The 61,264-nt window shown below is 39.1% G+C and overlaps 3 protein-coding genes across 3 annotated transcripts; 1 reads left to right on the top strand and 2 right to left on the bottom strand.

The window, feature by feature from the left end:
* Positions 1-2,468: 2,468 nt before the first annotated feature.
* LOC109761342 (GDSL esterase/lipase At4g28780) lies at positions 2,469-4,551 on the top strand. Its single transcript, XM_020320156.4, has 4 exons — positions 2,469-2,808; positions 3,250-3,380; positions 3,488-3,953; positions 4,061-4,551. Exons 1-4 carry the CDS (start codon positions 2,544-2,546, stop codon positions 4,333-4,335), a joined length of 1,137 nt encoding a protein of 378 aa, XP_020175745.1. The 5' UTR covers positions 2,469-2,543; the 3' UTR covers positions 4,336-4,551.
* A 15,021-nt stretch (positions 4,552-19,572) lies between these two features.
* LOC109761341 (desmethyl-deoxy-podophyllotoxin synthase) lies at positions 19,573-21,838 on the bottom strand. Its single transcript, XM_020320155.4, has 2 exons — positions 20,529-21,838; positions 19,573-20,410 (listed from the first exon to the last, which is right to left on the bottom strand). The coding sequence occupies exons 1-2, from the start codon at positions 21,417-21,419 to the stop codon at positions 19,790-19,792; spliced, it is 1,512 nt and encodes a 503-aa protein (XP_020175744.1). The 5' UTR covers positions 21,420-21,838; the 3' UTR covers positions 19,573-19,789.
* A 4,663-nt stretch (positions 21,839-26,501) lies between these two features.
* On the bottom strand, positions 26,502-28,324 carry LOC109761335 (F-box protein At5g07610-like). Its single transcript, XM_020320147.2, has 2 exons — positions 27,703-28,324; positions 26,502-27,624 (listed from the first exon to the last, which is right to left on the bottom strand). Exons 1-2 carry the CDS (start codon positions 27,762-27,764, stop codon positions 26,502-26,504), a joined length of 1,185 nt encoding a protein of 394 aa, XP_020175736.1. The 5' UTR covers positions 27,765-28,324.
* Positions 28,325-61,264: the final 32,940 nt, after the last annotated feature.

Here is a 61,264-nt window from a genome sequence, read left to right as displayed (position 1 = left end):
CATGTGTTGCGCTTCCTACAGAATAATTAATTAATCTTCACATATTAAATATACCCATACTAATTAGAGACTCGCTAAAAGAAATCGTGTTAATCAAATTTTACAAGGTGTGTATCTGGTCAGATCAAATTGTTACAGTATAGATCTTCCCATATTTTCCCTGAACTATCAGAAAAAATATAAAAAAATATGAGCCGTCCATTTATAGGCCAAGAGTTATAACGGAGGTTAACTCAGATGGAAAACGGGAGAAGTCCCTTCGCTCAAGCCCGTTGGAGAAGTAAGTCGTATGTCTACCAGCCACTTTATTCTTGATCGCTATTATCTTCCGTTGCTCCTCTTCATGAATCATTATTCGTGTGCCCTTAGTTTGCCCTAATCTCTATGGTTCCATGCCATGATCTCTCTCATCTCTCCCATCACAGATTTTATGCACGCCCCTCTCTCAATCTTTTGATGTGTCACACCCATTTGAAGGCGAGGGTCATAAGGGTACATTAACATAAGCTGCATCAAATTTACTTTCCAACCCCCAAAACAGTGCATCATTTGGAGTTTTTAGTCAAAAGTTCTAATTACTTTTGTGGAAGGTGTCCAGGCTGTCAAGGCTTTGCTAATTTCCGAGGAGCTCTTCTATAACTCCACAAGTTGACTGCTTATTCCCCCAAGGAAGCCATGCAAAGCCGGTTACTTTTGAAACCTTTTCACACCTAGCTAAAGGGAGTTGTCCCCCTATAAAACTCCATCTCCCCCATCCTTTTAGAAATCTCTTATCAAACCATCCAGCTACAACATTATGCCGCAAGACTGCTAGAGATTCGAGAGATCCTTACTATCTTTGCTCTTGTGAGTTTATCCGTATTCACGAGAAGGAGCATCTGGTTCCCCTAATTCGTGCTCTATAGTTCCGGCCGTTTTGTGTGGGTTAGTCCCAGTTTTTAGTTCTATGATTGTCCGGACAGCGGGTTGGAGTTCTTGCAGCTCCGGTCTGCCATCCCGAACGTACAGGGTGCATCCAATCTTGACAGGTATTAAGCTAGTTATCCCAGCTGCTTGCAGCTAGTTACCCTCCCCGATTCTATCCTATAATGTGATGATCGGGCCACCCTCAGGCGTGAACTCGCTCAAAAGGTTTGCACCTATCAGAAAAGGTGGTTCTGTATGCATGGATACCGATAGAGACACCGTGCTTTCGGTGTTCAATCTACGGAATGATTCGAGGGACAAAATTCTCACGGCTGGGAGGTATAACCTAGTTGCAGGAATCTGCATCAACTAACTTCACCAACTCTCCTCTCCGTTGCGTTATGTTGGTAAGCAATCCAATCTTACCTTATTCTTCATAGTGATCCTGGGATGATTCGTAGGTGTGGATTTTTATTTTCTACTACGTTTTCCAATGGATGAACCATTTGAAATAATGTGTAATGCTAGCAATTATGTAGTGGGGGCCGTTCTAGTACAATAAGATGATAAGAATTTTTGCCTGTTATGCTAGCAAAAGCCTCGATGAAACCCAGAGACATTATGCCACCACTAAGAAGGAATTACTTGCTATTGTTTTTGCTTGTAATAAATTTAGGTCTTATATCATTCACTCCAAAGTGATAGTTCATATGGATCATCAAGCTTTATGGTATCTTCTCACCAAGAAGGACGGTATGCCTCGATTAATCCATTGGATATTACTAATTCAACCATTTGATTTGCAAATCGTCGATGGGAAATCTGAAGACAATCCTGTGGCCGATCATTTCTCAAGAATGGAGAGAAGACCATATGAACTTAGTTTGTGAACCTTTTGATGTATGGGGGCTGGATTATCCATTTGCCACTTCAGATGTTGGGTGTGTACGGTGCAACGGTGCCCGGTGGTTTCTCAAGGCAGCGGGGTTCCGTTCTTCCTTGATAGTCTCAGTTGCTTCTGTTTAAGTGGGGTGACTTGTGTAATCTTGTTTGACTTCGAGTTGGTGGCGTTTTAGCTACTATTTTGACCATCCTTTCTTTTAACCTGATCATACGAGGATTCCGTCATCACTTTATATATTTTTGAATGCTTGACCTTTTTTAATAAAGCTGGGCGAAAACCTGTTTCGAGGAAATAATGCGTCCAATACATACACACACTAGGGCCAGATGTGCAGGCCGCGGTCCACCGACGATCGTACGTACTGCGTGCCCATACGCATGCATAGCGACCGATCACTTTCTCCCGCATGCATCACGCTCTCCAGCTAGTTTGTATGTATGTCACATGGATGGATCACGGATGAGCATCACCAGCCCGCGCGAGGACAACGTAGGTCGCTGTCCTCTCTCGCATCGCATCGCACCGCATGTGTTCCTCGCATCGCCTGGACGCATGCACCGACGGTGGAGTGAACGTCCGTCCGTCTCCCGGTCAGACTCGGACGATCGGTCGATCCGGCCCTTTAAATACCGGCCCATCGGACACCAGCATCCTCACACCAAAACCTAGCTGCCTTTGCCTATTGCTAGCACAGCACGCACGAGCTAGAGTGAGAGCCATAGCAGTTTCGGCCATGGCGAGGAGCATTGCTCTGGTCTGCTTCCTCGTCGTCGGTCTCTGCCTCGTCGGCGCCGTGTGCGCCTCGGCGGCGGCGGTCGGCGGTAACGGGGGGCGGCTGGTGAACGCGGTGTACGTGTTCGGCGACTCGCTGGTGGACGTGGGCAACAACGACTACCTGCCGGCGCCGGCGCCCAGAGCGAACCGGCCCTACGGCATGGACCTCCCCGGCAGGCCCACCGGCCGCTTCACCAACGGCTACAACCTCGCCGACGTCATCTGTAAGTGTTTGCAGCGATCCATGCACCACTACGTGCATGTACATTTTGCTATTAATCGGTCGGCAAGAAGCAAGCTTAATGTTACAGTGCACCATACGTGCGTCATCTTGACGTTGAACGGGATGGAAAGGCATGAGTGTTAACCACTAAATTAATTAATTTGTGACTGAAAAGTCGTGGATATATAATAAAAGCAAGAGCTTAATTTGAAGATCAAACTCAAATCATAGTATGTCAACATCGAGATATGAACGACAGGTATATATAATAACTAATTAATGATGAAGTGGACGGACGAACGAGTACGGCATGACGAGATTAACAATGCAAACCCCCACAGCTTGGATTATGCAGCGCATGCACAATAACAAACGAATTAAGTAAGTAGATAGGTAACCAAGTTTCTCATCCATGTGTTTCATATATATGTTGTACGTGCAGCACAACGTATGGGGTTTGAGATGAGCCCCAAGCCCTACCTCTCCATGCTGCCGCACGACAAGATTCTGCTGGGCCTCTGCAAGATCGGCGCCAACTACGCCTCCGGTGGATCCGGCATCCTCGACACTACGGTATATTAACCAACTTCAAGCTTTTAATTACTACTATTCCACTCAAGAGCATAATGTACATATATTTGTTGGTTAATATATGCATGACACATGGATCTTTTTTGTAGGGAAAAGGGACGCTCACGATGCGGACACAAGTAGAGTACTTCAAGAAGGCGGCGGACAACATGATTTGTTACCCAAGCAAGGAGGAGCACCTGGCACGGTCCCTCTTCCTCCTCAGCGGCGGCGGCAACGACTTCTCGGCCTTCGACCCCTCCACCGCCAGCCCCCAGGCCTACGTCGTCAAGATGGTCACCACCTACATCGAGCACATCCAGGCGCTCTACGACATGGGAGCACGGATGGTGGGGATCCTCGACGTGCCGCCAATCGGGTGCACCCCGGGGCAGAGAGTGGGCATGCCCAACGGCGAGTGCAACGAGCAGGCCAACTCCCTGGCGCAAGCGTTCAACGGCCTCCTTAGGGCCAAGCTCGCGGAGGCCGCTGAGGCGACTATGAAGGAGCTCAAGTACTCCATCGCCGCCAACTACAACATCCTCAACAACATGATGGACAACTCGCTCGTAGCCGGTACGTACGCAGATAAGCTAACCAGTTTATATGCTTATTCGCTAGCTATGGTTCTTGTACGTACGTGCATGTACTAATTCATGTGGACTGTATGCATGCACGGCCAGGGCTGAGGCACGTGAAGACGGCGTGCTGCGGGTCCGGGAAGCTCAACGCGGAGGTGATGTGCAGCCACCCGGGCACGACGGCGTGCCCCGCCGCCGAGCACGACGACTACATGTTCTGGGACATGCTCCACCCCACGCACGCCACCATCGAGCGCGGCGTCGTCGCTCTCTTCTACGGCAACGGCCCCAAGTACGGCGAGCCCGTCAACTTCGGCACGCTCGTCGCGGGCAAGAACGTATCTCCTGCGATCAAGATGGTCGTCGACGAGCAGTAGAGGGCGACGTTCGTGGGCATGCTTGCCTAATTCGAAATAATGATGATTTAAAATTTGCAGCAGCTGCTAGCTAGCTAGGAGCTAGCTGCTAGCACTTGATAAGAGGATGATTTTCCCGTTAATTATTCCATGCGTGCTGCTAGCTCCATCTTGTGTTGTGTTCTCTGTCCCTCGATTATTCGTATGTGGAACTAATAAAGTGGTTAAGTAACTAAATCTTGTCCTATGTGCTATGCAATGCATCCTATATCTGACACGATCTATGAAACTTGCATACATGCTCAATTATCAGCTGCATAAACATCGATCAATCGATCTTGATAATATTTAAAAAAAGAAAAAGAAACTGTACATGGATGTAAGTCGTCCTTGCGGTCATCAGTCATCACATGCAATTATGCATGCAGTGCATGGTGCCGTGAGAAGATGGATAGTATCTGGCCAGGCCAATCACTCATACTACGGACACACATAGCACAGTAGTTTGCGATCACGCGATATCTCTTGAGATCGATATGCTTTGCTAGCCGACAAATATATAATATGATCATGTCCACACGTTTTCAGCAGCCCTACTACACCAGCTGTCCATAAGAGGCGGGAAGTAACAACTCGGCCATGACTCAAGATAGATGGGCCAGACCTCGACCCGGCCGGACCAGGCCGAACACATGGTGATTCATATTTTCCTTTTTTTAGAGAATTATATTTTCCTATTTGTTTGTATGGTTTTGGTTTGCTTGTCAAATTCACATGTTTGTGTTGGAGAGGTTCATTAATTCCACCCATCTGTAGTAATTTATTATTTTTGTCAGGGAGCGATTCACCTTGTTCTACAAGAGGAAGCTTCACGGAACCCAAGTTTGGAAAGTTAAAAGACGATAGCCAAAAAAGTTCACAGAACAAAAAATAAACAAAAAACCTGGGAAGTCAAGCAAACTAAACCTAGAGGTTTCATGGTTAAAAGAAGTCACAAGTTTGGGGTTTAGACATGGAAATGTTTGGATAATTAAAAATACCAAAGAGTTCATCACACCACGAAAAAGCAATAGAAGGTGAAAAAGAAATACAAGAAGTTCACCGGACAAACGCTAAAAGTTCAGTTGTTGTTCTGACGACAGGTTAGTCTGGTTCAAATTCAAGTGAGTTAAAATAAAACTTAAAATAAAGAATGCAGAAGTTCACATTAAAGTAAATGAGAAGTTCGAGGCTTAAAAATCAAAATTCCATATGAAATAATTAGTAGAAATTGGGAAATCTTAGAACTACAAAAATCACTAGAAGTTAAGTGAATAAAAATAGTTAAGAACAAACACTGGAAGTTCATATGAGAAAACACTGTAGGATTACCGAAAATTAAAATTAAAATACGTTCAATTTTTAGGAGAAAAAATGCTTTTCCGCATTTCTAAAAATGAAACTAAGAAACTCAAATAAAAATAACAGAGCGGTTCAATGATTATACCAAAAAATGTAGACTTTCCGAGTTTATAAAAAAATATTCTTTCTCATTTTAAAAAATAAAACCCAGAAATTCAAATTAATATAATAGATAAGTTCTACGTTTGTGAACAATTTAGATTTCTCTCGTTTCTAAAACATAAAAGCAAGAAGTTCAATGTTTTATAATATAGAGTTGTTCAATGTTTATTACAAATATGTTTCTAAAATAAAAACCAAGAAGTCCAAACTAGAATAACATTGCAATTCATTGTTTATAAAAGTATATGATTTTTATGATCCAAAAAATAGAACCTGAAATTTTAAATTAAAATAAAATAGCAATTCAAGTTTATAAAAACCATCGAATATTTCCCGTTTGAAAAATAAATCATTGATGTCCTAATTAGATAAAGAGAGTGGTTCAAATTTAATTAAAAATAAATCAAGAAGTTCTAATTAAATTACTGAAGAGATTGATGTTTACAAAAAACATTGGATTTACATGTTCAAAAAACCAAAACATATCCAAGTAGTTAATTATATTTTTAAAAGTTTTAATAATGGGTGATGAATTTGGAAAAAAATATCTAAATGAAAAAGTTACTTATATTCATAAGCTTTTCAACAGTATATCATACACGCATTTCGATAAATAGTCTAAATGTTTGGTGTACAACTTTCAAAACAAGTTTTACACGTTGAAAAAATAATGTACTAACTTAATATAGATTAGAGGGAGCATTAAACAAGGTAAAAATATCACATGCTACCAAGACTTAGGTGCTACCATGATACCAAGTTGAAAAATTCAAATTTAAATATTTCAAAATTTCTGAAACGAATCATAGATGTTCAAAACATATGTATCTACAAACCCTAAAAAATTCATATCCAAATTTTATATACACTATTCATGTTTTTGTCTATTAAGAAACAAAAAGGAAAAAATTTATGTGAATAGTGTAGTTTTCACACTATTCAATTTTTTTGTCTTTGTTGACACTATTCAGGCTGAATTTGTCTTTTTTTTCCTCAGTTTGTATATTGAATTTGGATCTGAATTTTAGAGGGTTTGCAGACACATGTGTTATGATCATCCATGATTTTTTTGAATTTTTGGATATATTTAAATTTGAATTTTTTGAATTAGTATCATGTGAGCATCTAAGTGCTGGTATCACCAGATATTCTCCCCATTAAACAACCATGAATTTTTTAAAAATTGGAACATGTCAGTGATGCACATTTTCTACAGCGTGACAACGGTGTATCATTTTCTATATTCGATGAACGGTTGAGGTGTTACGGTCAAAAGACAACACAGAATCATAGAGTGAAGTTCAAGCGGAAACGCATTTGAAATTCAAAGTCTGCACATAATGCATTCTGAGTACTATGTTTCCTTCACGAAGGGAACACTATTTATGAAATTACTCTAAGACGGTTAGGAATTAGAGAAAATATTACATGAAAAGTTCCACATTTTTCATAGCTTTTCAGCGGTATATCATTTGCCGCACTCAGGGAAAGCATCTACAAAATATGCATTCCCAAAGAATTTCTCAAAATTCAAAACTTAGTTAAAAACCATAAGGAAATAGGAGCAGAGTTATACACAAAAAGTTTTGCATTTCTATCAGCTTTCCAACGCCGTATTATTTGCTACCAACAAACCATTTAGTAAATAAAGCAAAAATATGATTTCGCTCAAAACTCCGTCATTTGTCATACCACATTTGAAACATTCAGCATTAGGAAAGATGTTCTACAAGAAAGATGACGAAAATTTCATAAGTTTTCTAACACCATATATATCATTTGCATCATTCCAACAGAATGTTTAAGAATTAGTTCAGAAATATGATCGCGCTAGTTCGGCTTCTAAAATTTCACTATTTTTCAAAATCCTCTTAACCCATAGGGAACTTTTTTGGGGGGGGGGGGGGGGGGGTGTGAACGATGTGTGCATGTGCAACAGCTTTTCAACGCCATGTTATTTGCCTCATTCTCATAAATAGATTGCAAATGAGCTTGAACATACGAATTGGGTTTTTATTCAAGAGAAAAGACAGAGTTAAGATCAAATAGATGCCCCTGAAAGTACATTGGCTTTGTCTAGGTCATGGTTCCCTTGGAAGGAGATATGTCATGAGCAAATCAACTTGAAGGGAGATAATGTCATGGCATATCAGATAGGTCAATGTGCCTTTTCAGCTATATCTTGCAAGAAAGCTATGCTAATCATACTTTCATTATGTCACTCATGTGATATTTGTGACCTGTGTAATTAATATGGCTCCTATGTCATGGCAATTAAATTTCTCCATACCAAACTGTGTATCATTTTCTCAAGAGTCAAACTTATCTATGTTTTTTAGGGAGGAAAAATTCAAACTTTTCTATGTGTGGCCAACTTTGCTTAGAAAAATAGTGGTTAGAAGGGAAATTTAAATATGTGTATACAATGGTTGTTACTAGGGGCCAATCTAAATCGAATGAGCAAACTCTCCCGCGGCACACCCTGAACTTTACTCCTCACTACTAGGGAAAAACACTAGTAGTAGCGCGGGGTAATGGGCTAATAGTAGCGTGGGGGCCCTCGCTACTTCCAGGGCGCTACAGCTAATTGTTACTAGTAGCGTGGGGTTGGACCCGCGCTACTAGTTTAACATTGCATGCTTAGTATGGATATAGGGTACTGGATATGAGATATACAGATGTGAACAACAGGATCTGAGGAGTGTCCGGTCAGTGCCCACAGACGCGCCCAGGCGCTTCCGCGGGCGTTTGAGGGTGCCCATCGTGGTTGTAGATGCTCTTAGGTGTCGTGACTTCCATAATCATGCTCGACATTGAGTTGGTGGCGTTTTTCACTACGAGGATTTCTTCGCCATTTTATCTTAGTCTGAGATTTGACGTTCATTTATAAAACTAGGCGAAAACCTGTTCAATAATCCCTGTGAACGTCCAAGCTCTCGGCTATGCCCATTTTTCACGTGATGGCCTTGATCTCCTAATACTTCTCAAGCATATCTATAATTTTTTAATGTTTAATGTTATTATATTATCATTTTTATTTATTTTTATAACAATTTACATCATTTTTTGGGTGTAACCTAGTAATTTAGTGCCCAATGCCAGTTTATATTTTCAGCTTATTCTTTGTTTAACAAAAATTCAATATGTATGGATGTCAACATACGTCGCTGATTTAACACGATTTTTTGGGCAACAAGAAACGCAGGAAGTTTCGGGAGAGATCGAGAGAAGCACTAGGGGGGCCACACGGCAAGGTGGCGCGAACAGGGGGTGGTCGTGCCCCTTGCTCGTGTGGGGCCCACGGCACCACCTTAACCTGATTTCAGCGTCATAAATAGCTATAAATACCCAGACCATCTGTCGTACGTCTAGAAGAATTTTATCGCCGCCGCAAGGCACTGCCCACGGAGATCCCATCTGGAGGCCTGTTGCAGAGCCCTGTCGGAGTGGGAGCCATTGCTGGAGCCATATTCATCAACCTTGCTCCCTCCATGACCATGTCTAAGTAGTTCCACCAGGACCTACGGTCCATAGTAGTAGCTAGATGTTCTCTCTCTATTTGGATCTTCAATACCATGTTTTCGTTCTTGATAGGGATCAATCTGATGTAATTTTGTGGTGTGCTTGTTGGGACATGATGAATTGTCACTTCATGATCAGATTATTTATTGAAATCAACTAAATCTTTTGGGTTTTATTGCTGCATGATTAAATAGTTTTGTATGCTCTTCGATATATCTATTTTCTTTGACCAAGTTCGATGGGTTATTCTTAAGACCAAGAAGGACGCTAAGTCTCGATTGATTCGTTGGATATTATGAATTGAAGAATTTGATTTGCAGATCATCGATAGAAAAGGTGAAGACAATCCTGTGGCAGATCATTTATCAAGAATGGAGAGGACACCATATGATCCATCCATGATCAATGATTCCTTTCCAGGTGAAAATGTAGCAACAATTAATAAAATAGTATCAAGTTTTGCCGATTTTGCGAACTTTCCTGTAGGAAAGTATATGCCTCTGGATACAAATTATATTTAGAGGAAGAAATTATTTTGCGACTTAAAATATTATTTTTGGGATGACACAATCCTTTATTGACATGTCAGGCATGGTATGATTCTGCCATGTGTTAGCCGAACATGAGGTAACGCCAGTCTCCATGATTGTCATAGCAGTCCTTATTCTAGACATTATGCAGGGGATCACACTGCAGCAAAGGTATTTCAATCCGGTTTCTATTGACCGACTCTGTTCAAAGACGCGCACAAGTATGCCAAAAATTATGAAGCTTGCCAACGCACAAGTAATATAGGTAGAAAACAAGAGATGCATGTAAATAGTAACTTAGTTTGTGAACCTTTTGGTGTATGGGGGCTGGATTATCTACGTCAATTTTTGACATCAGATGTTGGGTGTGTTCGGTGCAATGGTGCCCAATGGTTTCTCAAGGCGGCGTGGTTTTTTTTTGTTTGATTGTCTCAGTTCAGGAGAGGATTTGGGGCACGCAGGTGCGGGGCACGAGTCTCTCGGGCATGTATTTTCTTTTGTCTTTCTGTTTTCAAACTTCCATATTTTTTGAGTAAAAACTCCAAATTAAGTTTTTTTTTCATAGTCGTGTTTGTCGTGAATAGGACTTTGAAATGAGATACGTTTTTAATGTGTTTTAACAAATTTTGAAAACAAACGATAAGTTTCAACTCTCAAAACTTGGTACGAGCGACCAATAAAATCAACTTAAAGTTTCAACTCTGAAAATTGATACTCGCGATTGAGAAAATAAAAATGTTCAGTTTGCGAAATCATAAGTTTTGACGATTAAAAGTTAAAACTTATTGTACCTTCATATGAGATCTAACTACTTCGCAAATTGCGAGGCAATTGAGAGGCAGAGTAGGGCTTGGCAGGTGTGTGCCCCTATGAATTTCCGGTCTCAGTTGCTTCTGTTTAAGTGTGGTGACTTGTGTAATCTTGCTCGACTTTGAATTTGTGGTGTTTTCGCTACTATTTTGAACATTCCTTTTTCTTAACCTGCTTGTACGAGGATTTCTTCATCACTTTATATATTTTTGAATGTTTGACCTTTATTAATAAAGCTGGGCGAAAACCTGCTTCATGAAAATAATGCGTGCAGTACATGTACACACAGTAGTGCCAGGGGTTCACACCGCGGTCGACCGACGATCATACGTACTGCGTGCCCATACGCATGCATAGCGACCGATCACTTTCTCCCGCATGCATCACGCTCTCCAGCTAGTTTGTATGTATGTCACATGGATGGATCACGGATGAGCATCACCAGCCCGCGCGAGGACAACGTAGGTCGCTGTCCTCTCTCGCATCGCATCGCACCGCATGTGTTCCTCGCATGCAATTATGAGGTCCATCCGATCACATGCAATTATGCATGCAGTGCATGGTGCCGTGAGAAGATGGATCCAACAAAGTACCTGGCCGAACCAATCACACATACTACGGACACACATTGGACAGTAGTTTGTGGTCACCCGATATCTTTTGAGATCGATATGCTTTGCTAGCCAACAAAAAAATAATGATATGTCCACATGTTATCAGCAGCCCACCAGTGTTCAAGTCCTAGACTTGACATATGCTCATAGGGATAGGGTGTACGTGCGTGCGTTCACAGGGGTGACTGTATTCTCGTGTATCTGAGCGGCTTCGATTGTACTATGTTAACAAAAAAAAAGCAGCCCTACTACTCCAGCTGTCCATGAAGAGGCGGGAAGCAACGAGTTGTCCGCAACTTAAGAGATGGGCCAGACCTCGACCCATCCGGGCCGGGCAAAAGGTTTACCGGCAGGCTAGGCCAAACGGATGGTGATTTATATTTTTCCTATTTTCTGTATGGTTTTAATTTGTTTGAAAAATTCATGTTTGCGTTGCAGAGGTTCATTCCACCATGTGTAGCAATTCATTATTTTTGTCAGGGAGCGATTTACCTTGTTCTATGAGCAGAAGTTTAACCGAACCCAAGTTTGGAAAGTTCAAAGACGATAGCCAAAAATGTTCAAAGAAACTCTAGAGGTTTCATGTTTAAAAGAAGTCACAAATTTGGGGTTGACAAACGGGAGAGTTTGGAGAAGTAAAAATACCAGAGAGTTCATGACACTACGAAAAAGCAAAAGAAGGTACTCCCTTCGGTCCTTTTTACTCTACATATAAGAATTACCAGAGTCAAATTTTATAAAGTTTGACTATGTTTATATGAAAAAATATCAATATATACAATACTAAAGCTACAAAATATGCAAATTAAATTGATGATGGATCGAATGATATTGAATTCGAATTGCGAATGTTGATATTTTTTCTATAAATTTGGTCAAACTTTACAACGTTTGACTTCAATCAAATCTTATATGCAAAGTAAAAAGGACTGGATGGAGTAAAAAGAAACGCTAGAAGGTCACTGGACAAAATACTAAAAGTTTAATTGTTGTTGCGACGACAGGTTGGTATGGCTCGAATAGAAAGCAAGTAAAATAAAACATAATATAGAAAATGCAAAAGTTCCCATTAAAATAAATAAGAAGTTAGAGGTTTGAAAATCAAAATGCCATGTGAAAAATAATTAGAAATTGCAAAATCTTATAAATAGAAAGAAGAAGTTAATTGAATAAAAAATAGTTAAGAACAAACCATCAAAGTTCAAATGAGAAAACATGGTGAGGTCATCAAAATTAAAATTAAAAAGGAGTTCGATTTTTAGAAAAAAAGGCTTTTCCCCATTTCTAAAAATAGAACTAAGAAACTCAAATAAAAATAACAGAGCACTTCCATGTTTATACAAAAAAATTCTAATATTTCCCATTTAGAAAAAAATGTCAAATTAAAATAATAGATAATTTCAATTTTTATAATTGTTTGTATTTTTCTTGTTTATAGAAATAAAACCAAGAACTTCACATTTTTTTATAAAATAGAGCAGTTCAATGTTTATAAAGAAAATCACATTTTCAGTTTGTAAAAATAAAACCAAGAAGTACAAATCATAACAAAGCAGTTCAATTTTTTGGATTTTCTTGATTCTACAAAGAAAACGAAAAAGTTTAAATTAAAATAAGAGAGCAGTTCAAGTTGATTAGAAAATAAAATATTTTCCGCTTGTAAAAACAAGCACGCCAACTCCCTGGCGCAGGCTTTAAACGGCCTTCTCAGGGCCGAGGTCGCCGAGGCCGCCAGGGCCACAATGAAGGAGCTCAAGTACTCCATCGGTGTCTCAAAAAATAAAAAAAGTACTCCATCGCGGCAAACAATAACATGCTCAACGACATGATGGCCAACTCGCTCGTAGCCGGTACGTATGCAGATAAGCAAACCATTTTATACTCTTAATTATATGAACTAGCAGCTAGGGTTCGTACGAACGTGCATGAACTAATTCATTCATGTGGACTGTGTGCACGCACGGCCAGGCCTGAGGCAGGTGAAGACGGCGTGCTGCGGGTCCGGGAAGCTGAACGTGGAAGGTGATGTGCAGCCACCCGGGCACGACGGCGTACCCCGCCGCCGAGCACGACGAGTACATGTTCTGGGACATGCTTCACCCCATGCACGTCACTATCAAATGCGGCGTCGTAGACCTCTTCTACGGCAACGGCCCCAAGTGCGGCGAGCCCGTCAACTTCGGCACGCTGGTCACGGGCCAGAACGTATCTCACGCGGTCAAGATGGTTGTCGCCGACGAGTGAATGATGGACGGCATGCATGCATGTCCACGTGCATGTGGAATCGTTTGTCTGACTCCAAAAACTAATTTAAATTTTGCATGCAGCTGCTAGCTCAGATAGGCGCTAGTAGCACTTTGTAATAAGCGAGTGATCTTCGTTATTATTCCGTGCGTGCAGCTAGCTCGATCTAGTGTTGCGTCTTGTGCTTCAATTATTGTGTGGGATCTAATAAATCAGTTTAGCTGGATGACCAATTTGAAATTTGGATCGGTCGATTCTTTTGGAAAAGAAGCAGCAGTCATGTGAAGCACCGTGGCCGCCGTTGATGGCGCCGGTGTGAGCATAGCGAGGCCCGGGGAAGCCGAAAAGGCCTAAGCCACAACGCGAGTCGAAAACTTGACGCTGGTTGGGGGGGGGGGGGGGGTGGGGGGGTGCAGGTTCACCGTGGAATTCAGGTGGTTCGTGGTTTAGAGGGATGGTCAGGGGAGCGGCAAGCTCGACGGTGCGGGGAGGTTGTGGGGAGGGTGGGGCGTCAAGGCTAGCGTGGTAGCATTGCTGGCCGCGGGCGACAGAGGTTGATGGTTTGGCCAATGAGACGCGAGACTGTTTGGGGAAGAAGAAATAAAAGGCAGAATGTTGAAGAAGGCCATCTGACTTTTAGTTTTGCATCCGACGGCCGAAAACTAATCGACTGGTCCATAATGAGTTTTCGGTCGATTGACCCCTAAGGGCAGGCGGACCCGCAAACCGCCCGTCCGAACCGCGCTGTCCGGACCGCGGAAGCCATCCAATACTGACATGTATCGGTCCGCGGGGCGGCCCGGACGCGATTTCTCCCGCAAATAGGAGATAAAGTGGGGGGAGGTTTGCGAGAATCAGGACAACCGAAACGTAGGACACCGACACCCCCGGCCCACCCAATCCCCCCTCCCGGTCTCATTTCCTTCCACTCCGCCCTTCTCTCCCTTACTTTCCATCCACACCCTCCACCTCCTCCGCCGCTGATGTATATCTCTGTCCGCCACAGAGCCATTGCAGGACGTCCGCAACCAGCAGCGACGCCCCTACGACGTAGCTGCCCACTCTGGAGCCATTTGTACCCAGGTACACTTCGCCCCCTGTCGACGACCTTCATTGCGGACACCATGCCTGGCAGGTGTTCAGTCAAATGCCATTGAGCTTATTTTCAAATGTTATGTCATTTTTAAAGTACGAAGGATGGTCAGCTACTCAACCATAGAGGATGAGTTGTTGTGTGATGCGTGGCTTTCGTATCCGCGGATTTCATAGGCAGGAGCAGAGGGGAACCCTTCTGGGAGCAAGCGCATGAAAAGTTTCACGCACGAAAGCACATTGAGCACTATGACATGTACATCATTCAACCACGGAATGTGTGGTTGTTGTCGTACATTCGTCGGCTCGAGGCAAGGTGGCCATTGCACGCGGCAGAGGACGAGATCGTAAGTTTTACTTCCTCTTGCTCAACTTGTTGATTGATTCATTCACTCAATGTTTGTCTACGCATTATATGTAGTCTGCACGCGCCGCCCTGGTGTACCACGGGACAGAGGGGCAGCCATTTACGTGCACACACTGTTGAATGAAGCTGAAGGGGGAGTATGTGTGGAACAACATGATCTGTTCATGAAAAACTTGTTGGACATTCGGGATCTAGACACTGTTGTACTAAACTTAATTTGCATGCTATGTATGGCTGATTTGTGCTATTTTCTATCCGAATTTTGATGAATATCGGCCACGTTCGTCTGGTTAGTTAAAATACTGTTTGAAATGTATGTGGCTACAGTTGAATGACGTCCTTCTGTATCCGTGTCTACGGGCTGACCCTCTACACGTCCTACTCAACATCTTTTTCTCATCAAGTTTAGAATGCTTACCACGAGTGCCTACCAACATCTGACATGCAAAACATGCAAACGTTGTCAATTATCAGCTGCTGTTCAATTTGTTGTAGGCTTAGTTATATGCTTATATATAAACAAACAAGAGAAACTGTACATTGATTGTGAGGTGTCCTTGTGGTCAATAGTGGATCCATCAGGCCACATGCAAGTATGCATGCAGACATGCAGTGCATGGTACCGTGAGAAGATGGATCCGACATCACACATACTGACAAACAGCACAGTAGTTTGTGATCACCCGATATCTTTCCAGATCGATCTGCTTTGCTAGCTGACAATTCGGTATAATGATCATGTCCACACGTGTTGCGCGTCCTGCAACGCCTGTATAATTAACTAATCTGCATATATTACATAATTAACAAATCGATGTTAGCTTTATATTTGGAGGGAGAAAAAGGAAGCTTGAACTCTGAGGATCAAATCAAACAGCGTACCCTTTCGGTCTGGTAGGCGAGGGCACCTAAGCGCCATGCTTTCTTCGTGCCTTCTGTGGGCGCCGTCGCCGGTCTATCTCGTTTTTTATGGTCTCAGGGTCATGGTAGTGCGGTGGATCCCGGCCTTTGTCGGCGAGAGGGCCCCGTTTTATATGGTTTTTTCAATTTCGTTAGAATTTGTGTCCTGCTTAGAGATGCGAGGTGGCGACAACTCTTTGAAGATGGAATAAGATTCTCCCCGCCTAGCCCCGTTTCGGTGGTGTTTCTAGCATCGTCGGAGGGCATGTGGAGGTTTGTCTCTGATGGATCTCGCGGGATTCAGTCGGTGTCTGTCTTTGATGGATCCACGTGGATCTGATATTCGTTCGTCTATGTTCATGTGTCTACCTGTTGGATCCTTCTGATCTACGCATCTCTTCATCAACAACAGTTGTTGTCCTGGTGCGCTAGTTTTATGTGGCCTTAGTACGACGACTTTTCGACTGTCTACTAAAAAAAGGTTTGCCCGGCTCCGACGAGGACGGGGTGATGATGGCGGCGGGCCTTCGGCTCGCTAGGTGGTCTATGAACCTGGATGTATTTTTCACTTCTGGTGTTTCTTTGTACTACCTTGACAGTTGATGAGTAGATTGAAAGTTTTCCTCGCAAAAAAAGCATGAGCTCGTATAAAAGAGAATGAGATTATGCCATTCAAGTGGAATGGATCTCTTTGGCAATTTTTTTTAATGAAAACATCACAAAAATGTTAGTTATCACCATCATATATGGCAAAAATCAGGAAAATGGGGTCGCTATCGTCGAGGTGCCAAACAACTTTGTTTATAAGAGCTCATGGTACATTCTTTCTAGTGAAAAGATACAGACACGCAATAAAAAAATTTATTGTGGCCCATAGAATAGATTAAAAGCCCGATATAATTGTGCAAGACCCAAAAATATCGAAAAGTGAAAAACTGCCCCCAACATTGCTCCGCGTGACCGTGAGTGGTATGGGCTTTAGTAGGTGCTGCGTGTTTATATTTGTGTTGGTGTTAACCGTATGCATCCTAACTATGTCGAGGTCGGGTGTGTTATATCTATCTATGCTTTCATCAGATTTTTCTTTTGATTTTGTAGATCCATTTACAATCAATTACAATTTTACCTCTTCCAGGTGGTACCAAATGCCAGGTTTTATCTATTCACTATCCATAGCACCATTCCATTCTTTTTGTGCAAGGAATCATGCAACTGGGTTGGTTCACCGGTACCGGTAAGAAAAGCGCGTTTGCGACTTGCATACCTTACTGTACCGTCTTTATATTCTTTTAGCTTGAGAACACTAGATTGTGACGAGGAACTTCAGCGCACAAGCCATGATTCGTATTGATAATTACAGTGGCAAATGCTGGACAACGTCACCGTGTATGGACTTTGCCCCGGCTCTTTGAGCACGGATCCGTCCTAGCTAGGCCCATCTCACGTTGCATTTTCTCCTTCCTGGGATGGCCTGTGCTTTTTCCTGTTAGGCCTGGGCCTGGGCCTGCTAGCGACACACAGTGTGCTAAAAAGCAAAGCCACACAGAGCACTCCATCCGCATTCCGTGCCGCTCAAAAAGAAAAGCAAAAACAACCCGCCTCCCGTACGCATCTCGTCGGCTCGCCGGAACCCGCGGCCTGTACCTACGTGCGCGCCCGTCGGCGAACTCGCCCCGCCGGCGACGCGTGGAGGAGGAATGAGGCGGAGTGGAGGAGGGCATCAGCGACGCGGTGGATCGGACGAAGGTGGGCGTGCGGCGCCTGAGCGGGAGGGGGTGCTGGTCGCTGTGGTAAGACGAACTGCACTTTGAAAATGTTTACTCCCGTACTGCTAGATTACAAGGGGAATGAATGGCTTCAAAATTCTTAAAGAAAGAAAGAGAAAATATACTGTTTTGAGATTGAAATGCTTAAAATTCGATGAAATCACTTCACCTTTTTACCCTTTTTTGCAAGAGAAATGCGTAAGCGTATTGCAAACATTTTGTGGGAAGCAAGCATGTTATAGCAGTTTCTGATTTGAAATGCTTAACTATGGCATGCCCATCAGACCCCAGCAGATGTAGGTCACATGGATGTGTTTGATAACAACTTGAATCGAATTTGAGAGGCTGACACGGTGGATTTCTATGATCTTTTCAGCTTTAAGCCTATCTGCTTCAAAAAAATGAAAAAGGAAACTGTGTTTCAGCCTTCAGGGATATTTGAAGTGGAAACATTTTCATCATTAGTTCATCCCTTGGTGCTGCTTCTGACATTCAAGTACTCTAGATGTTTAGGTCATTGGACTGTGACACAGACTCGATAAGGAAGCTGTCTTTTCTGAACTCAACTTTTCTGTGCGGCCATGGTCTCCGGTATCACTTTCTTGTCTGTATTTCTGAGCTGTTTTGCATTTCTCCAACTATACTCAAGAAGATCAGAGCCAAGTGCTTTGCCACCATTTCTTGCAGAAAAACGGTCCACCTAATCGATATGCTTCACAGGGATTTTTGCTGCCCGATAAACCGAGTCCGCAACTTCAGTTGGATATCTTAATGGCCTGAATAGTAGGGGCAAATTTACTACTAAATTGGTTTATGAGTGGCTGGAAAGAGATTTATCTGAACCTAGTTATAAAATGATTTGGAAAGCTGCGATCACCTTGAAAATAAAGATTTTTTTATGGCAACTGTTTCAAAATGCTGTGCCTACGCGCGATAACATGCGGCGTAGAAATTGGCCAGGAAACCCTGTGTGCTCCTTCTGCACAAATGTGAAAACTGCTAATCACCTCTTTTTTACCTGTCCTCTTGCCCGTACGGTTTGGGGCGTATTGGGGTTGACAGCAGGAGCCTCTTGTGCTCCCGGATCTGTTTGGCAAAGTTTAGCTTGGCTATATAAATTCTTTCCAAGTGGAAAGAGATTTTATATGATGATTGTTGCAGCCGTGTGCTGGGGGGGGGGGGGGGGGTTGTGGTGTCTCCGTAACAAAACTACTTTTGACAATTATAATGCTCGCACTCCTTTGGAGGCTGTCTTCACCGCTTGTTCTTTTATGTTATATTGGGCAGGGTTGCTGAAGGATGATGACAAGACAAGATTTCAGGCTGGTGTGAAGAGACTTGCTCAGGTGGCGGCTGCCTGGCGGACAGGTCATATACGCATGGCAGGCGGCTCCTGGGAGATGGGGATGGTATTCAGATTGGCTAGCCTGCTCAGTGCTCGCTGCAGCTTAGGTCCTATATCCACTAGGGTCTGATGCCCGCTGGAACGGTCTTTTGGTGTTGTTGGTTCTGTTCACTGGAGTTTTATCCTCTAGACAGTTTCATCTGTGTCGTGTGGTGGTTATAGTGTCGTCAGGTTTTCGCCCCACAGCTGATAGTCCGTTTCAGGATTGTCATGCAGTGGGTTTCCTGGCGATGCACCAACTCGCTACACCCTTTTCAGTCTCCTTTGCTTAGTAGTTGTCCTATTTTGGCTGATGCCTAGCTTGTGATCTTCGAACAACGATACCTGACTGATGTATTTCCGTTGATTGCAAAATTAATGGAAAGGGGTGTGAGCCCGGTTGGAAAAAAATACCAACATCAACATCAGGCTACCTCTGTGATAGGGTCTAAACATGCTTTCCTTTAGCATGAAACCCTGTAACAATTCAAAAGCAAAACAGAGTATTCGCACATTTGGCTTCTGCTTATATATATTATTAAAGCACATTAATTATTCTGGGACAACTTCTTCCGTATAGGATGGAACCCAAATTTGGTTTTTGGATATACACTTTGATTGGAAAATACACATGTGCATGGATCCTCTTAATTTTTGCTTCGTGAACATCACCACACAGCTACTACAACAACAACAACAACAAAAAAGAAGCAAATAACTGAACAAATGGAGCAGACCATGAGTCAGCGGGGCAGCTGTACATGGGCAGTTGGACGCAACAGCAGATCCACCTTCTTTCGCGCTGTTACTCCGAAGGCTTCTGTCATGTCCAGTTCGCTTGGAAGAATGCCATCGGGAAGACTCCAGTCGAAATAAAACAGAAGGCTCGCAAGAGCTAGCTCGATATTCGCAATCCCAAACAGCATCCCGGGGCAGATTCGTCGACCGGCGCCAAACGGGATGAACTCGAAGTTGTTGCCTTTGTAATCTCTCACACTACTCATAAATCTCTCTGGCATGAACGCTTCCGGTTCGTCCCAGCATTCTGGGTCCCTGGAGATAGCCCAAGCATTCACGAGCACGGTAGTCCCCTTGGGCACGTCATAGCCGAGTATTTTGCAATGTTCTTGGCACTCCCTTGGCATTAGTAACGGCCCAGGAGTGTGCAAACGTAATGTCTCCTTGATGATACACTGCAAGTAACTCAGCTCACCTAGACCTTCCTCAGATACCTTCATTTGTCCCATGAAGGCTGCCCTGACCTCAGCTTGCGCCCTGGACATCACGCTCGGGTTTCGCATCAGCTCGGCCATTGCCCACTGCAGCGTCGTTGTTGCTGTCTCGCTCCCACCTGCAAAGAGATCCTGTGTTCTTTTTCCTATTAGTAAAACCATGGATTTATGATAGGAAAAATAGGACTCTCCCATGTTCCATTCAGGAGCTAGTACTATCAGCAACTACAGGAAGAATAGCAAGACATACAAAAATCACTGCTTTGATGCTGTCCATGGTGAGGGGAGACTGAAGGTTGCCTTCTCTTTGAATCCTCAAGAGCACATCGATCAAATCTTCCTGGTGTTGTTCATCAGAGGACGTCCTCTCCAGATGCTCTCCTATGACGCGGTCCATGAACGCCATCAAAGAGTCCCGAAACACCCTGGACTTGCGCAGCGTGCTGCTCAGAGCGAGTGCCAGCCTCGAAGATGGGAACAAATCAGGCAAGCTGAAGCCGCCTACCAACCGCACCGCCTCGTCGACGTAGTGGAGCAAGGTGTCCTGCTCCTTGAACCGGCCGCCCATGATGGCGTGCACCGTCGTGTCCGTCACGTACATCGCCAGCATCTTGCCCAGATTCACAACCACCTCTAACTGGGATGCAGATGAGACGGACCTGATCAATCGGGTAGCCTCCTCCTCGCGGATGGCCTGGAACGAACTGATGCGCTTGGTGCTCAGCAGTTCGAGGAAGCAAATCTTGCGCATCTGCCGCCAGTGGTCGCCGTAGGGGGCAAACGCGATCCCCCGGCCAAGCTCGTTCATGACCTTGACAGATGAGCTCAGTGGCCTTGTGCAGAAGATGCTGTCATGCACCTTCATGATCTCCTTGGCAGCCTCCGCGGAGGAGGCGATGATCACCGGATTCTCGCCGAACTTGAGTAGCATCAGAGGGCCATGGCGCTGAGATAGGTCTCGTAAGGCGCGGTGAGGGAGGGCACCAAAAAGATGGTGGAGGCTGCCGATAACGGGAAGCTGCCATGGGCCTGGAGGGAGCCGCAGACCATGGTTGTGAGGGCCAAAGGAAGCTCTGTAGAGTCGAATCAGGTACAGAAGAGGAAGAAGAGCTAGCAAATAGAAGTATGCATCATTCTCCATGATTGGGGATGTGTGATGCTGCTAGTGGAGAATCTGTGAAAGGAGGATTTATGGATCCAATGCTGCTGCTGCTTCCTTATATTGGTTGGGGCAAAAGAAAAAAAAATGAAGGTCAAACTTATCTGATGTCAGTCAGATTATGTTACTGAGTCGATGCCTTCCATACATTTTATATACAAGGTGTGCAGAATTAAATAGCATGAATAGGTAGTAATCTATACAGTAGATCACCAGTGCTACATTTGCAGAATTAAAGAAAGGTCAAGAACTGAACTAGCAGTACCACACAGAGCTACAAATAAATAAGGCCTTACTGCACCCAACTAACAATGATGTGGACATGATATGGTTCAGGCATAGTACTACACAGATATTTCTCAGTCCAAAAAAAAAAAAAGCATGGCATGTGGGCATCAGTTTCTCATCTCTCATTTCTTGACGGCATCAGTTTTTTATTTCTCAGTCCAAAAAAAATCCCCTTTACTGGTCACCAAGTGTTCAATTCACTCACTGGATCGTGCATCTCTGTTCTTTTGTTGGTGTATTGCTGTCACACATTTTGAAACCCTTGTATTTGTGGAGAATTACTATTGACAATCACCCGACGCTGCACATGAAGGGTTCTCTGTTGAAAATAATGTCAAGAGAGTTGTTGATGCTCGTTTATCCACTTTACCGAGAAATTTCTCTGCCCCTTATGAACTGAACAAGGTTGATGCTCATTCATTGATTTTAGTTACCGGTAAGCCATTTATTTCATGACAATGGATCTTATCTGTATTTGCAACGCAGACACTATTTTGTGAGGCAACTATTCCCCCAAGAGAGTTCCAACAGATTTCGGGAGATATACCCCCTTTGACACGCGGCTAGTTATATCTTAATTATATGGCGTGTTACCGTTGTGAACTCCTTTTCACCTCTGTTCTTACTGTATCTGTAACTCTGTATGCACCATTTTTGGTTTAACTTCATCATGTATCAGGTACACGACATATTGGAATAAATCAGGTTTAGGTGTTTTAGAAACAACTGGATGAAAACAGGTGCTTATTCATTGGACGCTCTGCAAGTAGGAGTGTTCCGTTTCACATTCCTAGTATCTTGATGGCAGGGGAATTTATATCACCTGAACATCCATTGTCTCCGAAAATGAAGGAATCGGCACACGATGAGTATGTAAACTGTCGCTGTGCAGCTCGTTTTGGTCTAGACTCTATGTACACCTCTGTGCAGCTGGAAACACCAACCTGTAGCACAATCGTTCTGGCATATATACGTTTATGGTTGGAGATGGCCTCTTCTATGTAATAATGCTGGTCATTAGGTTGTGTATCATTTCTTATGAGTTTCTTAGTTCAGTCTGCCTTGTTTGATGAGCTCCAAGAACCTTTAAGCTGATGTTGTTATCTATTAGTAAACTTTATTAGATCGTCGTTAGCAACTTGTTTGCTAATTATGCAAAAAACATGTAAGCTATTCCACAGCCATCTTAGACTTGGCACTTATCATGCAAAATTGTCTACCTAGTTCGTTGTCTGAAGTTAGCGATACAAAGCAGTATTCAGCTATAATTCAAGCATATATCATTCACGTCTGATCAAATGAGGGATATGCTGGTGCCACTCTCCAGTAATTTGTACCTTGTAACTTGTCAGTTCTCTTCCTAATCCATGGCAGGTAGATTCGAGATTGGTGAGTCTAGGGCAGCGCAGGAAGGATTGGAATCAGAATTTATCAATGATTTGCTGCTTCATTTTGTCAGCGTGCCGCAGAGCAGACCATGACCAGTATGAAATGGCCATCATCAGATGCAAGGGAGATCTGAATCGTCATCGCATTTTTGGCATGATCGGTCTGCCACACCCGAGTTGAACATGTTTAAGTTCAGTTATATGAGAAGTGTCAGTCAGTGTTAACTTTTCAAGGTTAATCACTATTGTTTTAAACTTTTGCAAGGAACAGATTTTTAACATTGTACCCTGCATATATGCCTAAGATATGATTTGTATTATCGTACAGAATCCCGCTGCAGTTGTGGCTAACAATTTTGGCCAAATTGTGGCTCGTTGATGTGCCTTGGCACACGTTCTTCGCTGTAGTATTGACGATGAATTCAGCATCTGCATATATACAATTTCAGAAGGGGAATTTTGGTAGCTTTGGATAAATTGAGGCAGCAATTGCACGGCACCGGGAATCTGAACATTGTCGTGAATCCTAGTTACTCTTTGATTATTATTTTTGTATTGCCATTTGTTACTAGGTTTTGATTAACCCTTTCAGCATGCCGTTTTGGGTCTAAAGTTTCCCCAATGTACTGAGTTTGCCGATTTTTCTAAAGGGCTAAAAGGAGCCTGGGGTCATATTTTGATCTGCAGAGTATGTATGCCCTATAACCATGGAATGAGTATAATCTTTCTAAAATTAGTATATATTGTCAACAGGATGGCGCGACGTGTCGGTGGTGGTGCGCGGTGCTCTAGGAGATATCCCTGCTCAGACTATCACCAGAGCCATCGGTGACTTACATACAGCCGTGTATGCTTCATCGACCAACTTGCTCCCCTCTCCATCCTTCAGGGTCTAGTGCTCTATGGGTAAAACCCTAGATCAAGCAATACCGGATTGGGCAACGGAGGTGTCGCCGATGTTGTTTTTCCTGGGTGTTGTTGCTTTGGTGGCCATGAGGGTTTGGGGCCGAAGCTACACTGGTCGATTTGGTGACATTAAATATACCCCAGTTACCATAATCAGAGCAATGGTGGCGACGATGACACGCAGGTTTTTGTCTCTAGATTATGTGTGTTAAGCTCTATCCGTCTTGAGGCTTCACTAGATTAGATCATTTCACTGGGTTAACAGGCCACACAAGGCATGCTGGCCTGGCTGATGTCACATAATTGACCTTCCTCCAAGAAAAATGACTCCCAATTTCTCTCGAATAGACAATGCTAAAATTGTTCTTATGATCGATCTCCCTTGAAATCACCGAAAACAAATCATTCTAGTTCCCGAACACAGGTGACATCCACGATACCAAGAGGCGGGCAAACGACAGGAGCGCAGAAAACAAGGATAGTTTCAGTTTGTTTTTTGGAGACTTGAAGCTGAAACTAGAGCCCACACAGAGCCCATGAACCTTGTTATATGAAACAAAAGGTCACAACTCAGAAAGAGGTCTGCAAAGTTGCACGTCACTAGTAGAAAACAGGGCTTTGGTTCGGCCAGAAAAGAGCATTAATCCCGGTTGCATTACGAACCGGGACTAATGTGAGCATTAGTCCCAGTTCAAGCGGCTAGGGCACCGTACATGCATTAGTCCCGGTTCAAATGGGACCTTTAGTCCCGGTTGGTGCCACGAACCGGGACTAAAGGGTGCGATGCCCATTAGTACCGGTTCGTGGCACAAACCGGTACTAAAGGTTAGACCTTTAGTCCCGGTTCGAGCCACCAACCGGTACTAATGGGGTTTGAGGCATTAGTACCGGTTCATGGCACGAACCGGTACTAAAGGTCCCCTTTTCAAACTCTACCCCCCTGTGGATCGCCTTTTCAGTTTTGTAAAAAGCAAAAGAAAATGATAAAAAATTCAAAAATTAAAATCCTTCCAGATGTAGTTATGTTACTACATGTACTAGTTAGGAAAATTTAAAAACTTAAATTTGGACATGTTTTACAAAAAGTGTAGGGAAAATGTAAAACGGCTATAACTTTTGTATACGATGTCAGAAAAAAAGTATAATATATAAAAATGTTCAGCACGAAAATCCGCATCCGATTTTGACCACCTACGGCCTGTTTGCAAATTTTTAGAATCCTCAAATTCTAAAAGGAAAAAAAGTTATGCTCAAATTTCAGTTTTTTTTGAATTTTTGTTAAATCTGGTCAAACTATGGTCAAACTACTTATTCAAGAAGTATTAGTGTTACTAAATAATTATTCAAGAATATTAGTGTTACTAAATAATTATTTCAGTTTTTTTGAATTTTGGTCAAATCTGGTCAAACTATGGTCAAACTGTGGTCAAACAATGGTCAAACTAATTATTCAAGAAATATTAGTGTTACTAAATAATTATTTCAATGTTTTTGAATTTTGGTCAAATCTGGTCAAACTGTGGTCAAACTATGGTCAAATTACTTATTCAATAAATATTAGTGTTACTAAATAATTATTGTTTTTTAGAATAATAGTTTCAAACTCAAACAGTGAAATGTGTGACTTCATGCTCAAGCTAAATTCCTGAGGGTTAATAGGATTGACATCTTACTATTGTCAGGAAAACAACAAGTGCAGACTTGAAAACGAGGGAGAATAGAATCCGGAAGTTAAGCGTGCTCAGGCTGGAGTAGTGAGAGGATGGGTGACCGTCCGGGAAGTTAGATGATTTGGAATGATGAGGGGTGATTAGAGATTAGAGGTTAAATTGAGCAGTGATGAGGGGGTGATTAGAAATTAGGGGTTAAAATAATTCAGAAATTTGAAAATAAAAAAAAAATTTCAAAAAAAAAATCATAAAATTACCTCCAGGTAGCGGCCACGTGTAAGAACCGGGACTAAAGGCCCTTTTTCTACTAGTGCATGCAATATTACAGGAATCGTACATAGTATAACTAGAAGTACAAGTAAAATAAAAGGCGCACGACAGTGCTTATTTCAAACTCTTTTAAGCTACCTAACAGAACAATACCCACAAATAAAGACCACTTTTGTGTTCTAAAAACAAAACCTCTAACAAAAATACAAAATAATGAAAATTGTGATCCAAGCACAGTGCGTTTGATGATGTTCTAAGAGGAACTAACATATAGAAAGACCAGTACATAGGATAGAAAGTTCAGCACAAATTTGGATAACTGATCACAGAGAAATAAGTCAAGTTCCCTCCATACTGAACCACCACCATTGCTCCGGACCAAAAAAACATGCATTCACCAGTCAGAGAAAAGGAGAGCCAAATTCAAGCAGGCATACCAAGCCCGCTGCTCCATAGCATGAATAATTGACTCCGATCAGAGAACCACTTCTCATAAAGGCACCAGCAATCTCATATTGATGTCAAATGTGCAATGATCGTGACTACGTGTACAACGGCACATAAGGCAGAAAAGATAGGGGCTTGACATCTGCAAGATAGGAAATCACTTTGACTCGCCGATTATCCATATTATAGCACACCAATATAATACCATCCGCAGCAAAGAACACCAAGTTGCATTCCAGATGAATTGCAATAAAATCAAAACCCCCATCAGGACATAAATCTGTCCATCCAAACATGTTTGAAGTTTCAATGCCATGCTTCAATATCCATTCTCCGGTTTGATAGTTCTCCAGAACATAAACTACAAATCGAATGGCAACACCATCATTATCCCTCTGGAAATTGGCAAAGTGTAAGTGGCCCTGTGACAGATGGATAAAACCATCATCAACCTGACCACTAGGGGCCCTGAATTTCATCCATGTTTCTCCTTTTGTGTCCACCGCAGCTACACAATCGTACAAGTCGGGGTCAAAGGCACTAAAAAACAGAAGGCCATCAAGAAAGACCGCTGTGGAGGAGTGCCGACCAGCAAGCCAGGTAGCTTCTCCGATCCATCTCTCCTCCTTATAAACCCACTCTCCGGTTTCAGACGAATACACTGCCACTCCGGAAAGATCAGTGTCCTGACTATAATTGTGCTCAACTACCAGCTCAAACACATGGAAATGCGATGATAGGGCCGGGTCAAAGCCCAGACATATGATGGCCACATTGTCAGTGGCCTTGCCGGAGTTGGGCAACACGGCCCACTTCTCGGTGGCGGGATTGCACACGACATAATGAAATGCGCCAACCCCGTCGGAAACGTGGTAACATCGGCAGAGGAGGAGGCCGTTGCAGGAGTCGAGCAGATCGACGGGCAGGTGGTGGTTGGGCAGGAAGGTGAAGGAGGTGCCGAACGGAGGGCGGCGGTCCCCTGAGACGCTGGTGAAGTGGAAGGGCAGATGCCCGGTGATGTTGCTGCCGTAGAAGAAGCCGGCCAGGGTTTGGGGGAGCCTTTTGCGGTGGTCGGGGTGGTTGATGAGGCCGAGCCAGTGCTTGGAAACGCACTTGGAGCGGCAGACCACCTTGGCGGAGACGCGCGAGAGGATCTCCACGACGAGGTCGTCGGTGAGCCTCTCGGCCGGCGTCCCGCTGGGGATAACGGAGCACGACCTGCAGAGACACGGACGGATGGGAGGTCAGGGGAGCAGCGAAGGACGAGGAGTTGATGGTGGTTGTTGATCTGCATACTGGCCAGGAACCGGAGAGCGGCCTTCCTGGCGCGAGCGAGAGGTGTCCGCCGCGATGGACATGGCGACGGGCGGAAGGAGACGGCGGCGGCGGCGACGGGCGAGGAGGCCGGGGAGTGAAAACTGCGGCTGCGTGGCAATCGGCGCTTCCTGCCTTAGCGGATGGGCCGTCGGTAAATGGGCTAACTCGATCACATCTCCAGGCGTTGGCCTGTCTCAAAAAAAAAAAAAAATCGTTCCGGCAAAATTTACAACGTTAAAAATCTTCATTCCTACTTTTTAGGGAAAACAGCTTTTCTCTAATCCAAGAAGAAACTGCAACTAAAATTACCCTTACCTTTCAGATTCGCTTATAGGTCCAATTAGTTAAGGGATATGCAAAAATATCACGGATGTTATCACCCAATTTTGGTGGAGTGAAGGTGAAGAGCATAAAAAGATGCATTGGTATTCTTGGTGGAAACTCTGTTATCCTAAGAGTGAAGGAGGTATGGTGTTCATAGATCTTTACACGTTTAATCTTGCTATATATTGGCCAAACAATGTTGAAGACTTATCACAAACTTTGATTCTTTGTGTGGAAAGGTATTGAAAGCAAAGTAAACCATGAAGATCCAACGTAAATAGACACAAGAAAGACCGGTTTGACCAACATCCGAACGATGAAATCGAAGGAAATCGAGGGAGCCTCCTGGAGCCAAGTTGGCTAGCAACCTTATAGGTTAGAATGGGAGTTTGCTCTAGACAAGCATACAAAATGGAGCTTCTATGTGAAAGAGTATCATGAAAGGACTTGAGTTGTTCAAGAGAAGATACATTTGGAGGATTGGCTTACGGGAGGAAATCAACATCTGGAGTGACCCTTGGGACAGGATGGTCATTACTTCCCATGGCCAAGCTTTGTATCAGGGTTATAAATATGGTGTAGGCGCATGAATACAGATGGCCCACCAGAGTCCCATGACCCGTCCAGGATACGGCCCAGAAGACCATGGGTCATGGAGTATCATCATCAGCCCAACATAAAATAAGGAAGGTGGCTCAGGATTAGGCTAGGTCCCTACAGTCAGATCCCGAGCCGCCAGACAACGAGACCCAGTAGTCGGTATGGGAGATGAGGGGAGCAATCGGCTAGGCTAGTAGTTGGCAATACCTAGGATACCTCTTGCCCACGACGTCTTAAAAGCAACAGTCACCAAATGGTGGTATAATCTAGGTGGCCATAGAAGAAGTCGGCCAGGGTTTGTCGGAGCCATTTGTGTTGGTCCTGGGGGTGGATGAGGCCAAGCCAGTGCGTCAAAACGCACTTGCAGTGGCACAATGACTTGGCAGGGACGCGTGAGAGGATCTCCACGAGGAGATCGTCAGTGAGCCTCTCGGCTGGCATTGCTACTTGTGAGATGTGTGGGATTTTCTCCGAAGAGGAAGGGTGAAGCAACATAGTAGCGATAAGTATTTCCCTCAATGAGAACCAAGGTTTATCGAACCAAAAGGAGAACCACACAAATTCCCATCAGCAGCATGTGCACACACAAAAGCAAATACTTGCACCCAACGCGAGCAAGAGGGTTGTTAATTCTCTTAAACTCGTTACTTGCAAGGATTAAATCTTGTAGTGGTAGATAGATAAATTGCAAAATAAAATGAAAGTAAATAAATAGCAGCAAGATATTTTTAGTTTTATTAATATTATTAAGATAGACCCCGGGGCCATTGTTTTCACATGATGGTTCTCTCTCGAAATAGTATCATACGGTGGGTAAACAAACTACTGTTGCGCAATTGATCGAAAAAAGCGTACTTATGATGTTATTCAGGGCAATGATCACACATATAGGCATCACATCCGTAATAAGTAGACCGACTCCTTTCTGCATCTACTACTATTACTCCACCAATCGACCGCTATGCAGCATGCATCTATGATATTAAGTTCATTACAAACAGAGTAACGCCTTAAACAAGAAGACATGATGTAAACAAAGTAAACTCAAACAATATGAATAAACTCCATCGTTTTATCCTTAATGGCAACAATAAAATACGTGCCTCGCTACCCCTTTTGTCACGAGGTGAGGACACCGCAAGATTGAACCCATTATAAACCACCTCTACCGCTGAAGATAAATCAATCTAGTTGGCCAAACCAAATGGATAGATCGGTGAGAAATATAAAGCTATCGTAATCATGTATAATAAAGTTCAAAAAAGACTCAATTACTTTCAACGAATAATCTGATCATAAACCCACAATTCATTCGATCACAACAAACACACCGCAAAAGAAGATTACATCTGATATAACTCCGTGGAGATCATGGAGAACATGGTATTGAAGAACAAAGAGAGAAAATGAGCCATCTAGCTACTAGCTATCGACCCACAGGTCTGTGGTGAACTACTCACACATCATTGGAAGGCCAACAACGTTGATGTAGATGCCTTCCGTGACCGATTCCCCCTCCGGCAGAGTACCGGAAATGCCTCCAGATGAGATCGCGGAAGAACAGAGACTTGCGACGGCGGAAAAATTGTTTCAAGTGGCCCTCTGGGGTTTCCAATATTTGAGAATTTATAGAAGCAAAATTAGGTCAGACGGAGCCACGTGGGGCCCACAAGGTAACATGGCGCGCCCTATTGCCTTGCTGTCTCCTCGTTTGTCCACTGGTCTCCTCCCAAAGCTTCTAGGGTCTCTTATGTCCAGAAAAAATCTTCTAAAAGGTTCGGAGCGTTTGGTCTCCGTTTGGTACAGATTTTCTAGAAAATCAAAAACTAGCACAAAAACAACAACTAGCACTAGGCACTGGGTTAACTAGTTAGTTCTCAAAGATGATATAAAATTACATATTAAAGCATATAAAGTATTCAAGATTGGTAAAATAATAGCATGAAACAATAAAAACATACAGATATGTTTAAAACGTATTAGGCGTCCTCCTGGGGAAAACTGAGCACGACCTGCAGAGACACAGATGGATGGGAGGTCAGGCGAGCAGGGAAGGAGGAGTTGATGGTGGTTGCTGATCTGCATACCGAGCACGAATCGGAGCGTGCCCGTCCTCCTGCGGGCGAGAGCGGTCTGCCACAATGGACATGGCGATGGGCGGAGGGAGGCAGCGGCGAGTGAGAAGAACAACCACGACTTACCTAAGCGAACGGGCCGATGGTAGATATGCTATTTGCATCGCATCTGCATGCGTTCGCTCATGGGCGCGCCTATGTCTCGCTTGAAGCGAGACAGTAGGACGTCTCACTTCAAGCAGCCCGATGGGGCCGGCCCAACTCGGACACAGGCCTTCAGCGCTTCTTTTCTTCCATTTGTTTTCACCTTTTGCATTCAATTTTGTTTTATCTTTTTACTTTTGCTTGTATTTCGAAATATTCTGAATAGTTCTAATACAAAAACTACTCTACATAAAAATGTTGATAATGTTAATCATGCATTTAATTTTTTAATGTGTATACATTTTTTCCCGATATATACAAAAAATGTACAATGCGTATGAAACAAAAAAATAAAAATAAAAAGTTCTCATTTTTTCTAAAAAATGGTGATCACTCATATAAAAAATGTTTCCAATGTATGCAAAACACTATACAAATAATGTACAATGTGTATGGAAAAGGTAGACATCAAAACAATTAAGTTAACAATGTTAATCATGTATTTGGACAATATTAAACATGTATATTGAAACTGTTTCGGATGTATACCAAAATGTGGAATGTGTATGGATAAAGTAGACATCAAGAAATATATGTTTTAAAAATGTAAATCGGAATTTTGGAAAACGTTAAACCTGTATATATAGAAGTTCCTGATGTATACAAAAAGTGTACAATGTTTATGAAAAAAGTAGACTTCAAAATATGTATGTTTAAAAAAAGATAGTCATGTATTAACGTAAAGGTCTATATAGAAAATGTTCCCGGTGTATACAAACAAAGTACAATGTGTGAAAAAGGGAACATAAAAAATATAAGTTGTCAGAAATCTTAGCGTATCTGAAAAATCTTATTATGCATATGCATTTTTTTCTTGGTATACATGCAAAACATATAAATAAAATGAAGAAACCCTGTAAAAGCAGAAAAAGAAAAACGCAAAAGACCGACAAAACAATGGAAACAATGCAAGAAAAGCCCAAAAAGCCAGTAAAAACCATAAAAAGAAATAAAAAATAAAGAAAATGAGAAAAGAAAAACTATGAAAGAAACAAATGAAAATGAGGGAAATAACAGAAAACCAATTAAGAAAACTATGAAATAAAGAATGGATACATGGTTTTTGCGGTGCCGGTGATTCGCCAGAGCATGAGATAAGCATTATTTCTATCTCCATCCCTAATCCTACAATCTCTAGATCTCTACCACAAGGAAGTCTCCTCCTTGTACCAAATTGCATCAAGTTCTTTTTTAATATCTTTCATCCTAGCCTTGTCAGAGTCATGTAGACAATTTACCTCGGAAAATACATCTAAGATGTCATACTCCAGATTCAATAATAAGATCTCTCTTTTTGGTTTTCAACGCTGCCTCCAAATTTATGCTCCACCCCTTAACCTTTTTCCTAAGTAGCTTAGTTTTAGCCTGCCAAACATCAATGGCAGAAGAGCAAGGAGTTGGTGTGTTCCAAACCTCAGAAACTAAAGTGTTGAACTCAGGGTGGTCAAGCCGCCACTTTTCAAATCCAAAAATCTTTTGGGAGGTAACCTTCTTAGCTCGAGTATCCAATACGAGAGGGGTCGCTCCCTGTTCTTGGGAGTGCAGAGATCACAGAAAGGGGGAAATGAGCATCCCAAATGGGAGAAACAAAAACCCTATCTGTGGTAGCAACAATGGGGGCATCCTGGTTGTTACTCCAGGTGTAGCTTCTATTGGCAATAACCACTTAAAGCAAACCCCATTTATTAATCCAATCATTAAACAAACAGGCAAATTTCCCAAGCTTTTTCTGTGGCCTGATTAATGAGCCACTTAGTTGCTTTGACCTGAATGATATGTAGCGTGAGAAAGCATATGGAATTGGCATCCGACGCTCCATTGATGTGCAAGCTAGCTTAGATTGCACTAAAGAAACGCGCATGCAGATCTTATGGATGAGTTAATTAACAACTCGAATTTACGATAGTAGGCCTAACAAATACAGTACATATTTTAGATGGTTGTTCGAGGGCGACAATCAAGATGTCATTAGAGATAAGGCTAGGATATGCTATCGAGGGTGGATCAGTTGACCAGACTCTGCAAGTTCATATCATCATACTCCACGATTGATGCCAGGTGTCTAGCAAACCAGAGCCAATCTTTCCACTGATCCGCCTATAAATACTCTAGCAGAAATAGACTTAGACATCGTACCTATAGCTCCCCCTCCCGCACTTCCAATATTTACTTGCTCTGCTCTTTCTTCATTGATCTTTTGCAAGAATCAATCCATCAATGGCTTCAGCTTCCCCTCTGAAGGTGCTGGCCGTGGTTTGCGTCGTCGTGCTGGCTGTTGGCCTCAGCTTGGGCCAGTCGGCCTTGGCAGCAGACTGCAATGACTGCCCAAACACCATTGGAGGGCGTTGCGTCTTGCTTTGCATTGCATATCATGTCTCTGCCCAGCGGCAACATCGCTTTGCTCGCCCGCGTGCGGGAAGGCTTGTGATGAAAATTGCCCTTCTCGGTAACTCAAGCATGTATTCGTGGTCCGGATCGATGGGTCGATGGATACATAGCGTGCATCTTCGCCTCGTTTGCCATCCTTTAATCCCATTTTCCCTTTTATTAAGTCTTTCATTTCAGCCGCACATCCTGGTGCACACGATCGGTGCGCATGCATCCATGTCATGTGCGCTAATCGGTGTTACGAATGATAAAAATAAAGCCCCATTGATCTGGACCACTGTAACATGCAGCATGTTACATTATTTCAATATATATCATGTATCACGTGTGTTTCTTTTTTTGTATGTTCATTTGATTGAAATCTATGTGTATGTTTTAATTTTCAATTTTGCGATACTTCGGTTACACTAGTAGAAAACAGGGCTTTCGTTCGGGCCTGGCCAGCCCATTAGTCCCGGTTCCGCACGAACCGGGACCCATGGGGTGCATTAGTCCCGGTTCGTGAGCCCAGGGGGCCGGCCGGGCCACGTGGGCCACAGGTCCCGGTTCGTCTGGACCTTTTGGTCCCGGTTCAAGGCACGAACCGGGACCAATGCGCCTCGCCCCTGGCCCATGACGATTAGTCCTAGTTTGTGCCACAAACCGGGACTAAAGGGCTGGTCCTCGTTGCGGCCAGAGTTTAGTCCCACCTCGCCAACCGAAGGGCGCTCACACCGGTTTATAAGCCCGTCCCTCTCTGCCTTGTTGAGCTCCTCTCAAAATAAAAATAGATGCCCTTATATAGGGAATTTGACCTAAATTCAGAGTGAGTTTCTCTGAAATTCATAGAAATTTATTATGAATTTAGATTGAATTTTCTCTATAAACGCATCTATGCTCATTTTTTTATGTTGGGGTTGGCGATCTTTACAGACTTTTTATGTGTTGAATATGCACCATTCAAAATCAGTCTCTGCTTTGAATGGTGCATTTTGAACACACAAAAAGTCAGGAGTTCAAATAAATTTTAAAAAATGAAATCCCTTTGTAACACACGAGTTTCCGTATATGAAATCCTGATACTTTGAAAGAGATTGTCCGTTTTGTACACGAAGTGCATCCAGTTTTTGCCGTAACCCTCTCAACTTTCTTGCACATGCTATGTGGATGAAATGATGGTACCATGCCAACTTTCAACCTTTTCAGAGTTCATTTGAAATGCTTTTCAATTTTAAGGTCTTATAGATCAAAATAATTAGTAAATGCTTGAAAAATAACAAATGAAGTCAGAAAGGATTGAAAAATGATGATGTGGCTTTGAACGGTGCATTTTGAACACAAAAAAGTCAGGAGTTCAAATAAGTTTAAAAAAATGAAATCCCTTTGTAACAGACGAGTTTCCGTATGAAATCCTGATACTTTGAAAGAGATTGTCCGTTTTGTACACGAAGTGCATCCAGTTTTTGCCGTAACCCTCTCAACTTTCTTGCACATGCTATGTGGATGAAATGATGATACCATGCCAACTTTCAACCTTTTAAGAGTTCATTTGAAATGCTTTTCAATTTTAGGGTCTTATAGCTCAAAATAATTAGTAAATGCATGAAAAATAACAAATGAAGTCAGAAAGGATTGAAAAATGATGATATGTCTTTGAATGGTGCATTTTGAACACACAAAATGTCAGGAGTTCAAATAAGTTTAAAAAAATGAAATCCCTTTGTAACAGACGAGTTTCCGTATGAAATCCTGATACTTTGAAAGAGATTGTCCGTTTTGTACACGAAGTGCATCCAGTTTTTGCCGTAACCCTCTAAACTTTCTTGCACATGCTATGTGAATGAAATGATGATACCATGCCAACTTTCAACCTTTTCAGAGTTCATTTGAAATGCTTTTCAATTTTAGTGTCTTATAGCTCAAAATAATTAGTAAATACATGAAAAATAACAAATGAAGTCAGAAAGGATTGGAAAATGATGATGTGGCTTTGAATGGTGCATTTTGAATACACAAAAAGTCAGGAGTTCAAATAAGTTTTGAAAAATGAAATCCCTTTGTAACAGACGAGTTTCGGTATGAAATCATGATACTTTGAAAGAGATTGTCCGTTTTGTACACGAAGTGCATCCAGTTTTTGGCATAACCCACTCAACTTTCTTGCACATGCTATGTGGATGAAATGATGATACCATGCCAACTTTCAACCTTTTCAGTTCATTTGAAATGCTTTTCAATTTTAGGGTCTTATAGCTCAAAATAATTAGTAAATGCATGAAAAATAACAAATAAAGTCAGAAAGGATTGAAAAATGATGATGTGGCTTTGAATGGTGCATTTTGAACACACAAAAAGTCAGGAGTTCAAATAAGTTCTAAAAAATGAAATCCCTTTGTAACAGACGAGTTTCCGTATGAAATCCTGATACTTTGAAAGAGATTGTCCGTTTTGTACACGAAGTACATCCAGTTTTTGCCGTAACCCTCTCAACTTTCTTGCACATGCTATGTGGATGAAATGATGATACCATGCCAACTTTCAACCTTTTCAGTTCATTTGAAATGCTTTTCAATTTTAGGGTCTTATAGCTCAAAATAATTAGTAAATGCATGAAAAATAACAAATGAAGTCAGAAAGGATTGAAAAATGATGATGTGGCTTTGAATGGTGCATTTTGAACACACAAAAAGTCAGGAGTTCAAATAAGTTCTAAAAAATGAAATCCCTTTGTAACAGACGAGTTTCCGTATGAAATCCTGATACTTTGAAAGAGATTGTCCGTTTTGTACACGAAGTGCATCCAGTTTTTGCCGTAACCCTCTCAACTTTCTTGCACATGCTATGTGGATGAAATGATGATACCATGCCAACTTTCAACCTTTTCAGAGTTCATTTGAAATGCTTTTCAATTTTAGGGTCTTATAGCTCAAAATAATTAGTAAATGCATGAAAAATAACAAATGAAGTCAGAAAGGATTGAAAAATGATGATGTGGCTTTGAACGGTGCATTTTGAACACACAAAAAGTAAGGAGTTCAAATAAGTTAAAAAAAATGAAATCCCTTTGTAACACACGAGTTTCCGTAGGAAATCCTGATACTTTGAAAGAGATTGTCCGTTTTGTACACAAAGTGCATCCAGTTTTTGCCGTAACCCTCTCAACTTTCTTGCACATGCTATGTGGATGAAATGATGATACCATGCCAACTTTCAACCTTTTCAGAGTTCTTTTGAAATGCTTTTCAATTTTAGGGTCTTATAGCTCAAAATAATTACTAAATGCATGAAAACTAACAAATGAAGTCAGAAAGGATTGAAAAATGATGATGTGGCTTTGAATGGTGCATTTTGAACACACAAAAAGTCAGGAGTTCAAATAAGTTAAAAAAAAATGAAATCTCCTTGTAATAGACGAGTTTCCGGATGAAATCCTGATACTTTGAAAGAGATTGTCCGTTTTGTACACGAAGTGCATCCAGTTTTTGCCGTAACCCTCTCAACTTTTTTGCACATGCTATGTGGATGAAATGATGATACCATGCCAACGTTCAACCTTTTCAGAGTTAATTTGAAATGCTTTTCAATTTTAGGGTCTTATAGATCAAAATAATTAGTAAATGCTTGAAAAATAACAAATGAAGTCAGAAAGGATTGAAAAATGATGATGTGGCTTTGAACGGTGCATTTTGAACACACAAAAAGTCAGGAGTTCAAATAAGTTTAAAAAATTGAAATTTCTTTGTAACAGACGAGTTTCCGTATAAATCCTGATACTTTGAAAGAGATTGTCCGTTTTGTACACGAAGTGCATCTAGTTTTTGCCGTAACCCTCTCAACTTTCTTGCACATGCTATGTGGATGAAATGATGATACCATGCCAACTTTCAACCTTTTAAGAGTTCATTTGAAATGCTTTTCAATTTTAGGGTCTTATAGCTTAAAATAATTAGTAAATGCATGAAAAATAACAAATGAAGTCAGAAAGGATTGAAAAATGATGATATGTCTTTGAATGGTGCATTTTGAACACACAAAATGTCAGCAGTTCAAATAAGTTAAAAAAATGAAATCCCTTTGTAACAGACGAGTTTCCGTATGAAATCCTGATACTTTGAAAGAGATTGTCCGTTTTGTACACGAAGTGCATCCAGTTTTTGCCGTAACCCTCTCAACTTTCTTGCACATGCTATGTGAATGAAATGATGTTACCATGCCAATTTCAACCTTTTCAGAGTTCATTTGAAATGCTTTTCAATTTTAGTGTCTTATAGCTCAAAATAATTAGTAAATACATGAAAAATAACAAATGAAGTCAGAAAGGATTGGAAAATGATGATGTGGCTTTGAATGGTGCATTTTGAATACACAAAAAGTCAGGAGTTCAAATAAGTTTTGAAAAATGAAATCCCTTTGTAACACACGAGTTTCGGTATGAAATCATGATACTTTGAAAGAGATTGTCCGTTTTGTACACGAAGTGCATCCAGTTTTTGCCATAACCCACTCAACTTTCTTGCACATGCTATGTGGATGAAATGATGATACCATGCCAACTTTCAACCTTTTCAGAGTTCATTTGAAATGCTTTTCAATTTTAGGGTCTTATAGCTCAAAATAATTAGTAAATGCATGAAAAATAACAAATGAAGTCAGAAAGGATTGAAAAATGATGATGTGGCTTTGAATGGTGAATTTTGAACACACAAAAAGTAAGGAGTTCAAATAAGTTAAAAAAAATGAAATCCCTTTGTAACACACGAGTTTCCGTAGGAAATCCTGATACTTTGAAAGAGATTGTCCGTTTTGTACACAAAGTGCATCCAGTTTTTGCCGTAACCCTCTCAACTTTCTTGCACATGCTATGTGGATGAAATGATGATACCATGCCAACTTTCAACCTTTTCAGAGTTCATTTGAAATGCTTTTCAATTTTAGGGTCTTATAGCTCAAAATAATTACTAAATGCATGAAAACTAACAAATGAAGTCAGAAAGGATTGAAAAATGATGATGTGGCTTTGAATGGTGCATTTTGAACACACAAAAAGTCAGGAGTTCAAATAAGTTTAAAAAAATGAAATCTCCTTGTAATAGACGAGTTTCCGGATGAAATCCTGATACTTTGAAAGAGATTGTCCGTTTTGTACACGAAGTGCATCCAGTTTTTGCCGTAACCCTCTCAACTTTTTTGCACATGCTATGTGGATGAAATGATGATACCATGCCAACGTTCAACCTTTTCAGAGTTCATTTGAAATGCTTTTCAATTTTAGGGTCTTATAGATCAAAATAATTAGTAAATGCTTGAAAAATAACAAATGAAGTCAGAAAGGATTGAAAAATGATGATGTGGCTTTGAATGGTGCATTTTGAACACACAAAAAGTCAGGAGTTCAAATAAGTTTTTAAAAATGAAATCCGTTTGTAACAGACGAGTTTCCGGATGAAATCCTGATACTTTGAAAGAGATTGTCCGTTTTGTACACGAAGTGCATCTAGTTTTTGCCGTAACCCTCTCAACTTTCTTGCACATGCTATGTGGATGAAATGATGATACCATGCCAACTTTCAACCTTTTAAGAGTTCATTTGAAATGCTTTTCAATTTTAGGGTCTTATAGCTTAAAATAATTAGTAAATGCATGAAAAATAACAAATGAAGTCAGAAAGGATTGAAAAATGATGATATGTCTTTGAATGGTGCATTTTGAACACACAAAATGTCAGCAGTTCAAATAAGTTAAAAAAATGAAATCCCTTTGTAACAGACGAGTTTCCGTATGAAATCCTGATACTTTGAAAGAGATTGTCCGTTTTGTACACGAAGTGCATCCAGTTTTTGCCGTAACCCTCTCAACTTTCTTGCACATGCTATGTGAATGAAATGATGTTACCATGCCAATTTCAACCTTTTCAGAGTTCATTTGAAATGCTTTTCAATTTTAGTGTTTTATAGCTCAAAATAATTAGTAAATACATGAAAAATAACAAATGAAGTCAGAAAGGATTGGAAAATGATGATGTGGCTTTGAATGGTGCATTTTGAATACACAAAAAGTCAGGAGTTCAAATAAGTTTTGAAAAATGAAATCCCTTTGTAACAGACGAGTTTTGGTATGAAATCATGATACTTCGAAAGAGATTGTCCGTTTTGTACACGAAGTGCATCCAGTTTTTGCCATAACCCACTCAACTTTCTTGCACATGCTATGTGGATGAAATGATGATACCATGCCAACTTTCAACCTTTTCAGTTCATTTGAAATGCTTTTCAATTTTAGGGTCTTATAGCTCAAAATAATTAGTAAATGCATGAAAAATAACAAATGAAGTCAGAAAGGATTGAAAAATTATGATGTGGCTTTGAATGGTGCATTTTGAACACACAAAAAGTCAGGAGTTCAAATAAGTTCTAAAAAATGAAATCCCTTTGTAACAGACGAGTTTCCGTATGAAATCCTGATACTTTGAAAGAGATTGTCCGTTTTGTACACGAAGTGCATCCAGTTTTTGCCGTAACCCTCTCAACTTTCTTGCACATGCTATGTGGATGAAATGATGATACCATGCCAACGTTCAACCTTTTCAGAGTTCATTTGAAATGCTTTTCAATTTTAGGGTCTTATAGATCAAAATAATTAGTAAATGCTTGAAAAATAACAAATGAAGTCAGAAAGGATTGAAAAATGATGATATGGCTTTGAACGGTGCATTTTGAACACACAAAAAGCCAGGAGTTCAAATAAGTTTAAAAAAATGAAATCTCCTTGTAACAGACGAGTTTCCGTATGAAATCCTGATACTTTGAAAGAGATTGTCCGTTTTGTACACGAAGTGCATCCAGTTTTTGCCGTAACCCTCTCAACTTTCTTGCACCTGCTATGTGGATGAAATGATGATACCATGCCAACTTTCAACCTTTTAAGAGTTCATTTGAAATGCTTTTCAATTTTAGGGTCTTATAGCTCAAAATAATTAGTAAATGCATGAAAAATAACAAATGAAGTCAGAAAGGATTGAAAAATGATGATATGTCTTTGAATGGTGCATTTTGAACACACAAAATGTCAGGAGTTCAAATAAGTTAAAAAAAATGAAATCCCTTTGTAACAGACGAGTTTCCGTATGAAATCCTGATACTTTGAAAGAGATTGTCCGTTTTGTACACGAAGTGCATCCAGTTGTTGCCGTAACCCTCTCAACTTTCTTGCACATGCTATGTGAATGAAATGATGATACCATGCCAATTTCAACCTTTTCAGAGTTCATTTGAAATGCTTTTCAATTTTAGTGTCTTATAGCTCAAAATAATTAGTAAAAACATGAAAAATAACAAATGAAGTCAGAAAGGATTGGAAAATGATGATGTGGCTTTGAATGGTGCATTTTGAATACACAAAAAGTCAGGAGTTCAAATAAGTTTTGAAAAATGAAATCCCTTTGTAACAGACGAGTTTCGGTATGAAATCATGATACTTTGAAAGAGATTGTCCGTTTTGTACACGAAGTGCATCCAGTTTTTGCCATAACCCACTCAACTTTCTTGCACATGCTATGTGGATGAAATGATGATACCATGCGAACTTTCAACCTTTTCAGTTCATTTGAAATGCTTTTCAATTTTAGGGTCTTATAGCTCAAAATAATTAGTAAATGCATGAAAAATAACAAATGAAGTCAGAAAGGATTGAAAAATGATGATGTGGCTTTGAATGGTGCATTTTGAACACACAAAAAGTCAGGAGTTCAAATAAGTTCTAAAAAATGAAATCCCTTTGTAACAGACGAGTTTCCGTATGAAATCCTGATACTTTGAAAGAGATTGTCCGTTTTGTACACGAAGTGCATCCAGTTTTTGCCGTAACCCTCTCAACTTTCTTGCACATGCTATGTGGATGAAATGATGATACCATGCCAACTTTCAACCTTTTCAGAGTTCATTTGAAATGCTTTTCAATTTTAGGGTCTTATAGCTCAAAATAATTAGTAAATGCATGAAAAATAACAAATGAAGTCAGAAAGGATTGAAAAATGATGATGTGGCTTTGAATGGTGCATTTTGAACACACAAAAAGTAAGGAGTTCAAATAAGTTTAAAAAAATGAAATCCCTTTGTAACAGACGAGTTTCCGTATGAAATCCTGATACTTTGAAAGAGATTGTCCGTTTTGTACACGAAGTGCATCCAGTTTTTGCCGTAACCCTCTCAACTTTCTTGCACATGCTATGTGGATGAAATGATGATACCATGCCAACGTTCAACCTTTTCAGAGTTCATTTGAAATGCTTTTCAATTTTAGGGTCTTATAGCTCAAAATAATTAGTAAATGCATGAAAACTAACAAATGAAGTCAGAAAGGATTGAAAAATGATGATGTGGCTTTGAATGGTGCATTTTGAACACACAAAAAGCCAGGAGTTCAAATAAGTTTAAAAAAATGAAATCTCCTTGTAATAGACGAGTTTCGGGATGAAATCCTGATACTTTGAAAGAGATTGTCCGTTTTGTACACGAAGTGCATCCAGTTTTTGCCGTAACCCTCTCAACTTTCTAGCACATGCTATGTGGATGAAATGATGATACCATGCCAACGTTCAACCTTTTCAGAGTTCATTTGAAATGCTTTTCAATTTTAGGGTCTTATAGATCAAAATAATTAGTAAATGCTTGAAAAATAACAAATGAAGTCAGAAAGGATTGAAAAATGATGATGTGGCTTTGAACGGTGCATTTTGAACACACAAAAAGTCAGGAGTTCAAATAAGTTTAAAAAAATGAAATCCCTTTGTAACAGACGAGTTTCCGTATGAAATCATGATACTTTGAAAGAGATTGTCCGTTTTGTACACGAAGTGCATCCAGTTTTTGCCGTAACCCTCTCAACTTTCTTGCACATGCTATGTGGATGAAATGATGATACCATGCCAACTTTCAACCTTTTCAGAGTTCATTTGAAATGCTTTTCAATTTTAGGGTCTTATAGCTCAAAATAATTAGTAAATGCATGAAAATAACAAATGAAGTCAGAAAGGATTGAAAAATGATGATGTGGCTTTGAATGGTGCATTTTGAACACACAAAAAGCCAGGAGTTCAAATAAGTTTAAAAAAATGAAATCCCTTTGTAACAGACGAGTTTCCGTATGAAATCCTGATACTATGAAAGAGATTGTCCGTTTTGTACACGAAGTGCATCCAGTTTTTGCCGTAACCCTCTCAACTTTCTTGCACATTCTATGTGGATGAAATGATGATACCATGCCAACGTTCAAGCTTTTCAGAGTTCATTTGAAATGCTTTTCAATTTTAGGGTCTTATAGCTCAAAATAATTAGTAAATGCATGAAAAATAACAAATAAAGTCAGAAAGGATTGAAAAATGATGATGTGGCTTTGAATGGTGCATTTTGAACACACAAAAAGTCAGGAGTTCAAATAAGTTCTAAAAAATGAAATCCCTTTGTAACAGACGAGTTTCCGTCTGAAATGATGATACTTTGAAAGAGATTGTCCGTTTTGTACACGAAGTGCATCCAGTTTTTGCCGTAACCCTCTCAACTTTCTTGCACATGCTATGTGGATGAAATGATGATACCATGCCAACTTTCAAGCTTTTCAGAGTTCATTTGAAATGCTTTTCAATTTTAGGGTCTTATAGCTCAAAATAATTAGTAAATGCATGAAAAATAACAAATGAAGTCAGAAAGGATTGAAAAATGATGATGTGGCTTTGAATGGTGCATTTTGAACACACAAAAAGTCAGGAGTTCAAATAAGTTAAAAAAAATGAAATCCCTTTGTAACAGACGAGTTTCCGTATGAAATCCTGATACGTTGAAAGAGATTGTCCGTTTTGTACACGAAGTGCATCCAGTTTTTGCCGTAACCCTCTCAACTTTCTTGCACATGCTATGTGGATGAAATGATGATACCATGCCAACTTTCAAGCTTTTCAGAGTTCATTTGAAATGCTTTTCAATTTTAGGGTCTTATAGCTCAAAATAATTAGTAAATGCATGAAAAATAACAAATGTAGTCAGAAAGGATTGAAAAATGATGATGTGGCTTTGAATGGTGCATTTTGAACACACAAAATGTCAGGAGTTCAAATAAGTTAAAAAAAATGAAATCCCTTTGTAACAGACGAGTTTCCGTCTGAAATCCTAATACTTTGAAAGAGATTGTCCGTTTTGTACACGAAGTGCATCCAGTTTTTGCCGTAACCCTCTCAACTTTCTTGCACATGCTATGTGGATGAAATGATGATACCATGCCAACTTTCAACCTTTTCAGAGTTCATTTGAAATGCTTTTCAATTTTAGGGTCTTATAGCTCAAAATAATTAGTAAATGCATGAAAAATAAAAAATGAAGTCAGAAAGGATTGAAAAATGATGATGTGGCTTCGAATGGTGCATTTTGAACACACAAAATGTCAGGAGTTCTAATAAGTTTAAAAAATGAAATCCCTTTGTAACAGACGAGTTTCCGTATGAAATCCTGATACTTTGAAAGAGATTGTCCGTTTTGTACACGAAGTGCATCCAGTTTTTGCCATAACACTCTCAACTTTCTTGCACATGCTATGTGGATGAAATGATGATACCATGCCAACTTTCAACCTTTTCAGAGTTCATTTGAAATGCTTTTCAATTTTAGGGTCTTATAGCTCAAAATAATTAGTAAATGCATGAAAAATAACAAATGAAGTCAGAAAGGATTGAAAAATGATGATGAGGCTTTGAATGGTGCATTTTGAACACACAAAATGTCAGGAGTTCAAATACGTTTAAAAAAAATGAAATGCCTTTGTACCAGACGAGTTTCCGGATGAAATCCTGATACTTTGAAAGAGATTGTCCGTTTTGTACACGAAGTGCATCCCGTTTTTGCCATAACCCACTCAACTTTCTGGCACATGCTATGTGGATGAAATGATGATACCATGCCAACTTTCAACCTTTTCAGAGTTCATTTGAAATGCTTTTCAGTTTTAGGATCTTATAGGACAAGATAATTAGTAAATGCATGAAAAATAACAAATGAAGTCAGAAAGGATTGGAAAATGATGATGTGGCTTTGAATGGTGCATTTTGAACACACAAAAAGTCAGGAGTTCAAATAAGTTTAAAAAAATGAAATGCCTTTGTACCAGACGAGTTTCCGTCTGAAATCCTGATACTTTGAAAGAGATTGTCCGTTTTGTACACGAAGTGCATCCAGTTTTTGCCTTAACCCTCTCAACTTTCTTGCACATGCTATGTGGATGAAATGATGATACCATGCCAACTTTCAACCTTTTCAGAGTTCATTTGAAATGCTTTTCAATTTTAGGGTCTTATAGCTCAAAATAATTAGTAAATGCATGAAAAATAACAAATGAAGTCAGAAAGGATTGAAAAATGATGATGTGGCTTTGAATGGTGCATTTTGAACACACAAAATGTCAGGAGTTCAAATAAGTTAAAAAATGAAATCCCTTTGTAACAGACGAGTTTCCGTATGAAATCCTGATACTATGAAAGAGATTGTCCGTTTTGTACACGAAGTGCATCCAGTTTTTGCCGTAACCCTCTCAACTTTCTTGCACATGCTATGTGAATGAAATGATGATACCATGCCAACTTTCAACCTTTTCAGAGTTCATTTGAAATGCTTTTCAATTTTAGGGTCTTATAGCCCAAAATAATTAGTAAATGCATGAAAAATAACAAATGAAGTCAGAAAGGATTGGAAAATGATGATGTGGCTTTGAATGGTGCATTTTGAATACACAAAAAGTCAGGAGTTCAAATACGTTTTAAAAAATGAAATCCCTTTGTAACAGACGAGTTTCCGGATGAAATCATGATACTTTGAAAGAGATTGTCCGTTTTGTACACGAAGTGCATCCAGTTTTTGCCATAACCCACTCAACTTTCTGGCACATGCTATGTGGATGAAATGATGATACCATGCCAACTTTCAACCTTTTCAGAGTTCATTTGAAATGCTTTTCAATTTTAGGGTCTTATAGCTCAAAATAATTAGTAAATGCATGAAAAATAACAAATGAAGTCAGAAAGGATTGAAAAATGATGATGTGACTTTGAATGGTGCATTTTGAACACACAAAAAGTCAGGAGTTCAAATAAGTTAAAAAATGAAATCCCTTTGTAACAGACGAGTTTCCGTCTGAAATCCTAACACTTTGAAAGAGATTGTCCGTTTTGTACACGAAGTGCATCCAGTTTTTGTCGTAACCCTCTCAACTTTCTTGCACATGCTATGTGGATGAAATGATGGTACCATGCCAACTTTCAACCTTTTCAGAGTTCATTTGAAATGCTTTTCAATTTTAGGGTCTTATAGATCAAAATAATTAGTAAATGCTTGAAAAATAACAAATGAAGTCAGAAAGGATTGAAAAATGATGATGTGGCTTTTGAACGGTGCATTTTGAACACACAAAAAGTCAGGAGTTCAAATAAGTTTAAAAAAATGAAATCCCTTTGTAACAGACGAGTTTCCGTATGAAATCCTGATACTTTGAAAGAGATTGTCCGTTTTGTACACGAAGTGCATCCAGTTTTTGCCATAACCCTCTCAACTTTCTTGCACATGCTATGTGGATGAAATGATGATACCATGCCAACTTTCAACCTTTCAAGAGTTCATTTGAAATGCTTTTCAATTTTAGGGTCTTATAGCTCAAAATAATTAGTAAATGCATGAAAAATAACAAATGAAGTCAGAAAGGATTGAAAAATGATGATATGTCGTTGAATGGTGCATTTTGAACACACAAAATGTCAGGAGTTCAAATAAGTTTAAAAAAATGAAATCCCTTTGTAACAGACGAGTTTCCGTATGAAATCCTGATACTTTGAAAGAGATTGTCCGTTTTGTACACGAAGTGCATCCAGTTTTTGCCGTAACCCTCTCAACTTTCTTGCACATGCTATGTGAATGAAATGATGATACCATGCCAACTTTCAACCTTTTCAGAGTTCATTTGAAATGCTTTTCAATTTTAGTGTCTTATAGCTCAAAATAATTAGTAAATACATGAAAAATAACAAATGAAGTCAGAAAGGATTGGAAAAATGATGATGTGGCTTTGAATGGTGCATTTTGAATACACAAAAAGTCAGGAGTTCAAATAAGTTTTGAAAAATGAAATCCCTTTGTAACAGACGAGTTTCGGTATGAAATCATGATACTTTGAAAGAGATTGTCCGTTTTGTACACGAAGTGCATCCAGTTTTTGCCATAACCCACTCAACTTTCTTGCACATGCTATGTGGATGAAATGATGATACCATGCCAACTTTCAACCTTTTCAGTTCATTTGAAATGCTTTTCAATTTTAGGGTCTTATAGCTCAAAATAATTAGTAAATGCATGAAAAATAACAAATGAAGTCAGAAAGGATTGAAAAATGATGATGTGGCTTTGAATGGTGCATTTTGAACACACAAAAAGTCAGGAGTTCAAATAAGTTCTAAAAAATGAAATCCCTTTGTAACAGACGAGTTTCCGTATGAAATCCTGATACTTTGAAAGAGATTGTCCGTTTTGTACACGAAGTGCATCCAGTTTTTGCCGTAACCCTCTCAACTTTCTTGCACAAGCTATGTGGATGAAATGATGATACCATGCCAACTTTCAACCTTTTCAGAGTTCATTTGAAATGCTTTTCAATTTTAGGGTCTTATAGCTCAAAATAATTAGTAAATGCATGAAAAATAACAAATGAAGTCAGAAAGGATTGAAAAATGATGATGTGGCTTTGAATGGTGCATTTTGAACACACAAAAAGTAAGGAGTTCAAATAAGTTAAAAAAAATGAAATCCCTTTGTAACACACGAGTTTCCGTAGGAAATCCTGAAACTTTGAAAGAGATTGTCCGTTTTGTACACAAAGTGCATCCAGTTTTTGCCGTAACACTCTCAACTTTCTTGCACATGCTATGTGGATGAAATGATGATACCATGCCAACTTTCAACCTTTTCAGAGTTCATTTGAAATGCTTTTCAATTTTAGGGTCTTATAGCTCAAAATAATTAGTAAATGCATGAAAAATAACAAATGAAGTCAGAAAGGATTGAAAAATGATGATGTGGCTTTGAATGGTGCATTTTGAACACACAAAAAGTCAGGAGTTCAAATAAGTTAAAAAAATGAAATCCCTTTGTAACAGACGAGTTTCCGTATGAAATCCTGATACTTTGAAAGAGATTGTCCGTTTTGTACACGAAGTGCATCCAGTGTTTGCCGTAACCCTCTCAACTTTCTTGCACATGCTATGTGGATGAAATGATGATACCATGCCAACTTTCAAGCTTTTAGAAGTTCATTTGAAATGCTTTTCAATTTTAGGGTCTTATAGCTCAAAATAATTAGTAAATGCATGAAAAATAACAAATGTAGTCAGAAAGGATTGAAAAATGATGATGTGGCTTTGAATGGTTCATTTTGAACACACAAAATGTCAGGAGTTCAAATAAGTTAAAAAAAATGAAATCCCTTTGTAACAGACGAGTTTCCGTCTGAAATCCTAATACTTTGAAAGAGATTGTCCGTTTTCTACACGAAGTGCATCCAGTTTTTGCCGTAACCCTCTCAACTTTCTTGCACATGCTATGTGGATGAAATGATGATACCATGCCAACTTTCAACCTTTTCAGAGTTCATTTGAAATGCTTTTCAATTTTAGGGTCTTATAGCTCAAAATAATTAGTAAATGCATGAAAAATAAAAAATGAAGTCAGAAAGGATTGAAAAATGATGATGTGGCTTCGAATGGTGCATTTTGAACACACAAAATGTCAGGAGTTCTAATAAGTTTAAAAAATGAAATCCCTTTGTAACAGACGAGTTTCCGTATGAAATCCTGATACTTTGAAAGAGATTGTCCGTTTTGTGCACGAAGTGCATCCAGTTTTTGCCGTAACACTCTCAACTTTCTTGCACATGCTATGTGGATGAAATGATGATACCATGCCAACTTTCAACCTTTTCAGAGTTCATTTGAAATGCTTTTCAATTTTAGGGTCTTATAGCTCAAAATAATTAGTAAATGCATGAAAAATAACAAATGTAGTTAGAAAGGATTGAAAAATGATGATGAGGCTTTGAATGGTGCATTTTGAACACACAAAATGTCAGGAGTTCAAATACGTTTAAAAAAAATGAAATGCCTTTGTACCAGACGAGTTTCCGGATGAAATCCTGATACTTTGAAAGAGATTGTCCGTTTTGTACACGAAGTGCATCCAGTTTTTGCCATAACCCACTCAACTTTCTGGCACATGCTATGTGGATGAAATGATGATACCATGCCAACTTTCAACCTTTTCAGAGTTCATTTGAAATGCTTTTCAATTTTAGGGTCTTATAGGACAAGATAATTAGTAAATGCATGAAAAATAACAAATGAAGTCAGAAAGGATTGGAAAATGATGATGTGGCTTTGAATGGTGCATTTTGAACACACAAAAAGTCAGGAGTTCAAATAAGTTTAAAAAAATGAAATGCCTTTGTACCAGACGAGTTTCCGTCTGAAATCCTGATACTTTGAAAGAGATTGTCCGTTTTGTACACGAAGTGCATCCAGTTTTTGCCTTAACCCTCTCAACTTTCTTGCACATGCTATGTGGATGAAATGATGATACCATGCCAACTTTCAACCTTTTCAGAGTTCATTTGAAATGCTTTTCAATTTTAGGGTCTTATAGCTCAAAATAATTAGTAAATGCATGAAAAATAACAAATGAAGTCAGAAAGGATTGAAAAATGATGATATGTCTTTGAATGGTGCATTTTGAACACACAAAATGTCAGGAGTTCAAATAAGTTAAAAAAATGAAATCCCTTTGTAACAGACGAGTTTCCGTATGAAATCCTGATACTATGAAAGAGATTGTCCGTTTTGTACACGAAGTGCATCCAGTTTTTGCCGTAACCCTCTCAACTTTCTTGCACATGCTATGTGAATGAAATGATGATACCATGCCAACTTTCAACCTTTTCAGAGTTCATTTGAAATGCTTTTCAATTTTAGGGTCTTATAGCTCAAAATAATTAGTAAATGGATGAAAAATAACAAATGAAGTCAGAAAGGATTGGAAAATGATGATGTGGCTTTGAATGGTGCATTTTGAATACACAAAAAGTCAGGAGTTCAAATACGTTTTAAAAAATGAAATCCCTTTGTAACAGACGAGTTTCCGTATGAAATCATGATACTTTGAAAGAGATTGTCCGTTTTGTACACGAAGTGCATCCAGTTTTTGCCATAACCCACTCAACTTTCTGGCACATGCTATGTGGATGAAATGATGATACCATGCCAACTTTCAACCTTTTCAGAGTTCATTTGAAATGCTTTTCAATTTTAGGGTCTTATAGCTCAAAATAATTAGTAAATGCATGAAAAATAACAAATGAAGTCAGAAAGGATTGAAAAATGATGATGTGGCTTTGAATGGTGCATTTTGAACACACAAAAAGTCAGGAGTTCAAATAAGTTAAAAAAAAATGAAATCCCTTTGTAACAGACGAGTTTCCGTCTGAAATCCTAACACTTTGAAAGAGATTGTCCGTTTTGTACACGAAGTGCATCCAGTTTTTGCCGTAACCCTCTCAACTTTCTTGCACATGCTATGTGGATGAAATGATGGTACCATGCCAACTTTCAACCTTTTCAGAGTTCATGTGAAATGCTTTTCAATTTTAGGGTCTTATAGATCAAAATAATTAGTAAATGCTTGAAAAATAACAAATGAAGTCAGAAAGGATTGAAAAATGATGATGTGGCTTTTGAACGGTGCATTTTGAACACACAAAAAGTCAGGAGTTCAAATAAGTTTAAAAAAAATGAAATCCCTTTGTAACAGACGAGTTTCCGTATGAAATCCTGATACTTTGAAAGAGATTGTCCGTTTTGTACACGAAGTGCATCCAGTTTTTGCCGTAACCCTCTCAACTTTCTTGCACATGCTATGTGGATGAAATGATGATACCATGCCAACTTTCAACCTTTTAAGAGTTCATTTGAAATGCTTTTCAATTTTAGGGTCTTATAGCTCAAAATAATTAGTAAATGCATGAAAAATAACAAATGAAGTCAGAAAGGATTGAAAAATGATGATATGTCTTTGAATGGTGCATTTTGAACACACAAAATGTCAGGAGTTCAAATAAGTTTAAAAAAATGAAATCCCTTTGTAACAGACGAGTTTCCGTATGAAATCCTGATACTTTGAAAGAGATTGTCCGTTTTGTACACGAAGTGCATCCAGTTTTTGCCGTAACCCTCTCAACTTTCTTGCACATGCTATGTGAATGAAATGATGATACCATGCCAACTTTCAACCTTTTCAGAGTTCATTTGAAATGCTTTTCAATTTTAGTGTCTTATAGCTCAAAATAATTAGTAAATACATGAAAAATAACAAATGAAGTCAGAAAGGATTGGAAAAATGATGATGTGGCTTTGAATGGTGCATTTTGAATACACAAAAAGTCAGGAGTTCAAATAAGTTTTGAAAAATGAAATCCCTTTGTAACAGACGAGTTTCGGTATGAAATCATGATACTTTGAAAGAGATTGTCCGTTTTGTACACGAAGTGCATCCAGTTTTTGCCATAACCCACTCAACTTTCTTGCACATGCTATGTGGATGAAATGATGATACCATGCCAACTTTCAACCTTTTCAGTTCATTTGAAATGCTTTTCAATTTTAGGGTCTTATAGCTCAAAATAATTAGTAAATGCATGAAAAATAACAAATGAAGTCAGAAAGGATTGAAAAATGATGATGTGGCTTTGAATGGTGCATTTTGAACACACAAAAAGTCAGGAGTTCAAATAAGTTCTAAAAAATGAAATCCCTTTGTAACAGACGAGTTTCCGTATGAAATCCTGATACTTTGAAAGAGATTGTCCGTTTTGTACACGAAGTGCATCCAGTTTTTGCCGTAACCCTCTCAACTTTCTTGCACAAGCTATGTGGATGAAATGATGATACCATGCCAACTTTCAACCTTTTCAGAGTTCATTTGAAATGCTTTTCAATTTTAGGGTCTTATAGCTCAAAATAATTAGTAAATGCATGAAAAATAACAAATGAAGTCAGAAAGGATTGAAAAATGATGATGTGGCTTTGAATGGTGCATTTTGAACACACAAAAAGTAAGGAGTTCAAATAAGTTAAAAAAAATGAAATCCCTTTGTAACACACGAGTTTCCGTAGGAAATCCTGAAACTTTGAAAGAGATTGTCCGTTTTGTACACAAAGTGCATCCAGTTTTTGCCGTAACACTCTCAACTTTCTTGCACATGCTATGTGGATGAAATGATGATACTATGCCAACTTTCAACCTTTTCAGAGTTCATTTGAAATGCTTTTCAATTTTAGGGTCTTATAGCTCAAAATAATTAGTAAATGCATGAAAAATAACAAATGAAGTCAGAAAGGATTGAAAAATGATGATGTGGCTTTGAATGGTGCATTTTGAATACACAAAAAGTCAGGAGTTCAAATAAGTTTTGAAAAATGAAATCCCTTTGTAACAGACGAGTTTCGGTATGAAATCATGATACTTTGAAAGAGATTGTCCGTTTTGTACACGAAGTGCATCCAGTTTTTGCCATAACCCACTCAACTTTCTTGCACATGCTATGTGGATGAAATGATGATACCATGCCAACTTTCAACCTTTTCAGTTCATTTGAAATGCTTTTCAATTTTAGGGTCTTATAGCTCAAAATAATTAGTAAATGCATGAAAAATAACAAATGAAGTCAGAAAGGATTGAAAAATGATGATGTGGCTTTGAATGGTGCATTTTGAACACACAAAAAGTCAGGAGTTCAAATAAGTTCTAAAAAATGAAATCCCTTTGTAACAGACGAGTTTCCGTATGAAATCCTGATACTTTGAAAGAGATTGTCCGTTTTGTACACGAAGTGCATCCAGTTTTTGCCGTAACCCTCTCAACTTTCTTGCACAAGCTATGTGGATGAAATGATGATACCATGCCAACTTTCAACCTTTTCAGAGTTCATTTGAAATGCTTTTCAATTTTAGGGTCTTATAGCTCAAAATAATTAGTAAATGCATGAAAAATAACAAATGAAGTCAGAAAGGATTGAAAAATGATGATGTGGCTTTGAATGGTGCATTTTGAACACACAAAAAGTAAGGAGTTCAAATAAGTTAAAAAAAATGAAATCCCTTTGTAACACACGAGTTTCCGTAGGAAATCCTGAAACTTTGAAAGAGATTGTCCGTTTTGTACACAAAGTGCATCCAGTTTTTGCCGTAACACTCTCAACTTTCTTGCACATGCTATGTGGATGAAATGATGATACCATGCCAACTTTCAACCTTTTCAGAGTTCATTTGAAATGCTTTTCAATTTTAGGGTCTTATAGCTCAAAATAATTAGTAAATGCATGAAAAATAACAAATGAAGTCAGAAAGGATTGAAAAATGATGATGTGGCTTTGAATGGTGCATTTTGAACACACAAAAAGTCAGGAGTTCAAATAAGTTAAAAAAATGAAATCCCTTTGTAACAGACGAGTTTCCGTATGAAATCCTGATACTTTGAAAGAGATTGTCCGTTTTGTACACGAAGTGCATCCAGTGTTTGCCGTAACCCTCTCAACTTTCTTGCACATGCTATGTGGATGAAATGATGATACCATGCCAACTTTCAAGCTTTTCAGAGTTCATTTGAAATGCTTTTCAATTTTAGGGTCTTATAGCTCAAAATAATTAGTAAATGCATGAAAAATAACAAATGTAGTCAGAAAGGATTGAAAAATGATGATGTGGCTTTGAATGGTTCATTTTGAACACACAAAATGTCAGGAGTTCAAATAAGTTAAAAAAAATGAAATCCCTTTGTAACAGACGAGTTTCCGTCTGAAATCCTAATACTTTGAAAGAGATTGTCCGTTTTCTACACGAAGTGCATCCAGTTTTTGCCGTAACCCTCTCAACTTTCTTGCACATGCTATGTGGATGAAATGATGATACCATGCCAACTTTCAACCTTTTCAGAGTTCATTTGAAATGCTTTTCAATTTTAGGGTCTTATAGCTCAAAATAATTAGTAAATGCATGAAAAATAAAAAATGAAGTCAGAAAGGATTGAAAAATGATGATGTGGCTTCGAATGGTGCATTTTGAACACACAAAATGTCAGGAGTTCTAATAAGTTTAAAAAATGAAATCCCTTTGTAACAGACGAGTTTCCGTATGAAATCCTGATACTTTGAAAGAGATTGTCCGTTTTGTACACGAAGTGCATCCAGTTTTTGCCGTAACACTCTCAACTTTCTTGCACATGCTATGTGGATGAAATGATGATACCATGCCAACTTTCAACCTTTTCAGAGTTCATTTGAAATGCTTTTCAATTTTAGGGTCTTATAGCTCAAAATAATTAGTAAATGCATGAAAAATAACAAATGTAGTTAGAAAGGATTGAAAAATGATGATGAGGCTTTGAATGGTGCATTTTGAACACACAAAATTTCAGGAGTTCAAATACGTTTAAAAAAAATGAAATGCCTTTGTACCAGACGAGTTTCCGGATGAAATCCTGATACTTTGAAAGAGATTGTCCGTTTTGTACACGAAGTGCATCCAGTTTTTGCCATAACCCACTCAACTTTCTGGCACATGCTATGTGGATGAAATGATGATACCATGCCAACTTTCAACCTTTTCAGAGTTAATTTGAAATGCTTTTCAATTTTAGGGTCTTATAGGACAAGATAATTAGTAAATGCATGAAAAATAACAAATGAAGTCAGAAAGGATTGGAAAATGATGATGTGGCTTTGAATGGTGCATTTTGAACACACAAAAAGTCAGGAGTTCAAATAAGTTTAAAAAAATGAAATGCCTTTGTACCAGACGAGTTTCCGTCTGAAATCCTGATACTTTAAAAGAGATTGTCCGTTTTGTACACGAAGTGCATCCAGTTTTTGCCTTAACCCTCTCAACTTTCTTGCACATGCTATGTGGATGAAATGATGATACCATGCCAACTTTCAACCTTTTCAGAGTTCATTTGAAATGCTTTTCAATTTTAGGGTCTTATAGCTCAAAATAATTAGTAAATGCATGAAAAATAACAAATGAAGTCAGAAAGGATTGAAAAATGATGATGTGGCTTTGAATGGTGCATTTTGAACACACAAAATGTCAGGAGTTCAAATAAGTTAAAAAAATGAAATCCCTTTGTAACAGACGAGTTTCCGTATGAAATCCTGATACTATGAAAGAGATTGTCCGTTTTGTACACGAAGTGCATCCAGTTTTTGCCGTAACCCTCTCAACTTTCTTGCACATGCTATGTGAATGAAATGATGATACCATGCCAACTTTCAACCTTTTCAGAGTTCATTTGAAATGCTTTTCAATTTTAGGGTCTTATAGCTCAAAATAATTAGTAAATGGATGAAAAATAACAAATGAAGTCAGAAAGGATTGGAAAATGATGATGTGGCTTTGAATGGTGCATTTTGAATACACAAAAAGTCAGGAGTTCAAATACGTTTTAAAAAATGAAATCCCTTTGTAACAGACGAGTTTCCGTATGAAATCATGATACTTTGAAAGAGATTGTCCGTTTTGTACACGAAGTGCATCCAGTTTTTGCCATAACCCACTCAACTTTCTGGCACATGCTATGTGGATGAAATGATGATACCATGCCAACTTTCAACCTTTTCAGAGTTCATTTGAAATGCTTTTCAATTTTAGGGTCTTATAGCTCAAAATAATTAGTAAATGCATGAAAAATAACAAATGAAGTCAGAAAGGATTGAAAAATGATGATGTGGCTTTGAATGGTGCATTTTGAACACACAAAAAGTCAGGAGTTCAAATAAGTTAAAAAAAATGAAATCCCTTTGTAACAGACGAGTTTCCGTATGAAATCCTGATACTATGAAAGAGATTGTCCGTTTTGTACACGAAGTGCATCCAGTTTTTGCCGTAACCCTCTCAACTTTCTTGCACATGCTATGTGAATGAAATGATGGTACCATGCCAACTTTCAACCTTTTCAGAGTTCATTTGAAATGCTTTTCAATTTTAGGGTCTTATAGCTCAAAATAATTAGTAAATGGATGAAAAATAACAAATGAAGTCAGAAAGGATTGAAAAATGATGATGTGGCTTTGAATGGTGCATTTTGAATACACAAAAAGTCAGGAGTTCAAATACGTTTTAAAAAATGAAATCCCTTTGTAACAGACGAGTTTCCGTATGAAATCATGATACTTTGAAAGAGATTGTCCGTTTTGTACACGAAGTGCATCCAGTTTTTGCCATAACCCACTCAACTTTCTGGCACATGCTATGTGGATGAAATGATGATACCATGCCAACTTTCAACCTTTTCAGAGTTCATTTGAAATGCTTTTCAATTTTAGGGTCTTATAGCTCAAAATAATTAGTAAATGCATGAAAAATAACAAATGAAGTCAGAAAGGATTGAAAAATGATGATGTGGCTTTGAATGGTGCATTTTGAACACACAAAAGTCAGGAGTTCAAATAAGTTAAAAAAAATGAAATCCCTTTGTAACAGACGAGTTTCCGTCTGAAATCCTAACACTTTGAAAGAGATTGTCCGTTTTGTACACGAAGTGCATCCAGTTTTTGCCGTAACCCTCTCAACTTTCTTGCACATGCTATGTGGATGAAATGATGGTACCATGCCAACTTTCAACCTTTTCAGAGTTCATTTGAAATGCTTTTCAATTTTAGGGTCTTATAGATCAATATAATTAGTAAATGCTTGAAAAATAACAAATGAAGTCAGAAAGGATTGAAAAATGATGATGTGGCTTTTGAACGGTGCATTTTGAACACACAAAAAGTCAGGAGTTCAAATAAGTTTAAAAAAAATGAAATCCCTTTGTAACAGACGAGTTTCCGTATGAAATCCTGATACTTTGAAAGAGATTGTCCGTTTTGTACACGAAGTGCATCCAGTTTTTGCCGTAACCCTCTCAACTTTCTTGCACATGCTATGTGGATGAAATGATGATACCATGCCAACTTTCAACCTTTTCAGAGTTCATTTGAAATGCTTTTCAATTTTAGGGTCTTATAGCTCAAAATAATTAGTAAATGCATGAAAAATAACAAATGAAGTCAGAAAGGATTGAAAAATGATGATGTGGCTTTGAATGGTGCATTTTGAACACACAAAAAGTCAGGAGTTCAAATAAGTTAAAAAAATGAAATCCCTTTGTAACAGACGAGTTTCCGTATGAAATCCTGATACTTTGAAAGAGATTGTCCGTTTTGTACACGAAGTGCATCCAGTGTTTGCCGTAACCCTCTCAACTTTCTTGCACATGCTATGTGGATGAAATGATGATACCATGCCAACTTTCAAGCTTTTCAGAGTTCATTTGAAATGCTTTTCAATTTTAGGGTCTTATAGCTCAAAATAATTAGTAAATGCATGAAAAATAACAAATGTAGTCAGAAAGGATTGAAAAATGATGATGTGGCTTTGAATGGTTCATTTTGAACACACAAAATGTCAGGAGTTCAAATAAGTTTAAAAAAATGAAATCCCTTTGTAACAGACGAGTTTCCGTATGAAATCCTGATACTTTGAAAGAGATTGTCCGTTTTGTACACGAAGTGCATCCAGTTTTTGCCGTAACCCTCTCAACTTTCTTGCACATGCTATGTGAATGAAATGATGATACCATGCCAACTTTCAACCTTTTCAGAGTTCATTTGAAATGCTTTTCAATTTTAGTGTCTTATAGCTCAAAATAATTAGTAAATACATGAAAAATAACAAATGAAGTCAGAAAGGATTGGAAAAATGATGATGTGGCTTTGAATGGTGCATTTTGAATACACAAAAAGTCAGGAGTTCAAATAAGTTTTGAAAAATGAAATCCCTTTGTAACAGACGAGTTTCGGTATGAAATCATGATACTTTGAAAGAGATTGTCCGTTTTGTACACGAAGTGCATCCAGTTTTTGCCATAACCCACTCAACTTTCTTGCACATGCTATGTGGATGAAATGATGATACCATGCCAACTTTCAACCTTTTCAGTTCATTTGAAATGCTTTTCAATTTTAGGGTCTTATAGCTCAAAATAATTAGTAAATGCATGAAAAATAACAAATGAAGTCAGAAAGGATTGAAAAATGATGATGTGGCTTTGAATGGTGCATTTTGAACACACAAAAAGTCAGGAGTTCAAATAAGTTCTAAAAAATGAAATCCCTTTGTAACAGACGAGTTTCCGTATGAAATCCTGATACTTTGAAAGAGATTGTCCGTTTTGTACACGAAGTGCATCCAGTTTTTGCCGTAACCCTCTCAACTTTCTTGCACAAGCTATGTGGATGAAATGATGATACCATGCCAACTTTCAACCTTTTCAGAGTTCATTTGAAATGCTTTTCAATTTTAGGGTCTTATAGCTCAAAATAATTAGTAAATGCATGAAAAATAACAAATGAAGTCAGAAAGGATTGAAAAATGATGATGTGGCTTTGAATGGTGCATTTTGAACACACAAAAAGTAAGGAGTTCAAATAAGTTAAAAAAATGAAATCCCTTTGTAACACACGAGTTTCCGTAGGAAATCCTGAAACTTTGAAAGAGATTGTCCGTTTTGTACACAAAGTGCATCCAGTTTTTGCCGTAACACTCTCAACTTTCTTGCACATGCTATGTGGATGAAATGATGATACCATGCCAACTTTCAACCTTTTCAGAGTTCATTTGAAATGCTTTTCAATTTTAGGGTCTTATAGCTCAAAATAATTAGTAAATGCATGAAAAATAACAAATGAAGTCAGAAAGGATTGAAAAATGATGATGTGGCTTTGAATGGTGCATTTTGAACACACAAAAAGTCAGGAGTTCAAATAAGTTAAAAAAATGAAATCCCTTTGTAACAGACGAGTTTCCGTATGAAATCCTGATACTTTGAAAGAGATTGTCCGTTTTGTACACGAAGTGCATCCAGTGTTTGCCGTAACCCTCCCAACTTTCTTGCACATGCTATGTGGATGAAATGATGATACCATGCCAACTTTCAAGCTTTTCAGAGTTCATTTGAAATGCTTTTCAATTTTAGGGTCTTATAGCTCAAAATAATTAGTAAATGCATGAAAAATAACAAATGTAGTCAGAAAGGATTGAAAAATGATGATGTGGCTTTGAATGGTTCATTTTGAACACACAAAATGTCAGGAGTTCAAATAAGTTAAAAAAAATGAAATCCCTTTGTAACAGACGAGTTTCCGTCTGAAATCCTAATACTTTGAAAGAGATTGTCCGTTTTCTACACGAAGTGCATCCAGTTTTTGCCGTAACCCTCTCAACTTTCTTGCACATGCTATGTGGATGAAATGATGATACCATGCCAACTTTCAACCTTTTCAGAGTTCATTTGAAATGCTTTTCAATTTTAGGGTCTTATAGCTCAAAATAATTAGTAAATGCATGAAAAATAAAAAATGAAGTCAGAAAGGATTGAAAAATGATGATGTGGCTTCGAATGGTGCATTTTGAACACACAAAATGTCAGGAGTTCTAATAAGTTTAAAAAATGAAATCCCTTTGTAACAGACGAGTTTCCGTATGAAATCCTGATACTTTGAAAGAGATTGTCCGTTTTGTACACGAAGTGCATCCAGTTTTTGCCGTAACACTCTCAACTTTCTTGCACATGCTATGTGGATGAAATGATGATACCATGCCAACTTTCAACCTTTTCAGAGTTCATTTGAAATGCTTTTCAATTTTAGGGTCTTATAGCTCAAAATAATTAGTAAATGCATGAAAAATAACAAATGTAGTTAGAAAGGATTGAAAAATGATGATGAGGCTTTGAATGGTGCATTTTGAACACACAAAATGTCAGGAGTTCAAATACGTTTAAAAAAAATGAAATGCCTTTGTACCAGACGAGTTTCCGGATGAAATCCTGATACTTTGAAAGAGATTGTCCGTTTTGTACACGAAGTGCATCCAGTTTTTGCCATAACCCACTCAACTTTCTGGCACATGCTATGTGGATGAAATGATGATACCATGCCAACTTTCAACCTTTTCAGAGTTCATTTGAAATGCTTTTCAATTTTAGGGTCTTATAGGACAAGATAATTAGTAAATGCATGAAAAATAACAAATGAAGTCAGAAAGGATTGGAAAATGATGATGTGGCTTTGAATGGTGCATTTTGAACACACAAAAAGTCAGGATTTCAAATAAGTTTAAAAAAATGAAATGCCTTTGTACCAGACGAGTTTCCGTCTGAAATCCTGATACTTTGAAAGAGATTGTCCGTTTTGTACACGAAGTGCATCCAGTTTTTGCCTTAACCCTCTCAACTTTCTTGCACATGCTATGTGGATGAAATGATGATACCATGCCAACTTTCAACCTTTTCAGAGTTCATTTGAAATGCTTTTCAATTTTAGGGTCTTATAGCTCAAAATAATTAGTAAATGCATGAAAAATAACAAATGAAGTCAGAAAGGATTGAAAAATGATGATGTGGCTTTGAATGGTGCATTTTGAACACACAAAATGTCAGGAGTTCAAATAAGTTAAAAAAATGAAATCCCTTTGTAACAGACGAGTTTCCGTATGAAATCCTGATACTATGAAAGAGATTGTCCGTTTTGTACACGAAGTGCATCCAGTTTTTGCCGTAACCCTCTCAACTTTCTTGCACATGCTATGTGAATGAAATGATGATACCATGCCAACTTTCAACCTTTTCAGAGTTCATTTGAAATGCTTTTCAATTTTAGGGTCTTATAGCTCAAAATAATTAGTAAATGGATGAAAAATAACAAATGAAGTCAGAAAGGATTGGAAAATGATGATGTGGCTTTGAATGGTGCATTTTGAATACACAAAAAGTCAGGAGTTCAAATACGTTTTAAAAAATGAAATCCCTTTGTAACAGACGAGTTTCCGTATGAAATCATGATACTTTGAAAGAGATTGTCCGTTTTGTACACGAAGTGCATCCAGTTTTTGCCATAACCCACTCAACTTTCTGGCACATGCTATGTGGATGAAATGATGATACCATGCCAACTTTCAACCTTTTCAGAGTTCATTTGAAATGCTTTTCAATTTTAGGGTCTTATAGCTCAAAATAATTAGTAAATGCATGAAAAATAACAAATGAAGTCAGAAAGGATTGAAAAATGATGATGTGGCTTTGAATGGTGCATTTTGAACACACAAAAAGTCAGGAGTTCAAATAAGTTAAAAAAAATGAAATCCCTTTGTAACAGACGAGTTTCCGTCTGAAATCCTAACACTTTGAAAGAGATTGTCCGTTTTGTACACGAAGTGCATCCAGTTTTTGCCGTAACCCTCTCAACTTTCTTGCACATGCTATGTGGATGAAATGATGGTACCATGCCAACTTTCAACCTTTTCAGAGTTCATTTGAAATGCTTTTCAATTTTAGGGTCTTATAGATCAAAATAATTAGTAAATGCTTGAAAAATAACAAATGAAGTCAGAAAGGATTGAAAAATGATGATGTGGCTTTTGAACGGTGCATTTTGAACACACAAAAAGTCAGGAGTTCAAATAAGTTTAAAAAAAATGAAATCCCTTTGTAACAGACGAGTTTCCGTATGAAATCCTGATACTTTGAAAGAGATTGTCCGTTTTGTACACGAAGTGCATCCAGTTTTTGCCGTAACCCTCTCAACTTTCTTGCACATGCTATGTGAATGAAATGATGATACCATGCCAACTTTCAACCTTTTCAGAGTTCATTTGAAATGCTTTTCAATTTTAGGGTCTTATAGCTCAAAATAATTAGTAAATGCATGAAAAATAACAAATGTAGTTAGAAAGGATTGAAAAATGATGATGAGGCTTTGAATGGTGCATTTTGAACACACAAAATGTCAGGAGTTCAAATACGTTTAAAAAA

This window comes from Aegilops tauschii, chromosome 7, assembly GCF_002575655.3.
Source record: "Aegilops tauschii subsp. strangulata cultivar AL8/78 chromosome 7, Aet v6.0, whole genome shotgun sequence".
NCBI lineage: Eukaryota > Viridiplantae > Streptophyta > Magnoliopsida > Poales > Poaceae > Aegilops > Aegilops tauschii.
This window is presented reverse-complemented; position numbering and strand designations above follow the sequence as displayed.

Coding starts and splice junctions, on each gene's coding strand:
- LOC109761341 (XM_020320155.4), bottom strand. CDS start 21,419: ATGGAGAATGATGCATACTTCTATTTGCTAGCTCTTCTTCCTCTTCTG. Junction 20,411..20,528: donor GCATCAAAGCAGTGATTTTT/GTATGTCTTGCT, acceptor AAAAGAACACAG/GATCTCTTTGCAGGTGGGAG.
- LOC109761342 (XM_020320156.4), top strand. CDS start 2,544: ATGGCGAGGAGCATTGCTCTGGTCTGCTTCCTCGTCGTCGGTCTCTGC. Junction 2,809..3,249: donor CAACCTCGCCGACGTCATCT/GTAAGTGTTTGC, acceptor TTGTACGTGCAG/CACAACGTATGGGGTTTGAG. Junction 3,381..3,487: donor CCGGCATCCTCGACACTACG/GTATATTAACCA, acceptor TCTTTTTTGTAG/GGAAAAGGGACGCTCACGAT.
- LOC109761335 (XM_020320147.2), bottom strand. CDS start 27,764: ATGTCCATCGCGGCGGACACCTCTCGCTCGCGCCAGGAAGGCCGCTCT. Junction 27,625..27,702: donor CGCTCTCCGGTTCCTGGCCA/GTATGCAGATCA, acceptor GTGTCTCTGCAG/GTCGTGCTCCGTTATCCCCA.